Source organism: Heloderma suspectum, chromosome 6 (genome assembly GCF_057233095.1).
Source record: "Heloderma suspectum isolate Gila_16-S chromosome 6, 16-S_ref, whole genome shotgun sequence".
NCBI classification, from domain to species: domain Eukaryota; kingdom Metazoa; phylum Chordata; class Lepidosauria; order Squamata; family Helodermatidae; genus Heloderma; species Heloderma suspectum.
The window spans coordinates 94,127,754-94,199,267 of NC_139463.1; the positions used below are offsets into that span (position 1 = coordinate 94,127,754).

A 71,514-nucleotide genomic window follows, 5' to 3' on the forward strand; every position below is an offset into this window, starting at 1 on the left:
TAATGGGCTCAAGTTACAGGAAGCCAGATTGCAGCTGGACATCAGGAAAACTTCCTGAATGTTAAAGCAATATGACAATGGAACAAATTACCTAGGGAGGTGGTGGGCTCTCCCACACTGGAGACATTCAAGACAAGGCTGGACAGCCACCTGTCAGGGATGCTTTGACTTAGATTCCTGTACTGGGCAAGGGTTTGGACTCGATGGTCTTAGACCCCTTCCAACCCTACTATTCTTTGATTTGATGATTCAGTGATCTAGCACAAGTTGAGTCCCTGTTCACTTATCTGCATTTTAGCTAACCAAGTGCACCTCCATTTTGTCGGGATTAAGCTTTCATTTCACCCTCATCTAGTCCATCACTGACATCAGACACCAATTTAGAATGAGAACAGCTTCCTTGGCTTTAAGATGGAAAGGAGAGATAGAGTTGGACATCACCAACATACTGGTGGCACCAAACCCCAAAATCTAGACAATTTCTCTGATGCTATTAAATTTCATGTGGGATAAGATGGAACCCTGAGGGACATCACAGGCATATGGCCATGGTGTCAAACAGGACTCCCCCAACACAAATTGCTTAAATCGCCCCTCCAAGAATGACTAGAACCATTGTATAACACTGCCTCCCAGTCCAATCTCAGATAGCTGCCTCAGAAGGATACCATGGTTGATTGTATTGAAAAGGAGAGGTTTGGCAGAAGCAAAAGGGACACAGTCCCCCTGTCAAATGGCCAGAGAAGATGGTCCACCAAGGAGACCAAAGCAGTCCTTGTCTCATAGCCAGGTCTGAAGCCATTTGAAAAGGGTCTAGACATCCGTTTCATTCAGAAATCCCTGGAGCTGAGAAGCCAGCATCTTGCCCAAGAATGGAATATTGGAGACTGGCCAATAATTATCCAATATACTGGGGTTCAGGAGGGTGTTTTTTTTAAGTCTTTTAGGAAAGACAAAATCACACCTTGCCCTAAAGCGGTGTTCGCTATTAGCCTTAGCCACTCAGCCAGACCTCCACTGACTGCTTGTATAAGCTAGGAAAGGTAAGGGACCAGGATACAGGCGCTAGGCCTCCCCTGTCCAAGGATCCTGTTCACATTCTTGGGCTGTACAAATTGAACAGTATCCATTATAACTGGACAAGCAGGGCCCAAGTTACATCTACGGAACCTGTATCAACTATGGTATCCAAGTCAGTGCAGATATGATCCATTTGATCTGCAAAGAGTTATGCAAATTGGTCGCAATGGGCTATCAAGTGGTTCACCTCTTTTTCTCATGGGCCAGATCATAATAGGCCTTTGATCACCCAAAAAAGCTCCACTGGGCAACTCTGCATACACAGTGGTGACGGAGCTCAGTCCCCTCTTCCACTACCATAGATTGGCCCTTAACCATATTATCTTTTTTCTACAACACAACACACCCCAAGAAAACATAGTTTCAGTAACCAAAGCTCCAGTAACCAAAGAAGAAATGGGTATATACAATGTTGAAGTTATTAATTCCTTACTTAAGATCTTCAGACATGGCTGGCAGGGGTTCTTTGCTGAAGGCCAATGAACTGGAGAGGATGAAGACCTGGGAAAGAATGGCACCAACAATGAGGTCTCCTGACTGATGATACTCGTGAAGTGGAGGATGTGGATCACGGACCTGGCATCTAACAATGTGACCCTTGCATATGGTATGAGGAACTAACTGCAGGAGAAACCACACAAAAACCTTCATCCTGAGTACAAGTCTTCCCTCTGCACGGGGATTCCCCTGTTTCCATCTGCAGCACAGTCACACTCTGTGATTAAAACAACCTGACCTGCATCGTCACTTAGCTTATAAACCTGAAGCCCAGAGTCTAAAATGTCAGGTACCAGACAGAAACTGGAGGATCCTTATTTGTTTCTAACCCTAGCCCCAGCACTGAATTCTGCTAGGTATATGCCATCTTTCACAGATGTGTGATGCGTTTTGCTACTACATAAGCAACAAAATAAATTACAGTTGTTTTGATAATTCAAAGGGTAGCAATTATCTATTCAAAATCAGAGATTCCCTTTGGAATTGCAGTAGAAAATATGTCTTTCACATCTGGGCAAATGGGATTTGGACTTAAAATGAACAATAGCAGGAAAAGGAAACCAGAAAAGTAAGAATCTAGGGCCAAAACAGACACTACTCGAAATCCTTATTTATCAGCTATGTCTTTTTTAAAAACTCTAGAGTAGGTGTAGTGAGGGACAATTCATATTGAGGCCCTAGCACTGGAGGGGGGGGGGGCTTTTAAGATCCAGATTGGTGGCCCTACACCTGCTCTAGAGTAAACAACAAAAAAAGACATAGCTTCTAGATATGGATTTAAAGTAATGTCTGTTTGGGCCCTTAGTCAGGAGCTAGAGAGGAAATACGTTTTATTGTCAAAGTGCTGGCCTGCTGGAGAATATGAACTGGAGAGAATAAATCAAGGAGAATTTTGCTGTTCCATGTCTTGAAATAATACTGTTCTATGTCCATGAAAGATCATAGAGGAGAATTGCCTTAGTCACACCAGGAAAACAGAAGAAGCAAAGCACCTGGTTTTATACTGGTGAAGGAAAGTTTGAGAAGCAGCCAACTCCTCTTGAACTAGCCAAACTCATTTTCACATCGTTCTTTCACAGTACTGATCAGTGATTTTGCCTAGATTCATAGCTAACCAATTGAGTATACAAATTTCTCCAGCTTTTTAATTACACAATATCATCTCAGTGAGAAGTTATTATTTCTCTCCCCGTCTTCAGTGAGTTTGTTAGCATGCATATTGTAATCAGCAAAGTGTCCCAAATGCAGTTAGTAAAATACAAGCATACGGCTCGAAGTATACAACTTAGGACCAGGCGATTGAAAGACCGTATTCTCCCATCTGCCCTGCCTGGGTTTTCAAATCTCAGTTCCACCAACTTTGGAGGCATGTTTGGTGGTGACACAAGAGAGGGCCTTCTCAGTGGCTGCTCCCATGCTCTTGAACTCCCTATGAAGGAGGTTGGCTCCCTCTTTTTTGTCCTTCTGTCAACAGGCAAAGTCTTACCAAAAAAAAAAATCAAATCAGGCATGCCTTTGACATGTAAGCTGGTGCATTGCTGAAGGGGTTGGATGCTATTGATTTCTTTTTATTGCTGTGTATTTAATTGCATTTCAATAGATTTGTTTTTATTTTTTAATTGAGATTGTGTTTTTATCTGTATTTTACTGTTATTAACTGCCTGGAGCACCAATGTTGGTGGAAAGCAAGGTATCAATTTAATACAAGCATGCATACATACAAGTCACTCCTGTGCTTCAGTATTACTCCCTTCATCTTAATGAAACTCTCATGGATTAACGTGGGAAAAAATAGCCTCCTTTGGACAGCATTGTCCACATGTAGGGCTAAATGCATGGATAGTGAGCATGCCTGCACCTCCTGGCCACATCTGTGATGTTGCATCCTCCCTCCCTGTACACCCAAAGGCTACCCTTTTGCAGACACCTGTATCAAAGCACAGACATCCAGGGAATGTGGAAGAGATTGTATATTAGTGGTGGAGCCAGCAGGCATGTTCCCATTTTGTGTCCACATGTTTAGCCCTACACATGAGTACCAACATCCCAAAAGTGTTTATAACAACTACAGTATGTGCTTCTTGCTTTGTAAGCCTATTTGCAGGAGATCATTAATGCTAACTCTGGCTTATGGCTGTGAACTATGTGACCACAACATCCAAACAGCCTTTTGCTTGGTAACATGTTTATTTAGATCCATCATGCCTTCTTCTTAAAATACAAATACACATATTCCCTAATAATAAAATACATAAATAAATCTGGAAATCTAATAATAATATGACTTCAGTAATAAAATCAATCAACTCTTTACAAAGGGGGAAAGAGAAAAATTGTCTTCACAACAAGATAAAAAGGGACAGTACAAACAAAAGAGGAAGAAATAATCCTGTTCATCAGATGCAAAGTAATTTCAGATTTCAGAACAATGTGTCAAGCTGAATTATATAAACCTTTGATTTGCAAAAGGTGATAAATAGTGACCAAGTCCTAGTGTGATTATTCAGTATTTTTTCTGTTAGTTGTTAACTTAAATAAGAGTGCAAGAAAAACAGGCTGGCTGGCTGAGGGTCAGGATGGCATGAAAGTGCTGCTTCCCCAGCAGAGGAGAGCTCTACAGGGAGGGTGGCATGTCTGTCCTGGAGGACCCCAGTATACCAGCAGAAACATCCAGGAGCACAGAAGTACTGCCAGAGGTGATGAGGGCATCCCAGGAATCTGTTGAGGGCAGCCTTGGATCCCCTGAATCCAAAGACCCCTTGCTTCTTTGAACTCCCCCACACACAATTTGGCTCCTTACCTATACCTGTCTGAAGCTGAAATGGTTAATTCCTTTCCCATTGGGTTCCATGGCAAGGGCCATGGAAGGAGAAGGAGAAGAAAAGCCAGTTTTCAAAAAAAAAAAATCAGGCAAAAAGACACACACCCCAACCTCCTGTCCTGGCTACAGTGAGATGGAAGGGAAATGGTGGATCGCCCACCACATTAAGTCTCCCAGTCTCAGTTTTGCGATCTATTGTTTGAAGAACGTAGGGAAAACCACTAAACCATTCAGGTATGACCTAAATCATATCCCTGATGAATATACAGTGGAGGTGAGGAATAGATTTCAGGGATTAGACCTGATAGACAGAGTGCCTGAGGAACTATGGACGGAGGTTCATAACATTGTTCAGGAGGCAGCAACGAAATCCATCCCAAAGAAAAAGAAATGCAAGAAAGCAAAGTGGCTGTCTGATGAGGCTTTACAAGAAGCTGAGGAAAGAAGGGAAGCGAAAAGCAAGGGAGGAAGGGGAAGATATATCCAACTGAATGCAGAGTTCCAGAGAATAGCAAGGAGAGACAAGAAGGCCTTCTTAAATGAACAATGCAAAGAAATCGAGGAAAACAATAGAATGGGAAAGACTAGAGATCTTTTCAAGAAAATTGGAGATCTCAAGGGAACGTTTTGTGTAAAGACGGGCATGATAAAGGACAAAGAAGGCAGGGACCTAACAGAAGCAGATGAGATTCAGAAGAGGGGGAAAGAATACACAGAAGAACTATACAGGAAAGATCTGAATGTCCCTAATAGCCATGATAGTGCAGTCACTGAACTTGAGCCAGACATCCTCGAGAGTGAAGTCAAGTGGGCCTTAGGAAGCATTACTAACAACAAAGCTAGCAGAGATGACAGTATTCCAGCTGAGCTATTTAACATCCTAAAAGATGATGCTTTTAAAGTGCTGCACTCAATATGCCAACAAATTTGGAACACTCAGCAGTGGCCACAAGACTGGAAAAGGTCAGTTTACATTCCAATTCCAAAGAAGGGCAATGCCAAAGAGTGTTCAAACTACCGTACAATTGCACTCATTTCACATGCCAGCAAGGTGATGCTCAAAATCCTACAAGCTAGGCTTCAGCAGTATGCGAACCGAGAACTACCGGAAGTACAAGCTGGGTTTCGAAGAGGCAGAGGAACTAGAGATCAAACCGCCAACATTCGCTGGATCATGGAGAAAGCAAGAGAATTTCAGAAAAACATCTATTTCTGCTTCATTGACTACACTAAAGCCTTTGTTTGTGTGGATCACAACAAACTGTGGCTTAAAGAGATGGGAGTACCAGACCACTTTACCTGTCTCCTGAGAATAGGGATGGTGGAGAAATCAGCCACAGATTCCAGAGAGGCCAGATTCTTTCGAATCTGGCCCCCTGGAATCCGTGGTGGAATGGCATCCTGCCCCCCACCTCCCCACGGAATCCCCCCAGGACGAATCAAATTCTTAAAGAGATGGGAGTACCAGACCACCTTACCTGTCTCCTGAGAAACCTGTATGAAGGTCAAGAAGCAACAGTAAGAACCGGACATGGAACAACCGATTGGTTCCAAATTGGGAAAGGAGGAGTACGACAAGGCTGTATATTGTCACCCTGCTTATTTAATTTATATGCAGAGTACATCATGAGAAACGCCGGGTTGGATGAATCACAGGTCGGAATTAAGATTGCCGGGAGAAACATCAACAACCTCAGATACGCAGACGATACCACCCTAATGGCAGAAAGCGAAGAGGCTCTAAAGAGCCTCTTGTTGAGGGTGAAAGTGGAGAGTGCAAAAGCTGGTTTGAAACTCAACATTAAAAAAACGAAGATCATGGCATCTGGCCCCATCACTTCCTGGCATATAGAAGGGGAAGAAATGGAAGCAGTGACAGATTTTATTTTCTTGGGCTCCAAGATCACTGCAGTCGGTGACTGTAGCCATGAAATTAAAAGATGCTTGCTCCTTGGGAGGAAAGCTACGGCCAACCTAGACAGCCTAGTAAGAAGCAGAGACATCACCTTGGCGACAAAGATTCGTATAATCAAAGCTATGATTTTCCCAGTAGCAATGTATGGCTGTGAGAGCTGGACTATAAGGAAGGCTGAGCGCCGAAGAATTGATGCCTTCGAACTGTGGGGCTGGAGAAGACTCTTACGAGTCCCCTGGACTGCAAGGAGGTCAAATCAGTCCATCCTAAAGGAAATCAACCCTGACTGCTCATTGGAAGGGCAGATACTGAAGCTGAAGCTCAAATATTTTGGCCACCTAATGCAAAGAGAAAAATCCCTGGAAAAGACCCTGATGCTGGGAAAGATTGAAGGCAAAAGGAGAAGGGGACGGCAGAGGATGAGATGGCTAGATAGCATCACCGATGCAATGAATATGAACTTGAGCACACTCCAGGAGAGAGCGGAGGACAGGAAGGCCTTGCGTGCTATGGTCCATGGGGTCACGAAGAGTCGGACATGACTTAACGACTGAACAACAACAATTTTTGCATAAACCCATCTAGGAACCTTTGCCTTTGTATACATCCATAATTATATGTTTAAAACCAGAGTTAAGGCTGTTGCATGTTAGTCAAGCCCCACAAAGCTAGGAAAATGGAAGTTAAAACTGATGCCTTAACTGATGTGCTCTGTGATCAGTGATGTTGTTCTGTCCTGGCTACAGTGAGATGGAAGGGCTTTGGCAGTGGTAGATTTCTCACCACATTAAGTTTCCCAGTCTCTTTAGTATTGGTCTGTTAGCCATTATGGCATAATCTCACAGTTTTGCAATCTATTCTTTGAGTATTTTTTCATAAAGCCCTCTAGGAATCACAATCATATAACTTCATAAGGTTGCCTTTGTATACATCCATAATTATACACTGATCAAAAACACCTGCCAGTTTAAGTCCAGAGTTAAGGCTGTTGCATGTTAGCTCAAGCTCCACAAAGCTAGGAAAATGGAGGTTAAAACTGATGTCTTAACTGATGTCCTCTGTGATCAGTGATGTTGTGCAATGTCAACAATTGTGCTTGCTTACAATGTACCCCTATGCACCCCCACTTTTCCTTGATCACTAAAGAAGTCCCATGTTATCCTGGTGCTATTTTGCCCTATGAAGCATCTAGCCTTACCGCTAGAAGAGGTCTCTGACTGTTTAACCCAACCTGCCAACAAACTGGCCTGGGTCAAGTCACAGAAGGATTCTGTGGGGTGTCACACAGGGTTCTATTCTATCCTCCATGCTGTTCAACATCTATATGAAACAGTTGGGAGAGGTCATTAAGAGTTTTGGGGTGGGGTGTCACCAATATGCTGATGATACTCAGCTCAATTTCTCCTTGTCGTCGGAGTCGGATGAGGCAGTGAAGGTGCTGGACCAGTGCCTGGAAGATATAATGGGCTGGATGACGGCCAATAAACTGAAGCTAAATCCTGACAAGACAGAAGCTCTGTGGATTGGCAGTTCCCGAGTCCAGGAATTGGGTAAGCGACCTGTCCTCGACTGGGATGCACTCCCTGAAGGAGCAGGTGTGTAGCTTTAGAGTACTCCTGGATCCATCCCTGTCACTGGAGCCACAGGTGGACTCCGTGGCCAGAAGTACTTTGGGCCAGCTTCAGCTGATCCTCCAGCTATGGCCTTCCCTGGACAGGGATAACCTAGCCACAGTAGTACATGCGTTGGCAACTTCCCGATTAGACTGTTGCAATGCACTTTACGTGGGGCTGCCCTTGAAGACGACTTGGAAGTTGCAGCTAATGCAAAATGCAGCAGCTAGACTGCTGACCGGAACACCTCATAAAAACCATATAACACCAGTTTTAAAAGAATTGCATTGGCTGCTGATATGCTTCCAGATGGGATTCAAGGTTTTGGTGATGACATTTAAAGCCCTAAGTGGCTTGGGACCTCGATATCTGAGGGAGCACCTCTCCCTATAGATGCCTGCTCCAGAACTAAGATCTGTTGGAGGGGCCCTCCTCTGCGTCCCACCAGTACGAGACATACACTATGGTGGGATGTGGGAGAGGGCCTTCTCTGCTGTGGCACCCTGGTTGTGGAATGCCCTCCCCTTGGAGGCCTGATTGGTGCAGACATTGGTCTCCTTTCAGTGCCAAGTAAAAACATGGCTTTTGAGGGCTAGATGCATTCCCTAGCATTGTTTTAACTGTTTTATTGTTTTAGATTCTAACTGGTATTAGCTTGTTTAATAGTTTAATATGTTTTTAGGTGTTTAAATTATTTACTGTTTTATACTGCTTAAATTGATTTTATCTGTATGCCGCCCTAAGAGCTTAATGATATAGGGTGGGATAGAAATGTTTTAATACATACATACATAAATTCCTCTAGCAACAATACAGTAAGGCTCAGATGCTTCATAAGACAATACAGGGCCAGGAAAACATGGGGCATATTTGCTAGTCCCAGGCACTCCATCCTCCCCATAATTACATTGTTGGCAATTCTACCCTCTCCCCAATGTATTTGAATCTGTTTTCTTGCAAATTGACCTATATGATAAATGGGATTAGAAATATTTGACTAATGTTAATCATGATTTCATTTCAAGAATCAAGAGTCTAAAAATATTGGGGAGGACTTTGGATAGAGGAGGCCATCCTCTGCAGACAGTCGCCCTCCACATATAGAAAACGATGAGAGGGAGGGGGTAGAGCTAGTGAGTTCATCCCTGCTTCGCCCCCCCCCCCCCTTGTGTACATTGTATATACAATGAAAATTACTTCTTCGGACTCGAGGGCAAAAACTCTACCAAGCTGTTCAGGAGCCAGGTGTCTGGCTCAGAGAAACGGGCTTGGGGAAAGATAGCCTGAAACAGTCTCAAAGCCAAGGGAAAACATGTTCAAAAAGAGAAAAGAGGATCCTTCTTCTCCCAAAAGGGGGCCAAGAAGCAGGCTGAACCCCAAAAGGCTCTCAAAACAAACCAAAATCTGCTAACCAAGTTCACACTCAAGCAAAAGGTTTATAATCAAACAATCCTGGTTGGAACAAAAATGGGCCTTGTCTTTTCTACAGGGTGCTGCTGTTTTCTTTAATCCCCTGACACCCCTCCATTTTCTGCTTTTTGATTGGTTCTTTTCCCTAGTTGTTAACTGGAAAATATGGCTCTGGGCTGGTGAATGACATATTGGTGGGCAGAAATATACAGGGACTGTTTCTCGTTGTTGTAGGCAGCTGACGTTACTCTAGGCCTGATCAGGGTACATGGGAACACTCTGGACTCATGGAACTGCTAGCTGCAGGGGTTAACAAACATTGCAACCTTTTCTCATACTGGTCCATTGTTCCACACCTTGGCCACTGCTTTGTCAGCATGATTGCCTGCTTCTTAAACTCCAGGCAGCAAAACTTTCTGCCCTCAAGGAAAAAAAGGCCTATTTATGAACCAGTTTCACTCCCATTCCATTCCATAGCTTCCTTCCAAGTCCTCTGTTCCCAGAACTTGAACTCAAGCAGGGACCTTAGTAACAGAAACGATTAAGGGGAAAGGGGGGAGCAGAGGAAGAAGCAGAATGGCTGGGAGCTCAGACCAGTAAACAGAAGTGGTGGGGTCGTGCCACACTGAGGGGATTGCTTGTCTGCATACACGCACACACATAGAGGTCCCAGAAACTCACTGCTGCTTCTGCTTTTCCTCCACATGGCGGTTATTCTCCCCGCCCTCAATATTCCGAGCACTGAGACTCCCATAGACTTTCGTTATAAAATAAAAATCATTTCAAAAATAATTAAATTGAATTTAAAAAAGAAGAAATGTCATTCCACCAACTGTAATATTAAGGGAATAAGAAAACATCAAACTTTAAAATAAGGAGCCTAGAATTTTTTTCACAAATAATGGGTATAAAAGTTTGCCAGCACATGTTTTCAGGAACACTTTTGTGTGACCAAGTACTTATTTTCTTTTTTATGTTAACTACCCTTTCTCCCTCAATCCTCAACCAACCTTCCTGCAATTTTCAGAATATGTAACATAGACATTTCTTTCCAGCACTTGCAAATTTCAGGAAGATTGGTGAACCCCTTTTGATTTTATTAAAGTTAGAATGCCCCCCCCAATTTCCATTTAACATCACAAAACCCTAATTCTACTGATCGCCTTATCTATAGAAGCCACAACATAGTTTATGGCTCCAGTAATTGTAATTTAAAATATTATTGCTTAGCGTTACTATTATTATTATTAATTTTGTAATTGTAAATGTTTTTGTAATGTTATAGTTCTGTGGTTCATATTGTTGCATTTCCCCTTGAGAGGACTTTGTCTGGAAAGGCAGCCTGAACATTCCTAAAAAAAACGATATGTTAGTGTATATTTTCCATGTGTATTTTCCCAAATATACACTTCAATTGTGTGTATCTTTGAAATGTATGCATTATTCTCCCATTTATTAAAATGTGTATGTGAACATGTTTCAAAAGTACCCATTTTCATGAACAGAGGCTTTTCCCCCTCTTTTTTTTTTAAACCTCCCACCCACCCCACCCCACCCCACCCCAAAGGAGGCAAGATTTAATCCTCCCATTCTGGTGCATGGTGCACCTAATCCAAATTTTAGGCCTACACTGTGCAGCAGCCTCTCTTAGTCCAGGGCAGGACCTGAGAAGAAGCAGAGGGTGAGTGAGGTGGCTCCCCAAGGCCCAGGAAACCTAATGAGAACCGTACTAACTTAGACCACGCCATACTGAGCTGGAATATTGTGTGTAAGTGTCTGGGGGGCATTTCTTCCCTAGTTTGTTTTTTAAAAGTTGAAAAATATATCCTTCCAAGCAGGTTCCATTTCAAAATGGTTGTCAAGAGTATAATGTGGCTACACTCTTACTTACAACAGTTTTAGACCTCCATCCATTTGTGCAAATGATGATTATAAGTAGGGATGTTGGAGAATTCCACCATGGACTCCAGTGATGCCAGATTCTTTAGAATCCACCCCCTCCCCAGAGTCCATGGCGGAATGGGGCAATCCCCCCCCCGCCACCCCATAGAACCCACCCCGGGACAGAGCCCCACAGAATCCCCCCGGGACAGAGCCTACCTGGCGGCGGATGCGGTGGTGGCGGTGGATGCGGCGGCGGATGAGGTGGTGGCGTCTCCGTAAATCTTTATGTAGGCTAAAACGGGGAATCAAAAGGGGACGCAAATGGCGCCCGCTACGCTATTTGGGTTCCCCTTGATTTTCGCCATCATAGTCTATGTAAATATTTACATAGATTAAGATGGTAAAAAGAAGGAACGCAAATGGCGGCGGCCATAGCCACCGCCATTTGCGTACGCATTGTTTTGTTTTTTACCTAGAGCCCTCCACGGCTGGAAATCTGGCTGCGGACAGCTCTGGCCTGGCTGGGCTGGGCCTGGCCGGCTGCTCCGCAGAGCTGCCGTGGAGCACAGCCGGCCATTCGAGGATTCCGGGGGAAGGAACGGAGCGCCTCCCCCCCGGCCAGGATTCCAAGGGGAGGGACGGAACGCCTCCCCCCCACCATCAACATAATCCATGAAAGGTAAGTCACTTCCGTACATCCCTAGCCAGAATCTGGCTGCAGCCGGCCCTGGCCAGCGGCTCTGCGGAGTCACCACGGAGCAGAGCCAGCCGGGGAGGATTCCGGGGGGAGGGATGGAGTGCAGATGCCCCTGAACAGAGCCAGGTAAAGGATTCGTAGATCCCTAATTATAAGTCACCTTATTTAACTTTTCTCATGTACTACCATAATAGGGTGTGTGAGATTTGCTGGTTGAGCCATCAGAAGCAGCATGAGCTGTCTGGCCCAGGGCCTTTCTGCAGAACAGAGACTGTGCACTTGTACAGTCAGTTCTAGCACCTGTAATTCGGAGAGACGTATAGTTCCTATGTGACATGTTGTCAAGCATTTCCTTATGAAAAGTGATGTTTATAGGCATGAAATTAATCTTTAAAGTGAAACTTCTCAACTGCTTTCCTGGCATGGAAAAGGAGACATGGGTAGTTAGTTCTGAGAAGCAGCTGCCCCAGGAGAACCGAACTTGCAGTTGTGGGGCAGTTGAGGCCTAGTAGAAAAGAGCCCAAACGTGCATTGCTCACAAATTCTGTCTTACGGAGCCTTTCCACAGAGTCAGATCGCTGCATGTACTGCACTTGTGTTGCACAAATGGCTAGTTTCGCCCCCTGGAGGCTAGTTCAATTTGCCTCAAAGAGGAGAGTCACACCACAGGCTCGATCCAACTCAGTTTTATTGTTTTGCAAAACAGATCAGCAAAGGAGCTAATGCTCAAAGTGAGGCTGGCCCCGGGCAACGCCCGAGGCAACACATATATAGGTTTTGTAGACAAAGAACTCCTCGCTAATTGGTTAACATATCTCACACCGGATACCCTATATAAGGCAACACATGGTCGCTTAAAGCATTACATAGTTGTTTAAAATATTTTTCGCCCACTCCTCATAGCAATAGGGTCTGTGATCGTGCTAAAACAAGCGGAAGCAATGGCGCACTAGTTGGCTCAACTAGTGCAGCGTCAGCTAATAATACATCTCACAGCTGCTAGCATAGTGTTGGCTAATAATACATGGCACAACTGTTAAGCTAGCTCTTGCTAACCATACATTGTCTAGCTGCTAATACAGTATCCTCTAATGTATCACTTGCACTGGTAGCAACAGAATACAGGACTGTATGGAATGGTCCTGTGGGCTGTTCCCTTTCAAAGCTAAAAATTAAATTGAATTAAGATGGTTAAATGCTATTTTGCAGTCATTTTCAGTGGATATTCCCAAGTCCTTGATGTCATAGCAGCAGTTTTAGAAGAAATTGCATCACAGCAAAACGGTGGCAGTTTTCAATGCATCCTTGGAGAAGCAAGACTGAAGACTGTAGGTGAAGGAGACCAATCCGATCATGCATATGAAATGAGACCAGTGCCAAGGAGGGCTTGCCTACAAAATATGCTGAGGTACGAAGGCAACGTTGTCCAGGCTGTGAGCGAGAACCGTTCCACAGATGATGAAACTTTTAAGAGAATATATTTCAGTGCAATTGACGCAGCGAAAGGTGAAATGGCAACTCACTTTTGTGAAAGGAAACTCCAGAATGTGCTCCAGAAATCGAGGAACTTCAAACATATCTACTGAGGAACTACAAGGATATGGCAGATCCTGCTAACCCCCAACACTTCACTAGCTTACTAAATATTGTACCTACACAAGGAAGCCTTTTCACACATGTACATTTTGTATGCTGTGTGTGAAAATTCATTTTCACCTTTGACACACCATGCAGGCATTCAGTGCTTCATCAGAGAAAAGCAAATTTCATAATCTTCGCTGTTGTTAAATGAGACACCTCTGAGAAAGTGATGGAGCTAATGGAAAAGGAATGAATTTACAAAAGTTCGCAGTTGAACATAACTGTGTTGCCACTTTCAGACATAATTCACCAATATCTGCCCTGGATGGAAACGATTTCCGTTTCTTCTGGAACCACTTGTAGATACAGATTTAAGCCTAGATGTTTCTCACTGTTTGAAGTCCATTTTCAATTCCTTTTGAAGTCTCAGTGAAAGATTTTCAAATAGGCACCCTTTTTGAGTGGATTAATTCAATGCACTTAATGTGGGACTAAGCTGCACACAACTCAGTAGTTGGAGATGTGTAGGATTTCACTCAGATGCCCAAAGAGCAAACATATCAGGCACTTTACAGATAGTGGATATGCTGTGTATTTACTTGTCCCTAAAGTGTAGGTTTATAGATACATATTTAAAATGAGTAATTTTTCTTTCTTGTCTTTCTTTCTCACATACACACACCCACGCATACACGCACACACACACAACCTTAAAATTGTAGTTTCTGTGTGTGTTTTTCTTCACAAAGAACGTTTAAAAGTTCTTTTATATTTTAATTTCATTTTTATATTATTAATCAGCATAAAAATGGAAGTTGACACTGCATAGTAAACAGAGTAATATGGGTGAAACAGGTGTAATATGGAGATATGCATGTTTTGCATTCCTAAGGAAGTACTGTTCTTGTACAGAAATACCTCAAACAATCTGCAAACATAATACTATATGGTTTCAGGACTCAGGACTGTATTTAATGGCTTTTATTCAGTAACTTAATTCAAACTCATTTCTACTCTAAATCAGACTAACGTTCTCACAGAAATCTACACAAATTGATGTATAAAAGATATAGGACATTTTACTTAAGCATGCAAGGGAAGAAAGAGGATGTGACATAAGAACAGGATGCAGCACAATCTGAATGTCAATAAGCTTGCAATGACTCTGTAAACTTAACATTTTTATTTATTTACTACACTTTATTGTGCAATAACAGCTAAAATAAAAACCACAAGCGCAACATTTGTTCCATTTCAGTTTGCACAAATCTTTCTCCATTGCCATCACCCATAGTAACAACCCCAATCCATATACAGGTGAAAAAATACAGAACCAAAGAGAAGATCCCCATATGCTGAAGGGATTCCTTAGGGGTGATCTGGTAGAAGAAAAGGCCTGGAGTTTTAGTACTCAACACTGGAGAAGAGCCATATCTAAGCTAAAGATAGATGTAGAGGTGTTAGAAAAAGAGACTCCGTAACTGTTGGCGTCTCAAGTTACATAAAAGCCCGAGTGGCGAAAAATGTAGGCAGAGCAAAAAGAAAATCATACTGACGTGCTCATGACTAACAGTTTGGTAAGCTGATACTGACTGTTTATTGGCTATTGACTTGGTGAGCCGCTGTACTAACTGTTTCATTGGTTACTGGTAAGAACAATAGAAGCAATATGGTATAAAAGGCTTTTGCACACGTGTCTTGAGGTCCAGACTGCTCTGCACCCGTTTTGCAAAACGTTTCAATAAAATAGTGTTGGATCCACTGCTGCCTGCCTAGCATCCTTTCCTTCTAAACCGAAAGCAAGGACTATTTTTATCTAACAATTTGGTGCCGTGACTCGGATCCTGCTTCGGGGCGCGTCCCCTTCGCGCTGAGCTGAGGGGCCACGGAGGAGAAGTGGCCACAGGCGGTTGTTTACACTGCCTTCTCCTCACGATGGCGGCGGCAGAGGCGCTCGGGGACCAACGCCAGAGGAAGAGGGAGACGTGATCACTCCTTTTAGGCACCGGCAGTGGATCAATAAGCAGCTGGACGCAGCTGCGGGTGGGACAGAAGAGGCTTTTGGGGTAAGTGAAACAGCTTACATTAGGGGATAAATGCGGGACGGTGGTGTGTTTGTGCTTGTGTGAGACGCCTACGGGCGAAGCGAGTGGGGAGCCCCGATCTGCATTTCCTTACCCTGGAGACGGGCTAGGTCAGAGGAGGGCGAAGCGCAAGAATTGCTGACTGAAATTCCCACCGTCATGGGCGGGTCCCAATCTAAGTCTGCGAAGAAGTCCCATACGCCCTTGAAGTGTTGTTTGCGCAATTGGTCATGTTTTAAGCAAGATTATAGAACTAAGATGACAAAGGATCGTCTTGTCTTTTTTTGCACTCGGGAATGGCCAGTATTAGAACCCAAATGGCCACCTGAGGGGTCTTTTGACCCAACCTTGGTATCTGATGTGCGAACAACAGTAGCACAGAGGGGAAGTTGGGACCAGTTCCCTTATATTGATTCGTGGGCAACTTGTGTACCCCTCGGCGGCAGGCCCGCCCCATGGGTAATTAAATGTATGTCCTTGGCCCTCCCTGTGATAATTAAGAAAAAATTGACCTTCCCTATTAGAGAGGTCCCCGACTCTACCGCCCAATATCCTCAAGGGACGTTGTTTGTTTATGTCCCATTCACGACATCTGACTTGTATAATTGGAAACAATTTAACCCCTCCTTTGAGGAGGACCCCAGTCCATTGTTGTCCTTAATAGAAAATGTGAGGCTCACACACAATCCTACCTGGAACGACACAAAGATGTTATTAAACACTTGTTTCCTTAGTCAGAAACCGATTATTCTTGCCAGTGCGCGCCAAGCTTAGGGAGGAGCTCCCCCTTGTGACCGAAGATCAGATAGCAGCAGTGTTGCCTTTAAGACAGACTGATCGGAGACTAGCCACCGCTGCACAAAGGCAGAGGCATGCCGTATTTTTGGCTCATTTTAGCAGGCATGAGACAAGCCGTGCAGAGGGCCCCCAATTTGCAAAAAGTTCTGACTTTAAAACAAGACAAAAACGAGCCTCCTGCCATGTTCCTCCGAAGGCTAAGGGAAGCCTTCACCAAATATACTGACATTGACTTGAATGATCCAAATAATTTAAGGATCCTCACGACTCAGTTCGTGGGAAATAGCTGCCAGGACATCAGAAAGAAGTTGCAAAAAGTTGAAGGAGGCTTGGCAGCTGACCTAGGAGTTTTAGTTGAAGTAGCTCAAAAGGTTTATGAGAGGCAAGAAGAAGAAGAAAGAAAAGAAAAAGACAAGAGGCAGGCCAAGCTCCTTGCTGCGGTTCTTAAACCTGACAAAGAGGGAGCTAGAAAGGGGAGGAAAGGGGGAAGGAAAGGATCTCCCCTGGGGAAAGATCAATGTGCCTTTTGTAAGAAAATGGGGCACTGGAAGCGTGACTGTGAGGCTTTGAAGCAGAAAGAGAGAGGGGAAAATACGGGAGGAGCGCAGAGAGTTCTGTATGAACAGGAAAGAGATTAAGACAGACCGGGGCCCGGCCCCCTCTTAGCCGTCTCTGAGGCAAGACGGGACCCCATGGTCAAAATAAAGGTTGGGGGCCGCTCCTACAAAGCCCTTGTAGACACAGGGGCCGCCCTGTCCGTCGTCCCCCTCAGTGAGCCCCCAACGGGAGGTGGGGGGCTCACCACCATAATGGGGGTCGAGGGAAGGGCAACCCAAGTGCCCCTCTCTCGTCCCCTGTTCACCAAGGTTGGGAAAACACACCTAGAACATGCATTTGTCTGTACCCCCTCCTGTCCGGTGGCATTGCTAGGGAGGGACTCATTGACTAAACTCCAAATTGAGATTGCTTTTACTCCTGACGGAAGGATGGAGATACAGCTCACTAAACAGCAGAGTAGTAACTACCAAATGGCCCTTTTAAAGGTTGCAGAAAAATCCACCCCAGAGGCCACCAAGGACTGGAGCCTAATAGAAAACAGAGTCAACCATCTAGGGGGGGTTATAAAGTGTCAAAAGAAAAAGTACAGTTGGCCCAACCAACTGTAAAATTCCTAGGCCACCACTTAACTAAAGGGACTCGGAGCCTAGGGCAAGAAAGAGTCGAAGTCATCCGTGACACTCCTGTCCCTAAGTCCCCCCACGAATTGAGGGCCTACCTGGAGTTGACCAGATTCTGCCAACTATGGATAGCAAACTATGGGGAAACAGCGCGGCCGCTGCATGAGGCGCTGCAGAAAGAATGAATAAGTCTTTCCTCAGTCTTAAAGCTGCTCTTGTGTCACCACCCGCACTGGCCATACCAAATCCCAGCCGGCCATTTAGACTTTATGTGCATGAAAATAAGGGCATAGCTTGAGAAGTGCTTTGCCAGCGAAAAAGGCCCTCTTAGAGACCAGTGGGATATTATTCCAAAGTCCTAGATGTCGTAGCATAAAGATAGCCAAGTTGCATAAGAGCAGTAGCGGCAACAGCTCTGATCTGTACCGAAGCCGAGAAAATGACAATGGGAGGACCCATTGAAGTTTGGGTGCCGCATGGAGTGCCACAAATTTTGGGATCAGGAGGAGGAAGCAAATTTCTCAACCCAGCCCGGCATTCCCGATATGAAATAGGTTTACTAACAAACGAAAACCTCACTTTTAAGGCTTGCTCTAGCTTTAATATCGCCACACTACTGCCAACATTACTGGGCACAAACGGATCAGGACTCCCAGATCATGACTGCCTTGAAGTATTAGACCTAGACACCAAAGGCCGACCGGACCTTGAGGATGAACCAATAGAGGGAGCCAGAGATGTTTGTAAATGGGTCTAGCTATATGCTAGATGGAAGGCGCTACACAGGAGCGGCCCTCGTTACTCTAGATGAGAATGTGCACGAGGAAAGGATGCCTCCTCATTTCTCCGCCCAATCCGCTAAGTTGGTAGCCTTAACAAGAGCCCTGCAGGCAAGCAAAAGGAAGCGAGTATACCGATAGCAAAAATGCCTTCGCTGTTGTGCATGCTCATGGGCAACTGTAGAAAGAGAAGGGATTCCTTACAGCAAGCAGATCTCCAGTGGCTAATAGCGGCCTAATAGTGGATCTTCTGGATGCCCTCCAGCTACCCTCACAAGTAGCTGTTGTCCACGTCCGAGCCCATGGGAAAGAAAAAGAGGAAAAATGGAGACAGGGAAACCAGAAAGCAGATGAGGCCGCAAAAAGAGCAGCCAGAGAGGGAATCCAAAGAACATTCCTCATTCTACCCAAAAGAAAAGAGCGCCCCACATACTCCCCTGCTGAGTTACGGATGGCACAAGAACACGGAATAAGTCCCGGCGATGACAGATGGATCCAGATGACAGATGGAAGACTGCTTCTTCCACAGACCCTGCAGAGGGTTATTCTAAAACAAGTTCACCATTCTCTTGACACCCTGGAGCATCAGCCAAGATTGACTATTGTAAGAGGCTGTTTGTCTCCCCTAGCATAACTGTATGTGCCCACCGACTGGCTGTAACCTATAAAGTCTGCCAGAAAACCAACCCTCCCAGGGCACCCCCTCCTCCAAAAGGAGGGCGACCATAGGCCTACTATCCTTTCCAGAGGGCACAGATTGATTTTGCTGAGATGCCACCATGTAGGGGTTACAGGTATTTGCTTGTAATAGTATGTCAAATGACGGGGTGGGTAGAAGCATTTCCATGTAGGAACTGCCAAGCTAAAACTGTTGTTGCTAAATTGTTACAGGAGGTGGTGCCCCGGTTCTCCCTGCCCGAAGTTATAGACTCCGATCAGGGCTCACATTTCACCTCAGTTATTACACGGGGGATGGCACAAGCTCTGGGAGTAGAGTGGCATTTACATTGCCCCTGGAGGCCCCAGGCAAGTGGACAGGTTGAAAGAATCAATCGGAGCCTCAAGGAGACTTTAACCAAACTCCAACGAGGGGTGAAGCTCACTTGAGTTGAGGCTCTGCCAATAGCTTTAACGAAGCTTCGAAGGATGCCAAGATAGGACATAAAATTGTCCCCCTTCGAACTGATGTTTGGGTTCCCTCCTCGGGTACACTGCGGAAGGAGGGAGGAAGTCAAGTGGGAGGTGGGTAATCAGATGCTAAGGGATCAGTTGACTTCTCTACAGTCTGTTCTTTCACAGCTACGAGCTTATTCCGTTCCATTACAGAGACTGCCGTTAGATGCACCTATCCATCACTTCCAGACAGGAGACGAGGTGTTGCTGAAAAAGTGGAATAAAGAAGCTTTAAAGGAAGGGTGGGAGGGGCCTTATTTGGTGAGACCAACCAGCCACTCGTGTATAAAGCTTGTGGGTTCTAGCAAATGGACACATTGCAGCCAGATAAAGCCATTTAGGCGACCCTTGCTTCCTTCTGTCACCTGGAAAGAACAGAAGGACACGGGCAACAGTCCTTTGCTCCCTGGCACCCCTCCGGAAGCTGCCAAGGACACAGGCGAAGAAGCCATCCAGGAGCCACAATCACCTGTAATATACAAGTCACAACATCTAGGAGAAGCTCGGGATCGAATTACAAAAAACTTGTAATATAAAGCAAGTATTGTGGGTGGTGTTGGTAACGTTAGTCAAAAAATATTAACATAGATGGTGATACCTCAAGGACTTGGGCTTGACAGCTTTAAAATAAAACCCCGAAATGTCACACCTACAGCCCTCAGACCACTTCTAGTACAGATCCCTGAGAAAGAGAGGCGTCCCTGGAGAACCAGGTTAGAGATCCCAATAACAGAGGAAACTGATAATGTGTGATTAGAGTAGATAAAGTATACAGCCAAGTCTTTAAATAAGTCTGACTGTTTTGTTTGTGCCACAGGGAGATCTGTAGCAAAGGTGCTGCCCTTTCCACTGGGATGGGACACTCCTTCCCTCCTCACCTGTGTGATCCGTTTGTTCCAGCACCCTAACGCATGGGGGAAAAAAAAAAAAAAAAGTGCCAGACTCTCAATAAACTATACCCGTGATGCTATAAAGAGATTGGCTGAGCAACTAGATGCCACCAGCCAAATGGCTTGGAAAAATCGGCGTGTTCTTGATATGTTAGCAGAAAAAGGAGGGGTTTGTGTCATGCTAGGTAGACGGTGTTGCACCTTCATCCCTAACAACACTGCCCCAGATGGCACGGTAACAAGGGCTTTGCAGGGCCTCACCGCCTTGTCTGAAGAATTAGCCAAGAATTCAGGAATTAACAACCCCGTGACTGCCTAGTTAGAGAGATGGTTTGGAAAATGGAAACACCTAGCAGCCTCAATCCTTATTTCGCTTGTAGTGATGATAAGAGTTATAGTGTTATTTGGTTGTTGCATTATCCCCTGTGTTAAAGGCTTATCCCAGCGATTGATAAAAACCGCTCTGTCAAAACAGATGCTCTTGCTTTATTGTACCAATAAAGAGGCTCCGTTTTAAACGCTTTAAGACATGAATAAAGACTTAAAGGAGGGAATTGTTAGAAAAAGAGACTCCGTAACTGTTGGCGTCTCAAGTTACATAAAAGCCCGAGTGGCGAAAAATGTAGGCAGAGCAAAAAGAAAATCATACTGACGTGCTCATGACTAACAGTTTGGTAAGCTGATACTGACTGTTTATTGGCTATTGACTTGGTGAGCCGATGTACTAACTGTTTCATTGGTTACTGGTAAGAACAATAGAAGCAATATGGTATAAAAGGCTTTTGCACACGTGTCTCAAGGTCCAGACTGCTCTGCACCCGTTTTGCAAAACGTTTCAATAAAATAGTGTTGGATCCACTGCTGCCTGCCTAGCATCCTTTCCTTCTAAACCGAAAGCAAGGACTATTTTTATCTAACAGAGGGGAGAAGGAGGAGACAACACCAAAAACAACAGTTGTATAACAATTTCCATTGTTTAAAGCACATCACATTTACTATGTCAGCAATCCTTAGAACAACACGTGTAAAGTAAGTGGATTTTGTTTTTCTCTGAGACAGCAATGACAGGCCTCAGGCTACTGTTGAAGGTTTTAGGGACTTACATTCAATACAGATTATTAATCTTCCCCTTTAGACCCAAAGTGTGAGATGACAGGCTAGTTCTGTATTGAGTTACCAAATTTGAAGAAAGAGTTTTTCATTCACCCTCCATGAAAACAAATTTCCCGCATAAATCTGACAAGCAAAGCTGACATGAAATAAAACTGGGCAAAAAGAGAGAGACTGTAGTTTAATATAAGATACTCAGGCCAAGCCAAGGTCATTTACATAGAAAGCAGAAGAGATGATGGACAATGACAGCAAGAAGCCACATACATTTTGGGAAAATCAGAGATTGGGAAATAGCTGAAGTGAAAACTATAGATGTAGTGTAAAATGGGATTGTCAGAGTGAGAGTTAGCAGGAATCTAAGCATTCTATATAAATAGCAAATCTCAAAACACCCAGGCTAATAAGGGGTGCATCTAGTGTGAGACATAAGAGGTAAGGACATAGGATCAAAGCTAGAACTCTCTGTTCCTCCTACCCTAGTGTAAATTCAGACTAAACAGGTTGACTAGGCTCCAACATTGTACAAAAGACGACTGAGGCAGAGCCTGGCTGAAACCCCTGAAAAGGAACAGGAACACTTCACACTACCACAATTTGGTGTATAGGTTCAACTGGTCATACTTCAATTTATTTTCAAACATCTTTCATATGCTTAGTAGAATGGTAAACTAATTAGGAATATATCTAGCTTTAGAAATATTCAAATCTTAAGCTCATCTAACTTCTCGAAATTCTATCTCAAAGCTCATTCTGCTTTGTGCCCATATCACATTACACACTTTTTTTTCTTTTTCCCGTGAAAATTAGTGCATATTTTTCATGTGTATTTTCCCCAAATATACACTTCAATTGTGTGCATCTTTGAAATGTATGCATTATTTTCCCATTGATTAAAGTGTGTTTGTGAACATGTTTCAAAGGTACACATTTTCATGAACAGAGGCTTTCCCCCCTCTTTTTTAACCCCCCCCCCAGAATTTGGGGGAGGGGAATGGGCAGGGCAAGTTTTAATCCTCCTATTCTGGTGCATGGTGCACCTGATCCAAATTGGGGTCACACACAGTTACACTGAAGTAAATAAATCTATCACGTGTGGAAATGTACTATCCAATTAATGCAATGTGTAGTTTGGCCCTAGTCTAGGGCCCATTCTTAGATTCCAGCAGGGTGCAATACTGTTTTTTTCCTCTCCAAAGAGACCTTGCAGTTTAATAAGGTGCAAACAACTGGGAAAAAATGTATATAATATACATAGGACTGACATCTCTTCTCATGAGTCTTGATTCAGGGTTCAGACAAAATTCTACAACAGAAAAATACTTGTAGAACTTTGAGGAAGATTTGTTTTGGGGAGCTGCTAATGAGAAAATCTCAGAGAAATTGCATTTGTGCATGTGGGCACTCCTCTGGGTTGCACACCTATAGCATTACTTTTTTCGTACTATCTGCTCCCTGTTGTTCAACTCAGGCCTCAACACAATTATGTAACATTTGGGGGAAAAGATGCAACCCAGCAGCCCAGCACTGGAAGCCAACATAGAAAAGATCTCCACAGCAACCATGTATTTTCCCTTGGTGCTCAGGTAGGTTGGAACAAAGGATAACCAAACACTACAAAAGACCAACATACTGAAAGTGATGAACTTGGCTTCATTGAAACTGTCAGGCAGCTTCCTGGCAAGGAAAGCCACTGTGAAACTCACCATTGCCAGGAAACCCATGTAGCCCAGGACACAGTAAAACATAGCATCAGACCCCTCATTACATTCTAATAAAATTTGTTCAGCCATTGAGTTCAAGTCTACGTCTGGGAAAGGGGGAAAGCTAGCCAGCCACGCAGTGCAAACACCTGCTTGAATAAGGGCGCAGGAAAGAACAATGTAGTTGGCCAGTCTTTTCCCAACCCATTTCCTCATCCTGGATTGTGGCCTAGTGGCCATAAAAGCCAGAACAACTGTGATGGTTTTTGCCAGCACACAAGAAACAGCTACAGAGAAGATGGTGCCAAAGGTAGTTTGGCGGAGGAGACATGTTGCCTTCTCAGGTCGGCCAATGAATAGCAATGCACAAAGGAAGCAGAGCAGGAGGGAGATGAGGAGTGTGTAAGTGAGGCTCCGGTTGTTGGCTTTGACGATGGGAGTGTTGTGGTGTTTCATAAATGTTGCTAGCACCAGAGCTGTTTTCAAAAAAAAGGAAAAAGCAATAAAGGCTAAACTGAGCCCCAAAGGTTCTTCATAAGACAGGAAGCTTGTATACTTGGGAATACACAAGTCTTGCTCTTTGTTTGGATAGTGTCCATCCGCACAGTTAGCACAGTCATTCATGTCTGAAAAAGCAGAGATTTGAGCTTAATGTCAAAAACATGCCATACCTCTCATTGATATCCTATTATTCTTTGTCTCACACAGATATTTTTCTCCATTAAAACAATAATAGTCATGTTATGAATATAAAACAATTTAATTAAACAATTAAAGTTGTACAGAAAACATGTACCGGGTTCTTAACAAGACTGGGATTGAAAATGACAGAGCCACGCTCCTCTCAGATAACCAAGTCAGATGTGCAATATTGACTGAGGGAAAATGTCATGGGGGGGGATTGGAATAGTTTAGAGACCCTTGTTGATCTACTGCACATCAGCCAGAAATCAACCAGTAGAGAGTGCAATCAGTATTCATTCCAATCACAATTAAAAATACTTAAGGTACTTAAGGCGGGGCTGCCAGAGGCTGGAAGGAGCCTGGGGGAAGGAGGACCTGCCAGCAGCTGCACCAGATGGATCCTGAGCCTGCTTCTGCCCCCGCCAACAGGTGCTTTAGGCGGGGCTGCCAGAGGCTGCTCGGGAAAGAGCACTTAGCATCGCACTTGGAGTCGCGTAGGATCTGAACACCTACCCACCTGCCTCTCCAGAGACACCAGCAGCCACAATACCAGCAGCAAATAGCAGCAGCAGAGGGCAGCAGCTTTAAAGAGGGGAAAGGGGCAAACGTGGACTTTATCTGCTCCTTCTTAGCTGCTGTTCTCTTTTATCTCTTTTATCTTTTATATTCTTTTAAACTGTTGTGCATTTTATATCCTAACATTTTAATATGTGCCTGGGAGGACTATTGGGCAACTCAGGGGGTTGGGGAGGTGCCACCATAATGGTGGTCACGGGCAGGGGGAGGTATGGCGTTGGGGGATTAACAGGCCAGCTGAGGAGAAGAGGGGCTAGACACCTTACAGCTGTCCCCTCTTCTGGTTCTTCCCCCAACCTGATGGTTCCTGGCAGCCTTACCAGTCTGCCCTTGGGCCTGGTGCTGCTGCTGCTGAATGCCAGGTCAGCCCAAAATAAAATTTCCCTCATCCATGATTTGATTGTGGATGAGGGGGCTGACCTGGCATGTATTACTGAGACCTGGGTGGGGGAACTGGGAGGGGTCACTCTCTCCCAGCTGTGCCCTCCTGGGTACCCGGTGCAGCACCAACACCGACTTGAGGGTCGGGGAGGGGGGGTTGCCGTGGTCTATAGGAATTCCATCTCCCTCTCCAGGCTTCCTGCTCATTCGAGTGCAGATCTTGAGTGTTTGTACCTTATGTTGGGTACCCGGGACAGATTAGGGATTCTGTTGGTGTACCGCCAACCCCGCTGCCCATCAGACTCCCGGCCTGAGCTGACGGAGGTGGTCTCGGACTTGGTGTTGAGGACCCCTAGGATGATGGTCCTGGGGGATCTCAACTTCCATGCCGAGGCCGCTGTATTCGGGGTGGATAAGGACTTCATGGCTGCCATGACAACCAGGGGGCTGTCCCAACATGTCTTCGGCCCAACGCATATAAAAGGACACACGCTTGATCTGGTTTTCTCAACTGGGCAGGAGGATGGTGATCTGAAAGTGGAGGAATTAACATCTGTCCCTTTGTCATGGTCAGATCACTTCCTGCTGAGGTTTAGACTCCTGGCGGCCTTCCCCCTCTGCAAGGGTGGGGGACCTATTAAAATGGTCCACCCCCGGAGATTAATGGATTCCGATGGATTCCAGAGGGCTCTGGGGGATTTTCCTGCTGGTATGGCTGGTGCTCCTGTCGAAGCCCAGGTCACTCTGTGGAATGCAGAGATGACTCGGGCAGTTGACACAATCGCGCCCAAGCGCCCTCTCCCTCTGAGCAGAGCCCGGCCAGCTCCTTGGTATACACCTGAGCTGAGGGCAATGAAAAGAGGAGGTAATTAGACCACTCCTGAAAAAGCCTAACCTGGACCCAGAGGATGTTAACAATTATAGGCCAGTGGCCAACGTCCCTTTCCTGGGCAAGGTGCTTGAGCGGGTGGTTGTAGGACAGCTCCAGGCACTCTTGAATGAAATGGATTGTCTAGATCCATTTCAATCAGGCTTCAGGCCTGGTTTTGGAATGGAAACTGCCTTGGTCGCCCTGTGGGATGACCTCTGCCGGGAGAGGGACAGGGGGAGTGCGACCCTGTTGATTCTCCTGGACCTCTCAGTGGCTTTCGATACCATCGACCATGGTATCCTTCTGGATAGGTTGTCTGGGTTGGGAGTTGGAGGCACTGCACTACAGTGGTTCCGCTCCTACTTGGATGGCCGATTCCAGAAGGTGGTGCTGGGGGATTATTGCTCTGTGCCATGGCAATTGTGCCATGGGGTTCCACAGGGCTCTATTTTATCCCCCATGCTGTTTAACATCTACATGAAACTGCTGGGGGAGGTTATCCGGAGGTGTGGGCTGAGGTGCCATCAATATGCAGATGACACCCAGCTCTACCTCTCTTTCTCATCAAATCCAGGTGAGGCAGTGGCTGTTCTGAAGCAGGGCCTGGGCACGGTAATGGACTGGATGAGGGCTAATAAACTGAAACTCAATCCAGACCAGACGGAGGTACTGTTAGTGGGTGGTTCGTCTGCCCGGCTAGGTGATATTCAACCTGTTCTGGAGGGGGTTGCACTCCCCCTAAAGGATCACGTTCATAGTTTGGGGGTGCTCTTGGATCCAGAACTGTCACTTGAGGCACAGGTGAACTCAGTGGCACGGAGCACTTTTTATCAGTTTAGGCTGGTATACCAACTACGCCCTTATCTGGACAGAGATAGCCTAGCTACAGCTATCCATGCTCTGATAACTTCTCGTCTGGATTACTGCAATGTGTTATACGTGGGGCTGCCTTTGAAAACGGTCCGGAAACTTCAGCTGGTCCAAAATAGGGCAGCAAGATTGTTAACAGGGACTGGCCTGAGAGCTCATATTATGCCAGTACTTTTCCAGCTGCACTGGCTGCCAGTCCATTTCCAGGCCTGATTCAAAGTGCTGGTGTTAACATTTAAAGCCCTTAACAGCTTGGGGCCAGGTTACCTGAAGGATCGCCTCCTCCCATATGTGCCTGCCTGGACCTTAAGATCATCATCAGCAGCCCTTCTCCATGAGCCCCTACCAAAGGAAGTGAGGCGGGTGGCTACTAGGAGGAGGGCTTTTTCTGCTGTGGCACCCCGGCTCTGGAATGAGCTCCCTAGTGAGGATCGCCTGGCGCCTACATTGTATTCCTTTCGGCGCCGGGTGAAGACCTTTTTATTTTCCCAGGCATTTTAGCATTTTAGCTTTTTAAATTTTTATCTTTGCTGTTTTAAATCTGTATTTTAAACTCCTGCACTGCTGCTAGGTTTTATTGTGGTTGTATTGTTATATTGTGGTTTTAATGTTTTATATATTTTAAATTGTTTTATTGTGTGTTGTTTGGTTTTAATTTTTGTGAACCGCCCAGAGAGCTTTGGGTATTGGGAAGTATAGAAATAAATAAATAAATAAAATAAAAATATGAAACATTATTTGCGTGTGTGTGTATGTGTAACTATATGGTGTTTGTTCTTTTATAAAATATTGTAAACCAGACTGGGCTTCTTTGTAGTTGAGGTGCCATTTACAAATTAAAAATAAAATGAAATAAAATAAATCTCAGAACGGAAAATGTCAGTGGACATTTGTATGTCTCATATCCAACTCTTATTAATGAGTCAGCTTTTAGAGTTAGGGATTCTTGATAAATTCAGTATTAGTAAATTCCTATATGAGGTGACATTTACACCTCTCAGATTAATGTCTGAGACAGAATTTAGCTGTCCACAAGATTTCATACCTCTGCATGTTATGACACAATTCTTGGCAGTTCATCAAACCAGGCACTTCAATATGTATTATGAAAGAAAATAGATTTAAATGTGTATTTTGACTGAGAAGGAATACATATTTAGACACATTTTGAGAAAACAAAGCATATTTAAATGCATATTTTGAGAGGACTTTTTTGAAATTGTGGAATAATGCAAAAATGGGACACAATTATGAGTAAAAGCATATGAATGTTTTTGAGCAGTATTTTTAGTAGAAAGGTGGGAAATAAATGTAATAAATAAATAAAAATAAAAAGGACCAGAAATAGACAGATTCACCCATCCCTAGTTGAACTATCTAAACAAATTTCAAGGTCATGCAGATGTAAAGTAATAGTCAAATGTCAATGAAATAGTCAAATGCCAATCTGACAAAGGCATAAAAAATAATAGCAAAGGCGTAAAAGAAAAGATCACAGACTTCTTATTCAATGTACTGCTCACCACCTGTAGCAAATTAGGATACATGCAGAGATATATGGATTTTTTTATTTCCCATGAACTTCCTCTCCAGGCTACCTCTACCAATCCCTCCATCATGGTTCAAACACTGAAGAAAGTAGCCTTGATGCATGCATGATTGTATGTCAATATTGTACTTGATTACAGCCAACCTGTTTGATACATCTGAATAATATATGTCCTACCTTTTTGGTCTGAAATCTTCCCTTTTGGACAAGGGATGCAATAATAGCAGCAAAATGGCTCCCCTTCCTTCATGTTCTTGCTGTAACCAGGATAGCAACTCTCAGTACATACAGAAAGTGGCTGGGCCTAATCCATAAATAAGAGAGGTCATACTATTAAGAATAATGAGTTTGGAATACTTAGGATTCTGAGACCTTTTCATATATTTCTGAAGTAGCAAATAAATAAATAATGTTGTGGCTTCATCCTCTACTGCAGTACTATTGCTGCAAATTGTTGTGTTATTACTTGTCTTGTAAAGTGCAAAAATGTTGTTAATAAACTTTTGTTTGCACTGGGCCAATCTACACGGGTAATTTAGTGCAAAGCGAGAGCACATCAGGGTCATTCATTACACATGACGTTGTTGCCACTGCTGAGCAACTACACAGCTTTCCTCTCAAAAAGGTTCATTTTCGCAGTCATTACACATGACGTTGTTGCCACTCTGCAGCAACCATACAGGTTCCCTCTCAAAAAGGTGCATTTTCGCAGTGTTGTTTTAGTGCGACTTTTTTCCTCAAATGTAGCTCCTGTGTGGTTTCACTGCAGTGTACCCCATTCCGCCAAATTAAATCCTGCATACTGGGTGTGCCTAGTGATGTGTCTGTGACCTGGCTGTGACCTGGTCAAGGGGTGGGGCCATCCCTCCCCCCACCATTCATTTTGTTGCCCCCATTGGCAGTAGCCGCTTTGGACACAGGCTTCTTTTCCCATTTAGTAATATTATGCTGTATATTAGGGCCGTGATGGCTTAGTGGTTAAGATGCTGAACTGCAGACTGGAAGGACAGCAGTTCGAGACCCAAGTGCTGCGTGACGGAGTGAGCTCCCGTCTTCAGTCCCAGCTCCTGCCAACCTAGCAGTTCAAAAGCAAGAAATTGCAAGTAGATAAATAGGTACCGCCTCGGCGGGAAAGGTAACAGCGTTCCGTGCACCTCGGTGTTCAGTCATGCCGGCCACATGACCACGGAAGCGTCTTCAGACAGCGCTGGCTCTTCGGCTTAGAAACGGGGATGAGCACCGCACCCTAGAGTCGGACACGACTGGTTGGGGACACCTTTCACCTTTAATATTATGCAGTAGCGCTATTTTGCTGCTTGCCTTTCCTGTGTACTTTTAATTTGCACTATTTCTCAATTACATGGTTTCAGTGCTTTGGGGGTGGGTTAGAGCTTGACTGTCATTTCTGTGTAGAAAGGAGGCTTCAACACTGGTACTTCACAGTCCTGGTGGATGTGAGGGGAGAGGTATGGGGTAAACTGCGGGACATAATTCAACTCTTCCATTACACTTTCCTGAGCAGAGGAGCATTGAAAAGGGTGGGGAACAAGTATCTTTTATTTGCTGAGCAGCACCCACACAGTTGATGACATTCAGTTCTACTCACTGGACTCTCCAACCAGTCAACGATGAAGTGTGGCAGTTTCAAGTGCCAATTGACCCATGAATGCGGGGTCTTTTAGATAGTGTATATTCCATTTTTCTTGCTTCATGTGGCACTGATGGACCAAAGCAATTTCATGAAAATCTGGATATAACCAGAAAACACTTCTGAAACCATTTCCATGTAGATGGGGGCACTGTGTTTAGTTAAAGACTGCAATCTCAATCTGACTTTCAAGTTAACTTTGTTTAGGTGAAGCTGCCAGAAGAAACACCTATAGATATATCATTATTCCATGGGTGTACCTGAAAGAGGACTAGTGGTCCAGACCGTCCAGTACACAATGGAAGGTGGAAGAGGCTCTTTGAAAATTACTGAGTTGTACTGTGTGTAAAACTGGTGGATTCAAATGCTGTGTTCAGGCATTCCTGGAGGCATGTTTCTACAACACATAAGGTGGGGGAACTCCAGCCCCAACCCTCTCCACTGTCACATCTGTTGTCTTCTATGCATGAAGGCTGACTGTCTGAAGAGGACAGCCTCCATGGGGGCTCTCGATGTGAGCCAGAATGTGGATTTTCTAGCATTCTGGCTCATGTGCAGAGACACAATGAAGAGAGGAGGTTCTCATCTTCAGATAATCACCCTCATGTGTAGAGGGCAACAGATGTGATGATGCAGAGTATGAAAGCTAGATGTACATAGGTTGGTGCTATGTATTCCCTCCCTCCCTCTCACACATATGCAACCCTCTAGACAGAGTTTGTTTGAATGTTCAAGAACATTGATTGTGCTTTGATACATATTTAAAATAATATATTTTAAACAATTTTAAATAACCTCTTCAAGTATGTCACTTTGATGGGGCCTCATTTGTTACATTAGTTCATACTTTGTCCTATTTTGAAGGGCAATAATAATAACAACAACAACAACATGAAGAAGGAGGAGAAGGAGAAGAAAGAGGAGAGGTGGTTAAATATGGTCTGAGCATTTCTTCAGTGATAATACGTTTGCACACCAGGTTAGAGGCTCAATGGTCATTTAGAATTGGAAGACTTTCTAAACTTCCCACAACTGCAACCCACCTGGTCAAACCACCTGTGCCATGTGATGGTATCCTCATTGATGGTGAATGTTTGCTTTTGAGGACCGTCAGGATCCACCCTCCCAACTTTCACTCTATGAAAGGATTGGTTTGAGGAAATGATCCAGTTGATCACGTCAAATCCAGTTGCTAACTCCCCATCAAAGGAAATCTTGTTCCCAGCACTGTTGTTAAATGAGATTGCTCTCAGGAAGTGATGGAACTGGATTGGAAACAGAAAGGAAAGATATGAGGAAAGGCCACATGTGAAAAGGAATGTGATGAATCTACAGATAAAAATGCTCAGGAATAATAATAATAATAATAATAATAATAATAATAATAATATGGTGTGGGGGGTGTCATTTTTTTTCCCCCTAGGGCTCCTTTTGTCCTGATGGGGACAAAAACAAACAAACAAACAAATCCTTACTCCCATGGCCTTCATGTCATTAGCTGAATCATTTGGACCTATTTATATAAATATCTGCACCTAGCTAAGGCGTGACCTTTCTATAATTAAATGGTCATTTTCAATTCCATTCCATTTGAAGTATCCTTTTTTTTCCTCTCTTCATACAAACATACACATGCTCTCAGATTAAGGACAGAACAGGGATGCTCAAGGACACTGTCTAGGGAAAGCAGGATTGCTCCTATAATCATTAAACTTTTACATTAGATAAAGCGCAACAAAATACTGTTTGGCTTCTTGTGGCAATAAACTAAACAAGGGAGAATTGGAGCCTCGAGATCATGCCTTAGAGCATTTAGAGAATGTGCTTTAAACTGTGCCATTTCAGTTGAATTTCTGTAAATTCTGCTGTGGGCATTCAGGGGACAAGTCTCATTGAGCACAATGGGAGTTACTTCTGAGTAGACACTAACTGGTTTATGCAGGGACAGGAAACACCCCTTGACTGGGGTCATGGTGAAAGAAAGGCACACTCCTGGGCAGGGCTAGCATCCCTGAGGTAAATGTGGGGGTTAGGGCACACAGCAACAATACGAAGGAGAACCCAACTTAAGGAGAAAGAATCAGTCTTTAAGCAGTCTCAGGAAATCTGGTTTTTCCCTGATAAGCTCTAGGGTGGCTGCTGGATGGCCACAACATCATGTATCCCTAACAACCTCAACACACAGCTAGCTTAGAGTAAATCACTGGTGGAGACACCCCCTAGGAAGCTAAAATGCTAAAATACTGGGAGAAGAAACATGTCTTCACCTGGCACTGGAAGGACTACAACATAGGGGCCAGACGAATCTCTCTAGGTAGCTCATCCCACAATAGAAACCTTCACCTCAGCTTTGGATCTGCATCTGGTTGAACTACTGTATCAGTGAGTGCTCATAAGCTCTGCATCAACCTGAATGGAGGCCTCGAGTGGAGTGTCACAGGTCTTTCTAAGGCCCTGTGCTGTTAAATATTTTGTATCAATGACTTGAAAGAGGATGTAGAGAGAGCACTTATCAGATTGGCAGATAATGCAAATGTGGGAGGGTTAGCAAACAATACAGAAGATGCAATCAAGATTCAAAACAATTTTGACAGGCTGGAACACTGGGCAGAAATCAAGAAGGGGATGTAAATGTAAAACGAAAGTCCCATTTTAGGTTCCAAGATCCGAAGACACAAGTACAGCATGAAGAAGACCTGGCTTGACAGCAATAGATCTGGCAATGATCTTGCGCCCCATCTACATGGTCCTACTTTCACCCCCCACCCCATCGCAACTGCACAGCATTGCAGCTTCGAATTAGGTTCTGGGGTATACACTCGTGATTTACTGCACACTCCCCTAACAGACTCTTCTGTGCCCTCTTTTTTTGCCATTATACTTTGATGCACAGCTGTGCAGTCCCATGAGTGTGGGGGTGCGACATTGCAGTATCTGTTTTGTATTTTATGGGTTCTGTTGTGTCTTTCCATCCCTCCTAAGGTAAAAAGTGGGTGTTCTATGTCCCTTAATTTCCACCCCATCTGTTTGTCAGTTCCCCAGCCTGGTACTCTTGTGATGGTTTGCATGAGTGGTACATGCCTACCCATCGCTCCGAAATGGTGGCCGGAGTGAAGCTGGTCTTTCCCCAGGACCCTCCCAGCCCTTGGCCACTGAGCCCAAAACAACCATTGCAAAGATACAAAGCTGCAAAAATGTGTTAAAGTGTGATTAAATAGATGAAAACGCCTCTCAATGCCTCTGTAACTGCACAGCTGTGAAGGGATGGGGGAGTAAAGGGGTGTCACAGAGTGACGCAAGCACTATGCACGCCTACAACACACCCACCACAAAATGCAAAGTCCATTTGGGGAAGACACAGATGGGATGGCTCGCTACTGCAGGAAACCCGCAGCTAATGAAAAACATCACAGCAAAACACCTCCTTGGAAATCTGCCGTTTCCGGGAGAAAACGACGGATGGTTGTGAAGTGGCGACTGTGTCATCTATCCTGAGGGACTTCGACGCGCAGCCTCCCCAGAGTAAAAGGCTTGTGTAGATGAGGCCTAGGTGTCTTAGTTGATCATAAAGCAGCAATGTGATGTGGCTCCTAAAAATACTAATACAATCTTAAACAGTCTATTTAAACAGAAGGATAGCATCATGAGACTAATAGCTGTATTCTAGAATGTGCTGATCAGGCTGCATCTGGAATACGATGTCCATTTAAACAGCTGTATTTAGGTCTAGAAACCCAATGAAATATTTTAAAACATAGCTGAAACAATAAAAAGCATGAGCAAATAAAAGGGACTTCACGCAGCACCAAGAAGAACATAGTATAGGAACCAGGCAAGCTTCTCTGGGGAGAGTGCCATGACTGAACCCCCCCCCCCCTTAGTAGCTATCTGCTTCACTTCAGTTGGTGGGGGCACCCAGAGAAGGCCCTCTGAAAATAATCTTAGTGTCTGGGCAAATATATGATCATTCAGGTAATGTGGCCCCAAGAAATTTAGGGCTTTAAACGTTAATAACACCAGAACTTTGAACTGGTTCCAGAAATGGACTGGAAACCAGTGCAGATTACAGAGCCCTGGCATAATATGAGCATGAGCTTTTCTAATCAAGGTTAATCTGCTTTATCTACTTCTGGATTTGTTGTAGGATTAAGATTGGATCTCTACATAAAGCTATTTTCTTTTCCCACCTTTCTGCACTTTCTGCTACTTAACCTCTAGGTGATGCTATGGTATAGCAGAATAATGCAACCACACCAGTGGGAATTAGCACTTTGTTTCATGATGCAAAAACATTCCAGATTTTCCCCACTCCAGAAAAACCTGTCAAAGTGCTTTTAAAAGACAGGAGCAAAACTGGGGGGCTATGACTGGGGGGTTATGACATTGTCTAAAGCACTCGTAATGACAACATCAAGCAGCCCTTGTCAACAATCTTGTTGCCCTAATTTGGGCCAGTTGAAGCTTAGGGGTTGTAGCCAGGCTTAGTCACACTTAGAGTAGGTCCACTGAAATCAATGAGACTTCAGCTCCTCATGACTTACATGTCCCATTGATTTCATTGATTATGTGTGACTAAATCTAGATCCAACTCAATGACTGGAAAAATTATTCCACTGATTCATGACCAAGGATGGAAGCCTCAGCTGAAAAGTGGCAATTACCAAAGGAACAGCCAGAACAGGCTGACAGAATAAAATTCTCTCTCTCTCTCTCATTTGAGTTTATTACCTGCCACAACAGTTGATTGGAAGGCTTCAGTTTCCCTCTGTCTACCATTACTTTATGTTTGAGTCTCAATGAGGACATGGCATGTAATGCATGGGACACAGCATAGACAGCATTGTAGATACTATAGCTGTGGCCAGTTATGGTCATTTCAAACAAAGGCCCAGGAAGGCTGTTGAGCTTCTCATTTCCAGTGCAGATATTCCCAGTCATCATGCCCACAACTCGATGTGCAAATACACAGCCAAATGCCTGTTGCCAGAAGTCCCTGATAAAGCCATCTTCTTCCATGTTGTAAGGGTTTCTGCTCTCAACAAATGACTTGAATCCTGCTAGATCATTAGAGTGAATTGAGAAGGACAGAGCACCATGGATTATTTCTATATCCCAGGTCCTTTGATGGAACATTGAAGCAAGTTCCATCGGGAAGGTAATTATCCACACTTTACCTTTTGGTTTCTGTTTTACATCCATTAGTTCTGATATATAGGAGAACCACCTCCAAAATGCCATGGTGTAAGATTCTCCATTCACCACCAATATATTGGCTGTGCTGCCCATGACTTCATCATGTATTTTTGCAATCTGATGAAGCCAGTCTGTAAATCTGATTGTAAGAAATAATATGGGGATCCTCTCTACAATAGCGAAACAGACACCACCCTGGGAAAACAATGGAAGCACAGCATGCACAAATCTTTCTCCGTTGTCAGTATCCATAACAATGACTCCAATCCATGTCCACCTGAAATGCAGAAGCAAAGAGAGAATACCCACATATTGAAGGGCTTCCTTAGGGGTCATCTTGTAAAAGGAAAGACCTGGAGGTTTATCATTCAGCACTGGAGCAGAGCCGTATATGAGCTGAGAGAGATGTGAAGGAGTGGAAGACAGAAAATAATATGTATTTATCACTTCCAAATATTCAACATCCTTGACATTCATTATTTATGGAAACTTTAAAACAACCATGTAAAATAAGCAATCTATATTAATTCCTTGCTACATTTAGGAGTCTGAGCCTGAGACAAAAGTAGCATGCTGAAAGCTACCAAGTGGGTTCCAGGTTGATGGGAGAACTGCACTACAGAATAATGTGGTCACAACTCATTAACCACTATATCAATTGTCAGGGCCACTAAAAATAGCACTCAAGGTAGCTAACAATAAAATACAGATAATACAGAATGATAATACCTAAAACATGTCACTTAAAAATATAAATTAAAAACACATCTATTAAAACACATCAATAAAAAAGAAATGAACGGATCAAAACCTACTTCAGCAACAGGTGACCTGAGAAACCGAAGTCCTGCCTGAATAAAGACGATTTCATCTGCCAGCAGAAGAACAGCAAAAATGGAGATGCTATCTTCCCTGGAAGAGAGTATTTGAACCCGGCTGGAAGCAGCCACCAAGAAGGCCTTCTCTCATCTTCTTAAAAAACATGCCTCCAGTGATGGTGGGACAGAGAGAAGGGCCTTTCCGAAGGAACTTAAAGATCAGGCAGGCTTATATGAGAGAATATACTCTTTCTAACAGCCTGCTTCAAAATCATATAAGGCTTCATAGGCCGCAACCATCCTTTCGAATCCAGGAAACAAATTGGTAGCCCATGAAATGGTTGCCACAATATTTATTTATTTCTTTATTTATTTAGTGCACCTTTAAACCCACCCCAGTCAATAGCCTGGTTGCAGCCTTCTAGATGAACTGAAGTTTTCCAAAGACTTTTCAGTGGCAGCTCACATATTAGTCCAAACAGGAAGTAACTAACGTATGTGTCACAGTGGCAAGATCTGACACCTGCAGGAATGGGTTCTGATGGCACACTAGCCTTAACTGTGCACCACCAAAATCTGGACATCCAATTTCAGGATGGATTCTGTACATTCAAGTGCACCCAAGCTGTGAACCTGAGTTTTCAAGGTAAGTATAGTCCCATCCAGGGCCAAGGCCACGTTCCATCAGGCCCCTGGCACAGCATTGCTGATGGGATTGCTGCACATGCCACTGCTGTGACCCCTGTCCACCAAAGCCTCCTACCACTTGCTCACCAGCAAAAGCCCCCCATCCATAAGCCCCCCCACCTGCCATCTGATCAACCAAAGCCCCCCGCCTGCCTGCCTGCCTGCTCACCCCCACCTCCACCACCACTGCCCCCACCACCAAAGCTTGCCTCCCTCCCTCCCTTTTCTTAAAATCTGGTGCGGTGGTGGCTCTCGTAGCTTGTCTCCTCAGCCTTGGCATCCTCTGATGGCCAGTGCTGTTTGACCGTGGCACCCGGCTGGCCGAGCCTGTCCCCATGTGTAATTCTAAAAGCTGTGTGTGTGTGTGTGTGTGTGTGTGTGTGTGTGAGAGAGAGAGAGTTATGGTTTGAGTAGCAGCAGTCTGAACCAATCAGACACTGCCTTGGGGAAAATGCAGCCAATGAGGGCACAAGGCAGTCCTGAAGTTGTTCCTGTGCCTTCATTGGCTGAGCCCCCACCCCACCCCCAGCAGTGTATAATTTGTTCAGATTGCTTTTAAAATGGGGTACTGCAGGACTTGCAGGCTCAGCCACAGCACTTCCGTTTGCCTGTAGGGCTGACCAGGTGGGCAAGAGAGGAGGAGGATAGGATGGGGCAGTGGTGGTGGCAGCAGTGACAGCAGTAGCAGATATGGGTCCTTCAGAGCCTCTTGGGCCTTCAGAAACTGCCTACCCATGCTGACTGCTGATGGCAGGCCTGGCCTCATCAAACACAGGTTGAATCTTTATTCCCTGTGCCTTACAAATGACCAAGAGGACCTCTGTCTTGAAATAAATACTGAAGACAAGATTAAGCTTCAATTATTCTATGGAGGTGCTTTTGTTTTTCAGTGCCATGGATACTCATGTGAAAACAGACAGCCTAAATGTGTATGTTCTTCCTCTCTCTCATTCATAAGTATATTTCATCCAAATTCTGTTTCATAGCCTGGATCTGACATTAAAATGAAATATAAAGTCCATCTGATTACTTCAAATTCATCTGGAAGGACAAAGAACATATTATAAAGTCCCATATTCCACAGAAACAGAGGGACACACTTCCCACCTGTGGAATCTTGTAGATATCCAAGATAGTTGCCACATGAAGGGAGGTTTCAGAGTCCATTCCCCCAATAACAGCCACCAGATTTTTCTCCATGTCACATATGTAGTTGGGGACAAATCTCTCCAGTGCTGACATAAGTAGCATTGTAGCATGATAGGTCCTCTGTGCATTGAAATAGCTGTCATAGATGCAGAAGCCCAGTGTAACATTGGGTAAGATCTGAGGGTTTTCATTGATCTCCTTTACAGCAAATACCATGGCAAGGATATGCTGGTAATGATTAGGCACCATACTGGAATGAGAGTTGCATCCAGTATCAGAAGAACGCTCTACACTTTGTAAATGTGCTATACCACTTTATGAATTGTCTTCAGTATTATTTATTTCACTATTTCTATACCCCATTTCTTGAGGCAAGCTTTAGGGCTTCACCAGACGAGGCTTTTTATCTCACAATTTACCAGGGCTTCTGATTCCAGATTCTTTGCGGGATTACGATTGGCTCCTTACGCGTGCTGACACATGCTGTTTTTTCAGGGCTGTCTTTCTTGGCAAGTTCTATATGTTTCATTGTACAGACATTAGATGGCACTGTGGTTAAAGCAGAACTGCACAATTTCACATAGCAAGTAAAGTAGATTTTACATTTAAATAATGCATTATCTCTGATCTTTTAAAAGTGGAACGAAGCTCAGAAAGTGCGGGAGATGCCCCAGAGGTTGATGACATTGTGTAAAGGACCCACAAACTTCCGTGAGTGACTAATCATGAGCATGCAATAAAAGCCTCATGCAGAAATGCTCTTAGTCTAAGGTACTCTCTTCAACACCATTTGCAGTGTAATCCGAACCATGCCTTTTCAGCAGTCTCATTGACTTCAATGGGATTTCCTCCCTGGTAAATGGGAAGATAGTAAGTGTAACACCACTATGCTCTGCATCACCCTACTATTATTTATTACAGTATTTATATACCAACGTTTATTGAGGCAATCCTTCCCCTGAGGTTAAGCTACACAACTAAACAACATCAGTGTTCACTTTCAGATCTGATCGACTGATATGAAAACATTTCTGCTCCACCTTTTGAATGCATATGTATTGCTCAGCAGGGTTTATAACAAATTAAAATCACTGTATCGACATAAAATCACAATGTCAAGCAAAATACAATGGAGGCAGGCAGAACAGTTACTGTGTTCATCTGAATTTGTATTTACTAGCTGGTGGAAGATAGTTGAACAAGGGTCCATCTGACTTCCATAGGACAAGGTATTCCAGGGTTTGGGTGCCACACCACCACAGAGGAAGCCCTGCATGTTGTCATAGCCAACTGTGCTTTCACCCTAGGTGGAGAAGCACCTTTCCACCAGGCAGGCAGCCAAGTATGCAATCTTTTAGTTAACCTAGATCCAATCTATTTAGGGCTTTAAAGGTAATTAGCAACACGTTGACTTGCCCCCAGAAACAAAATGCAGTGCAGCTGTTGTGGGATAAGTGTTGTGTGATCCCATGAATTAACACACTTGCAGCCACATTCTGGACCAGTTGAAGATTCTGAACACTCTTCAAAGGTAGCCCCATGTAGAGTGCATTGCAATAACCCAACCCATATGCAACTATGCCACAAGTTATTTAACACTAGTGAACTGCTTACATTAAAAGACATTTCTACGGAGAGTATGATCATAATAAAATCCTGCAGATTAATTCTTTTATAATATAGATAGCCAGAATATAAAAGAGACTATACCTTTCAGACCACAGTGTACTAAACAAAACTATATTATCAAAACAATTCCAAAATGTTATGTAACACATTTGACTGCAAGAGATTACGTAACACATTTGATTTTTTTTTAAAAAAAAATCTGCCATCTTAAGACCAGAGTTAAGGCTATCTTATGTTGGCTCAAGGACCACAAAGTCAGGAAACTGGAAGCTAAGGCTGATGATACTTTAACAGATGTGCCCTGCGATCAATAATGATGTTGTATGATATCGCAAATTGTGCTTGCTTATAACTTACCCTTCATGCACCCACACTTTTCCTTGGGTTTTCTGCCAAATTCCAGATGGGGAGGTTGGAGTTCCTGGGACCAGCAATGTCCTGTATTGCCTTATGAAACATCTGAGCCTTACTTGAGGGAAGAAGGTTTTAATTCTTTTCCTGGCACTATTTCCCATACTCATTTTATTTGAGTGTTTGAATGTTTTATTCTGCAGGGGAAATAGCAGCTCCAGGAGGAGTATAGGAAAGCAGTGCAGGGTAAAGCATTAACCCTTTCTCCCCCTGCTGTGGCCCCATGGCTGCTATTAACCTTTTTAAAAGCCTGCTGGAGATCCTGACCACAGATTTCGCACATCCCATCTCTTTCATCTCTAACTATATTAACGTTTTCTACAACCTAATCCAATAAGCGATCCTTCTGACCTTAAAGCTGCTAGGATCAATCTCTCTGGTGATGGAACAAGAAGAAATTGCCAGGTTTGAAAGATTAACTTCTTACATAAGCTCTTCAGACAATGCAGGTGGTGGTTCTTCAGTGAAGTTTACTGAACTGGAGATGATGAAGCTGTGAGAAGCAATGCCACCAAGGATGAATTCCCCTCTCTGATTATACTTGTGAAGTGGAGAGTGTGGATAACGGGCACTGCATTTAACAATATGAGCCCTGCATACTACTATATGAGGAAGTAGAAAGACTGATAATACCATCATCCTATATACAAATCTTCCTTCCATAATAAATTCCCCTATTTCCATCTACAACAATATCTTTAGAATCTCTTCGACTAAAATGGCATGACTTAAATAGCCCTGTAGTCTGTTGATATGCTTCAACCCTGGAGTCTAAACTTCAAATAGATCAGTGATCATACTGGTGGATCCTTACCTGTCCCTAGCTTCAGCTCTCATTATTAGAGGGTATAGTTATGCCATCCATCAGAGACTGTCTAGTTTTGCTAGTGACCACTGCAAGTCCACAGGGATTCTGACAAGGAACAAAGCTAATTATACCCCTTCTGATAATTAAAGGGGTGGTAATCACCAGTTCAAATCTGGAGTTTCCCTGTGGGATTGCAGAACAAAACATGTTTGCCACGTCTGAACTGAATTTTTCATTACAACTTGGTTGGAGAAGATGGAACATTTGGACTTGTAATGACAATATGACAAAATGAATGAAAAAGAAAAGGCACCAGAGATACCTTGGTTTGGAACTAAAGTGAAAATCTCTGTGTGTGTATCATAAGACCAGCCCTCTTGAGAGTATGTTCTGGAGAGATGGTATCATGAAGAGATAGATATAGACAGATAGATAAGTCTTGAAGATGACATCTCTCCAGATTGTGTGTGTGTGTGTGTGTACACACACACATATATCCTTCCCACTGCTTCCATACCTTGAAAGAACACAGAAGATAATTAGTTGTTGCAGGGACTGCATTTGCTGAGAAAGGGAGGAGAATTCTGCTGGGATACTTGTATATGAGGAAGATTCTCCTCACACTCTGATTTCCCAGCAAATTCTACCTCCCCATCAGCATGCGAAACAGTCCACCAAACAGAACTCAGTAAAAGCTGGGAGGACTCCTTGGGTTCTACTGAAGGAAATAAGGTACAGTGGTTAGATTATAGCCACCACCATCATTGCGGTTATAGCTAAGGTGGTCAGTAAAATGAGTATGCTGCCTTTATAAGAGGTGATGGGGGTGAGTCATTCTAACCTTCATAGAATCAAAACAATTTGACCAATCTTCCTGAAATTTTAGGAAGTGTTGTTTTTACATACCCTGAACATTTCAGAACTATTGGTGGAAGTCTGAGGGAGAAAGATCAGTTTAAAGCAAAGAGCAAAAACCCTCCCCCTGTCTAAAGTGATTCATAGACTCTCAGCCTAATCTACCCCACAAGGTTGTTGTGATTATAAAACGTTGAGGATAAATGTGGCATTTGGCATACAACCTTCCATTTGGCTTACATTGCATTGAAGGGAAGGAGGAGGAGGAGATCACTGGATTCCTTTGGGCCAGTGGTAGACTTTCAGTGTAACCTACCTCACAGGGTTTTGTGAGAATAAAGGTGGCACATGCCATAGAACCTAGCAGATCAACCAGGGTTTCTAAATTCTGGTTCAACTCTTATTCAAGCAGTCTCCAAACACAGACACCAAAGGCAAAATGGTTCCTTCTCATGGGGTACACTTTAAAAGCTTTTACCTTATGATACTGGCTACTGAAAAGGTCCAATGAGTATCATCAAGTTGTAAGTCAGAGAGAATGTAACTTCTGGGCTCATTTATTAATTCAAAAATGGGTCATATGTCATAACCCACTTTGATTTCATATTAAATGTTGACATGGTACAATGTCCTGTCTGCCACCGGCTTGGTTGTCAACTGTATAATATCAGTCTGTTATGTTTTAATGCCGAAGCTTGCCTTGCATCTGGGAAAAAACACCTGGATTTGACCAGCCCCGTGCGATATGGACAACCTTGAACCGAATTTGCACAGGTCGTGGTAGATGTGCAGATGCCCTTTACAAATGGGGCAAAACAACATCACCAAATTGTGACTGCAGGGCTGAAAAACAAACTATCCAACACATAGTGACAGAGTGTCAAAACTGAGCCTACAGTGGAGACTTTGCTGATTTCCTGGCTGTGACAACTGAAGCAAAAAACTATATCTGTAACCGAGACATACGTTTGTAATCTTCCTGTCTGTATTTTATATTTCATATTTATTATGCTCTATATTTTTATTGTAACGTGATGTGAATGTGCCATATGATAAATAAATAAATAAATAAATAAATGTTACACAAAGTCAAGAAATTCAATAAACAAAAAACCTATGGTTGATGATGATGATATACAGTTTTCAACCAAGCACCCAAAAGCAGGAAAACCATGAGCTAAGGTTCAGAAACCTCAACACCACATCCTCCCTAACGAGGCAGAAAGTGCCAGTGAACTTCCTATTCTCCCAAAGCAGATAAACTATGTGGACAGGATGGAGAATATGATATGCAGAGGTGACTCTAGGGTTGTGTAAAACTGATGATGAGCAACTGAGGGCCACATACTTCTCTCTCTTTTTACAGCAGCCTTCCCCAACCTGCTGCAGTCCAGATGTGTTAGACTGCAACTCCCATCATTGCCAGCCAGCACAGCCACTGTCATCCACTTTTCCCGAATTAGGATCAGTCCCGCTCAGTTCAAGGCACCCAGAGGCACCAAAATCAACGAAGCAGGGAATGTGCAAGAAAGCGGAGTCAAGGCAAGTCTCACCCATCCCATCCCGATCCCATCCACTGAATATATCAAGGCAAGATTAGACCAGGCAGGGTCTTTCAGGATCTTGGGCAGCTCAAAGTTAGCTGACACTCAGTCAAGTAGAGCTGTTGACTCATCAACAGTCAAAGGTTTTCCGAAGCCTTAGAAAGGCCAGCAGCTCTAGACATGCAGTTAGCCCTGCTCCTTCAGAGAAGCAGTTTATTTCTTAAAAGGGTACGGCCTGATTTTGTAGCCACTGACTCCTTCAGGGTGGGGGCGGTGAAGGCTGCAATGGGTAGCGTCCTCTGCATCTGAGGAATCAGATAGAGCCATGTTTTCTGGCCTGGAAGGCCCTGACATAGCAGGGGTTGGGTTAATGGAGGGAGTTTCCTCTGCCTCTGAGTCCTCTTTGGAGCCAGAGGGGATGGTCAAGGCTGGGGAACATGACAGGATGGAGCTTATGTGATCCACCAAGGAACCCCAGACCAGGTGCAGCACTTAAATAGACTGTTAAACTCAATGAGGAGACAACTAATGAAACTTAGGGTGCAATCCTATGCATGTTTAGACAGAAGAAAGTCCTACAACTCCCAGCATTCCCCAGCCAGCCATGCTGAGAATTGTAGGACTTTCTTCTGTCTAAACATGCATAGGATTGCACCCTTAATCATCTAATCAAGGCAGTTCTACAGACTCCAAAATTAGTTCTTAATACATGGCATACATTTTCTTTTTTAAAGCAATTTTCTCAAATATTTAGGGGGAAACTAAAACCTGATGACCATAGTTATATCCAAAGTGATATTTCAGTATTGTCTCCAAAACCTTGAGTCCAATAATTATAATATTTATTTATTGATTGATTGATTGATTGATTTCATTTCTATACCACCCAATAGCCGAAGCTCTCTGGGCAGTTCACAAAATTAAAACCAAACAGCACACAATAAAACAATTTAAAATATATAGAACATTAAAACCACAATATAACAATGCAACCACAATAAAACCTAGCAGCAGTGCAGGAGTTTAAAATACAGATTTAAAACAGCAAGCTAAAAGTTCAGAAAGCTAAAATGCTAAAATGCCTGGGAGAATAAAAAGGTCTTCACCTGGCACCAAAAGGAATATAATGTAGGTGCCAGGCGACCCTTGCTAGGAAGCTCATTCCAGAGCCGGGGTGCCACAGCAGAAAAAGCCCTCCTCCTAGTAGCCACCCGCCTCACTTCCTTTGGCTGGGGCTCATGGAGAAGGGCCGCTGAGGATGATCTTAAGGTCCTGGCAGGCACATATGGGAGGAGGCGATCCTTCAGGTAACCTGGCCCCAAGCCGTTAAGGGCTTTAAATGTTAACACCAGCACTTTGAATCGGGCCCGGAAATGGACTAGCAGCCAGTGCAGCTGGAAAAGTACTGGCGTAATATGAGCTCGCAGGCCAGTCCCTGTTAACAATCTTGCTGCCCTATTTTGGACCAGCTGAAGTTTCCGGACCGTTTTCAAAGGCAGCCCCACATATAATGCATTGCAGTAATCCAGACGAGAAGTTATCAGAGCATGGATCACTGTAGCTAGGCTATCTCTGTCCAGATAAGGGTGTAGTTGGTATACCAGCCTAAGCTGATAAAAAGTGTTCCGTGCTACTGAGTTCACCTCAGGTGACAGTTCTGGATCCAAAGGCACCCCCAAACTATGAACATGATCCTTTAGGGGGAGTGCAACCCCCTCCAGAACAGGTTGAATATCACCTAGCCGGGCAGACGAACCACCCACTAACAGTACGTCCGTCTTGTCTGGATTGAGTTTCAGTTTATTGGCCCTCATCCAGTCCATTACCGTGCCCAGGCCCTGCTTCAGAACAGCCACTGCCTCACCTGGATTTGATGAGAAAGAGAGGTAGAGCTGGGTGTCATCCACATATTGATGGCACCTCAGCCCACACCTCCCCCAGCGGTTTCATGTAGATGTTAAACAGCATAGGGGATAAAATAGAGCCCTGTGGAACCCCATGGCACAGAGCAATAATCCCCCAGCACCACCTTCTGGAATCAGCCATCCAAGTAGGAGCAGAACCACTGTAATGCAGTGCCTCCAACTCCCAACCCAGACAACCTATCCAGAAGGATACTATGGTCGATGGTATCGAAAGCCGCTGAGAGGTCCAGGAGAATCAACAGGGTCGCACTCCCCCTGTCCCTCTCCCAGCAGAGGTCATCCCACAGGGTGACCAAGGCAGTTTCTGTTCCAAAAGGGAAAAATTTCCCTTTTCTTTTTCACATTGCTATTATAAAAGCAGCACATGTTATTTTGGATAACAGGTGTTAATTATTCATTATTATTCCCTTTCAAATTCTGTGGTTTTTCTTAACTCAAGATTATTTACATATAAAAAGGAACTAATGTAAATATTATAACCATGGAGGATTAATTCCATTCCATTTGTCTTTTAATTAAATATTTGGGTCAGTATCCAATGGTGCCCCTGTACTAGCAGAACACTCTGCTGTTAAGTATGATTAAGTCTGGATTCAACCCTATCTACTTGGATCCAAAGTATAAGTCATTCTAGACAATTGGCATAATAACACATTCTCACATCAGGGACTAGTACACCCTGTTGTTGTTTTTCATCACCTTGCAAAATAAGTGACTTAATTTGTATTTCCTTCTTATTCCAAATAAGATTAAATGGTTGCCATTTCATTAACTAATCATTTGTGATCTGGCAGAGTATGAAAGTTTAATTTAGGCAATAAATCCATTTTGACTGCTGCAATGCACCCCATAAATGCCAGTTTCAGTTTCGACCATTGCTCAACTAGTACTGCAATTTTTTTGAAAAGTGATTCATAATTCTCTTTATATGTGCAGAAAGACTGCAATTTAAGAGAAAATGTGAAGAAAACAAGACTTTCTTACTTGTTATGAGCAACTAGTGAGATAGGTCAAAAATACTGAGCTTATTACATATCAGCTTGAGGGGACTTTGCCCATCACTAGGATTGAACTTGGAAGGATTGTGGAAGAGCCTCACATTGGCTGATGATAGGCATCACTTCTTTCAGTGTCTGAAATTTGGGAACTAAGTGTGCTGTAAAGGAAGCAATAGGTAGTGGAAGTGAGGCAGGAAATGCCTGGTGAAAGACCTTTAAATGTTCCTTTTAAAGGGGCAATTGGCAAGAGTAAACAAAAAAACATAATTTTAGGGGCTGGAGATTATGGGCCAAGGAGCTAATGACAAATATGCTGTTAACTACAGGAGTAGCAATACTGCATAACAGATGGTGATATTGGGCGGGCACCACTGGTCAGAATCTGCATATGGAATGATTCAGGTTTCAGAGGATTAATTGTACACCAGCAGTGGCTGAGAAAGGAGAGTCAAGATCTGTCCTGTTGTACCAATACAGAGGATCATTGGAGTCTCTGGAGACTTCTTTGCATTCAACTCCTGGCTGAATCTACACTATGAATCTATATATAGAATCTACACTGCATTACATTAACTATAATGTCGTTAATGCCTCCTTTATTCATATGTTTTGGAGATGCCCAATAGTTGCCTGCTTTGGGAGGAAGTTATCACATGGATAAACTTTGTATTGGGAAGCTCTTTAAAATTTACTGATGTACATGTTCTCTTAAACTATTTACCTATTTTTTGGAACCTAACATACAGTCAGCATAAACTGATTTTTTGTGCCCTCTTGGCTGCTAAAAGAGTGATACTACGCTACTGGAAGGATAAAAGCTCACCACCTGTAAAGTAATGGATTGAACACTTAACAACACTAGCAACATTTGAAAGAGTGGTATATAGGCATCACTTGCAAATCGACTTAAATTTGGATATATGGTCTGCTTTTACTGAAGTTTATGTGTAATCTATCCTATCCTTTTTTCCTTCTTTTTCTCCCTAGAACTTTGTATTATTTGAAACTGAGGACTTTAGAGTATGTTGTTATATTTTCAATTTTTTTGTTTTGTTATGTTTTTGTTTGTTTTCTTTTGTTACACTGTACAGATCAGGCATTCTTACGTCTTCAAGGTGGAACAGCCCATTTTCATTTCAGTATATACTCATCATCACCATCAACCACAGCTACTACATAATTCACCGATAACTGCAGCCCCAGAACTTGAGAGTACTATTGATCTTTTATTTTATTTTTCCCCTTAAAGGGGACCTTTCTGCAAAGTGATTGACAGCACAGACCTGCATAGTTCTACTCATAAGTAAGAACCATTGCATTCAAGTTTGTATAGCAGGGATGGAGAACCTTGCTGGATTAGGAGCCTGCTGGTGTCCCAATCCAGCCCTCTGGAGTTCCCCAGAAGGCTATGCTGTTTTTGTTTCCCCACATAGAATCATAGAACAGTAGGGTTGGAAGGTGCCTATAAAACCATCAAGTCCACTCTCCTGCTCAATATAGGAATCCAAGTCAAAGCATCCCTGACAGATGGCTGTCCAGCTTCATCTTGAATGCCTCCAGTGTGGGAGAGCCTACCACCTCCCTAGGTAATTGGTTCCATTGTCGTATTGCTCTAATAGTCAGGAAGTTTTTCCTGATGTTCAGACAGAATCTGGTTTCCTGTCACTTGACCCCATTATTCCATGTCCTGCACTCTGGGATGATCAAGAAGAGTTCCTGGCCTTTCTCTCTGGGACCTCCTTTCAAGTACGTGAAGAAGAAGAGTGAGTGTTATCATATCTCCCCTCAGTCTTCTCTTCTCAAGGCTAAACATGCCCAGTTCTTTCAGTCTCTCCTCATAGGGCTTTGTTTCCAGTCCCCCATTCATCTTCGTTGCCCTCCTCTGAACCGTCTTCAGCTTGTCTGCCTCCTTCAAGTGTACTCAAGATGAGGCCTAACCAGTGCTGAGTAGAGGGAAACTAGTACTTCACATGATTTGGAAACTATACTTCTATTAAAGCAGCCCCAAATAGCATTTGCCTTTTTTGCAGCCACATCACATTGTTGGCTCATACTCAGCTTGTGATCTACAACAATTCCAAGATCCTTCATGCTTGTAGTGTTGTTGAGCCACATATTCCCCATCTTGTAACTGTGCCTTTGGTTTCTTTTTTCTAGGTGCAGAACTTGGCATTTATCCTTATTAAATTTCGTTCTGTTGTTTTCTGCCCAGAGCTCCAGCCTATCAAGATCACTTAGAATTCTGTTTCTGTCTTCCAGGGCATTAGCTATCCCACCCAGTTTTGTGTCATCTGCAAATTTGATAAGCATTCCCTGCACCTCTTTATCCAAGTCATTAATAAAAATGTTGAAGAGCAATGGGCTCAGGACTGAGCCCTGTGGTACCCTGCTCATTACCTCTCCCCATTTTGAGAAGATGTAAAGGAAGGCCAGATCTCTGGGCTCAGTCACCCCAGCTTGATCCACAGCCCCCACCCCTCATCTCTCCAAGCCAACTCAGCTTGGCCTGTGAATACACCCCCACCCCCTCCCTTCCCAGTGGAGGAGATGGTAGCTACTGAATTTAGCACTGACCCAGAAAAGAAATAGCAATGATTTTGAGTGAGATGTTTATTTACAAATAAGGGGTAAGGGAGTTAGAAGAGAGGCAAGACAAAGTACAATTTAGAATTTCCCCAAATATCAACTCCCTGTTTGGAAACCCAACATAGACTAAAGCAATAAAAGACTACATAAATAATAAAATACAATAAAGTACAATAAAAGTCTAGTCACACCTCTGAGTAAGATCCTTAGTTAATGCCAGCACTCCAACACCTTCCACCTGGACCAGATGGAAACCAAAGGACCAAGAAGAATGGCTGCAGGTCTCTTTTTATTCCATTCCAAACCCAGTCCCTCACTCTTTCCTCCCCCCTCCCTTCCACAGGGATTATGAGCTGGGTTTTTTTTTCACACCTCTCCAACTGTGCTGGTCTCTTGGCAGGCCTAGTTGTTTTATGACCTTGGGCCCCTGGTAAGGCTTCCATCCTGGTGCCTTTGATCCTGGTATGCATCTCTTCCTCCCTCCAGGTGGCCTGGCTTGTAAATCTTCTTGCAGGATCCCACTCTGTCCTACCCTAAAACACTAAAACACCATCTAAAACTATGCAAGGTAAAATTAATTATTTCCCACCAAGCTTTGACCCCATAAGGTCTTCTCCTTGACAGAAGATCCAATTGATAAACACTCTTTGAGTCTGATTTTGTAGTCAACTGTGGATTCACATGATAGTTGTTTCATCTAGCCCACTTTTAGCTAGTTTGCTAATCATGATATCATGGGAACTTGGAATTGTTGTAGATCAGAAGCTGAATATGGACCAACAATGTGATATGGCTGCAAAAAAGGCAAATGCTATTTTGGGCTGCATTAATGGAAGTGTAGCTTCCAAATCACGTGAAGTACTAGTTCCCCTCTACTCAGCACTGGTTAGGCTTCATCTTGAGTATTGTGTCTAGTTCTGGGCACCGCACTTTAAGAGGGATGCAGACGAGCTGGAGAGAATTCAGAGGAGGGCAACAAAGATGATCAGGGAACTGGAAACAAAGCCCTATGAGGAGAGACTGAAAGAACTGGGCATGTTTAGCCTTGAGAAGAGAAGACTGAGGGAGATATGATAGTGCTCTTCAAGTACATGAAAAGTTGTCACAGAGAGGAAGGCCAGGATCTCTTCTTGATCATCCCAGAGTACAGGACATGGAATAATGGGGTCAAGTTACAGGAAGCCAGATTCTGGCTGAACTTCAGGGAAAATGTCCTGACCGTTAAAGCAATATGACAATGGAACAAATTACTTAGGAAGGTAGTGGGCTCTCCCACACTGGAGGCATTCAAGATAAGGCTGGACAGCCACCTGTCAGGGATGCTTTGACTTAGTTTCCTGCATTGAGCAGGGGGTTGGACTCAATGGTCTTATAGGTCTCTTCCAACCCTATTATTCTATGATTCTATGATTCTATGCAGTTCATCTAGCCCTGGAGCTTTGAACTCATTCAAAGTAATTAGGTGTTCCTTGACCATATGCCTATCGATCTCAAGCTGCAATCCTGCCCCTTCAGCCTGTACTTTGTCTTTGCCAGGGGGGTCATAGACCCTCTTTCGTGAGAAGACTGAGCCGAAGTAGGAATTGAACACTTTTGCCTTTTCCGTGTCATCTGTTATTATTTTGCCATCATTATTGAATAGCTGAACCACCATTTCTTTCCTCTGTCTTTTACTATGCACATATCTGAAGAAAGCCTTTTTATTGCTTTTAGCCTCCCTCGCTAACCTTAGCTCATTCTTAGCTTTAGCCTTCCTGATGCCATCCCTGCAATTCTGTGCTACCTGCCCGTACTCTTCCTTTGTGGCTTGGCCTTCCTTCCACTTCCTATATGTGTCCCCTTTTTTTTCAGGTAATCTCTAAGCTTTTTGTGAAGCCACATTGGCTTCTTTTGTTGTCTTCCACTTTTTTTTCTTGTTGGAATGGTTTGTAATTGTGCCTTGAGAATTTCCTTTTTTAAAAACTCCCACCCATTTGGACTCCTTTTCTCATTAGAGTCGGTTGCCATGGGACCTTACTTATTACTGTTATGAGTTCATTAAAATTGGCTTTCCTAAAATTTAGGGTATGTGTTTGCTACACTCAGCTTTTGCTTCCTTTAGAACCAAGAACTCAACTATAACCTGGTCACTTTCCCCCAAAGTTCCCCTAACTGCTCCTTTATCCACTAAGTCATCTCTGTTGGTTAGGATCAATTCAAGGATACCTGATCCTCTAGTCCCCCCCTCTCCACTTTCTGTAGGAGGAAGTTATCAGCAACACAAGTCAATAATTTCTTGGAGGGGCCATGTTTTGCAAAATTTGTCTCCCAACAAGTACCAGGGAAATTGAAGTCTCCCGTTACTACTACATCATGCTTCCTTGAAACATTGGCTATTTGCTTTTCAAAAGATTCATCCTCGTCTTCTCCTTGATTGGGTAGCTGATAGTACACTCTGACCACCATATTCCTTTTATTCTTTGCTCCATTTATTTTAACCTAGATGCTCCCGATGGGGCTACCAAGCTCATCCTCCTGTATTTCTAGGTAGAATTATTTTTAACATATAGTGCAATTCCACCTCCCTTTCTGTTCCTTCTCTTCTTTTTGAAAAAGTTATAACCTTCGATTGCTGTATTCCACTCATGGGAGTCATCCCACCAAGTTTCAGTTACACATATCAGGTTATAATTTCCCTCCCGTATTAAGAGTCCAAGTTTGTTCTGTTTGTTTCCTATACTCTAGGCATTCGTATATAGATATCAAGAGACCATGTGTTTTATAGTCTGGCTTTCTTCCTACATGCTTTTGAAGAATATTATTGGGTGCTATTAGAGCTGTTCTCTCCGTTGTGGTGCATGACCCTTCATCCATCGCTACCCCCAACTTTGCATCTCCCTCCCCCATAGGATTCAGATTAAAGTCCTCCTAATGAAGTTCTTCATGCTGTGGCCAAACACATTCTTCCCAGGCCTTGTGAAGTGCAACCCCCTCCCTTGCCAACAGTCCATCTTCCAAGAAGTATAGCCCGTGGTTCCAGAATCCAAATCTCTTGTGTCGGCACCACCTTCATAGCCAGTCATTCACCCTGAGTAATTTTCTTTCCATTTCTATCCCTCTTCTAACTACTGGAAAGATGGATGAGAAAACTATCTGGGCCCCAAAGTTCTTGAGTTTCCTGCCCAAAGCTTCAAAGTCTGACGTGATTTCTTCGTAGCTCTGCTTGGTGGTATCATTTGTTCCAACATGGATGAGAAGAATGGGATACCTGTCAGTGGGCTTTATGAGTATAGGGAACCCTTCAGTCACATCTCTAATCCATCCTCCTGGGAGACAGCATACCTGGCGAGTCCATGGATCTTCGCAGCATACTTGGCTTTCAATCCCATGCAGCAAGGAGTCTCCCACAACTACTACTCTACTCTTCTTGTTATTGTAGGCCTTGGTTGAATTGCCCCTGCATGACTGACCTTCAGCCTTTTGCTTGCTCTCATGCAGGTTCCCCTGTAATTCTTCCTCTGCAGGCTGTCCCCCAGTCTCATCCTCAGGTACCTGGAAATGGTTCCATATTTCCACTGCTTCCACTGGTGCAGAGTGGCTTCTAGTTCTTCTGCTCCTGTCAGCCTTTTCCAAGGAGTATCCTGCTCTGCTTCATTTTTCCTCACCTCAGCATTTTCCTTTTCTGCCTCAGCTTGCTGTTGCTCTTCTAGCTTCTGCACATCACTTTGCTATTGTAGTATTTATTTATTTATTTATTACATTTATTTATTACATTTATATCCCACCTTTTTTCCACCTTAAGGAACCCAAGGCGGTGGACATAGTCCTCCTCCAGTTTATCCTCACAACAACAGCCCTGCGAGGTGGGTTGGGCTGAGAATCTGTGACTGGCCTGGAGTCACCCAGTGAGCTTCCATGGCTGAGTGGGGACTACAACCTGGATCTCCTGACTTGCAGTCCAACACTCTAGCCACTATTAGTGCCACCTTTCTGTCTAAGAACTGTTCATCTTCCCTTATTCCCTGGAGGTCGACACTTGCAGCTCCAGTCCTCTTACTTTTTCTTCCAACAGTGTACCCAACTTGCACTTGTTGCACATGTTGGCCATGTTGATCTCAGGCAGGAAAACAAACATTGCACAGATCTTGCAGGTCACAACCACTGGAGAGTCTGTTCCTTCCAGAGTCACTATTCACTTTATGTTTCTAGCTTTTTGATTGTACTAGGATAGCCTGTGCGTTGTCCTCTACTCACTGGAGGTTAACAACAAAGTTCCACTAGTATAGAAGTGTGTGTTACAAGAAAAATAATTTTTAAAAAAAATTGTTAGGGGCCTCCTCTTTGACCTTCCCTGCTGAACTTAGGGATGTACGAAACTCACTTACCTTTCCGCGGAATTTTTCACGGTGGGGGGTGGAGGCGCTCCATCCCTTCCCCCAGAATCCTTGATGGGGGGGGGAGGCGATCTGGTCCTCCCCCCCAGAATCCTGCCTGGCCGGCTCTGCTCCATGGCAGCTCCGCGGAGCAGCTGGCCAGGCCCGTCCGCAGCCAGAGTTCTGGCTGCGAACAGGCTGCTGTGGACGCAAATGGCAGCTGCCGTAGCGGCTGCCATTTGCATCCAGAGAGGCTGCCGTGATAGGCTATGTAAGTATTTACATAGCCTACCATGGCTAACCCAAAAAATAAAATTAAAAAAACAGCATACGCAAATGGCAGCAGCTATGGCAGCCGCCATTTGCGTTCCCTATTTTTCGCCGTTCTAGCCTACGTACATATTTACGTAGCTATTATGGTGAAAAAAAGAGGAACGCAAATATAGGGATGTACAAAAGTCACTTACCTGTTCGCGGATTATGTTGATGGTGGGGGGGAGGCGTTCCGTCCCTCCCCCCGGAATCCTCGCCGGGGGGGGAGGCGCTCGCGGATTATGTTGATGGTGGGGGGGGAGGCACACCGTTCCTCCCCTGGAATCCTCGAACGGCCGGCTGTGCTCCGCGGCAGCTCCGTGGAGCAGCCGGCCAGGCCCGGCCCGGCCAAGCCAGAGCTGTCCGCAGCCGGATTTCCGGCCGCGGAGGGCTCTGGGGAAAAAAAAACAAAACAAAAAACACACAACCAACCGCGTACACAAATGGCAGCGGCTACGGCTGCCGCCATTTGCGTTCCTTCTTTTTGGCCGTCTTAATCTATATAAATATTTATGTAGACTATGACGGCGAAAATAAAGGGGAACGCAAATAGCGTAGCAGGTGCTATTTGCGTCCCTTTTCCATTCACCGTTTTAGCCTACGTAAATCTTTACGTAGGCTAAAACGGCGAATCAAAAGGGGACGCAAATAGCGCCCACTACGCTATTTGTGTTACCCTTTATTTTTGCCGTCATAGTCTACGTAAATATTTACATTGATTAAGACGGTAAAAAGAAGGAATGCAAATGGCGGCAGCCATAGCCGCCGCCATTTGCGTACATGGGTTTTTGTTTTTTTTAAACCCACCCAACCATGATAGGCTACGTAAAGATTTACGTAGCCTATCACGTCTTTTTTTGTCTTTTTTTTTAAACCTAGCCATGATAGGCTATGTAAATCTTTACGTAGCCTATCACGTCTTTTTTTTTTTACACAAGCCTGCCTAGAAATGGTGGCGGTGGCAGCCGGTCAGAAGACCAGCCGCCGCCGCCACAGCCGCTGCTGCAGCCGCCGCCGGAACCACTGCCGGAGCCGCCGCCGCCCGGAAGATCCGCCCCAGGTGAGTCTCGTCCCAGGGGGCATCCGCGGGGGGGTGGCAGGCCGTTCCGGCACAGAGTTCGGGGGGCCGAATGCACTGGCATTCAGCCTCACCGAGATCCGTGGCGGAATTCTCTGACATCTAGGGATGTACGAAAGTTCCGCCATGGATTTTGGGAAAGCCGAATGCCAGCGCATTCGGCCCCCTGAAATCGGTGGCGGAACGGCCTGCCCCCCCGGGACAAGACTTACCTTGGGCAGATCTTCCTGGTGGCGGTGGCTCTGGCAGCGGTTCAGCGGCAGCAGCTGCAGCGGCCGGTCTTCCAACCGGCTGCCGCCGCCGCCATTGCCAGTTAAAAAAAAAAAAAACATGATAGGCTATGTAAAGATTTATGTAGCCTATCACAGCTAGGTTTTCAAAAAACACCGTGATAGGCTACGTAAATCTTTACGTAGCCTATCACGGCTGACTTGAAAAAAACAACAACAACGTGCATATGCAAATGGCAGCGGCCATGGCCACCGCCATTTGCGTTCCTTATTTTGGCACGTCTTAGTCTATGTAAACATTTATGTAGACTAAGATGGCGAAAATAACAGGAACACAAATAGCGTAGACGCTACGCTATTTGCGTTCCCCTTATTTTCGCTGTCTTAAGTCTATGTAAATGTTTACATAGACTAAGACGTGCTAAAATAAGGAACGCAAATGGCGGCGGCCATGGCCGCCGCCATTTGCGTACGCGCGTTTGTTTGTTTTTTAAGTCAGCCGTGATAGGCTACGTAAACATTTACGTAACCTATCACGGCTGACTGCGGGGACGCAAAGAGCGGCGGCTATGGCCGCTGCCATTTGCGTCCCTGCTAGCCAGCGGCCGGATGTCCAGCTGCTGGCAGAGCCAGCTGGCGGCTCCGCAGATTCGCTGCGGAGCACAGCTGGCCAGCCAGGATTCCGGGGGGAGGGACGGAGCGCCTCCCCCCCCACCATCAGCATAATCCCCGAAAGGTAAGTGATTTTTGTACATCCCTAATCCCTACAGAGAACGTCTTCTTCTAAGCATTTCAGAGCTTAGATCTTGCATAAACATTACTGCATTTTCCTTATAATTTAGGGATGGAAGTTTCCAGACTTGTTTAACGAAATTGTCTTTCACTGCATATCTTGCAAAACACACTATGATGTCTCTTGGCTTTACAGTGCCACTTGTTCTTGAAATTGTAACTCTATGTGCTCTTTCAAAATCTGTTCTTTTCAGGGGGGTGTCTGGGACTAGGGAGTTAAACCAGTCTATGAGGAATCCTATCATATCACCCCCCTCCACAGATTCTACCACCCCTTGGACATGAATGTTTGTACGTTGACTTCTGTCTTCTAGGTCTGCTATTTTAAGTTTCATGGCTCTATTTTGGCTCTCCAATCTCTTCATTTGCAGACCGTGTGTCTTGCCCATGTTCTGTGCTTCATTTGCTATCTCTTTTATGCTTTTTACATTATCATCCATTCCCTTTAATTGGTCATTTATCGGTTTCATTAATTCTTGCCATCCTTCCATTAATTCCTGCTTCAAATCTTGTTTTAACTGTGCTAATTGATTTGCCACACCTTGTAGAAGGTCTGCAGTTTTGCTCTCACTGTTTTCTTTCTGGGCAGATTTGGTAGCCTTATTTTCAGCCCCGTTCTTCTGTAGCAGTTGTTTGCTCCGTTATCAGTTTGTTTAGAAAAAACCCCACAAACTTTGTTATCTGAAGTCCTTGGAGATTTCCCTTCTTTGCACTTAATTTTTTTGCTGGCTGTTGTTATCCAGTTTGCATTTTCAGAAGTTTTTCAGGCTTTTAGGTGTGGAGCCCTCAGATTAGACTTCCGCCATTATCTGGCTCAGCTCCTCCCCCCCAGTCTTGTCTGAATTGAGCTTCAGTTTGTTAGCCCTCATCCAGTCCGCTGTCTCAGCCAGGCACTGATTTAGCACATTCAGAACCTCACCAGTTGAGAATGAAAAGGAGAAATAGAGCTGTGTGGCTCTTATTTCCCAAACTCTGGATGTCCCCACTCAGCGGTTTCATGTAGATGTTAAATAGCATGGGGACAAAACCACCGCCTGAGGAAACCAGTGCTGGAGAATCCACAGAGTTGAGCAATATTCCCCAAGCATCACCTTCTGGATCCAGACATCCAAGTAGGAGCAGAACCACTACACTGCAGTACTCCCAGCTCCCAAGTCAAACATCACCCCAGAACAATACCATGGTCAATGGCGTGAGCAGACCTTTATTTGTCTTCCAAGGAATGGGTCCCTCCAAGGCATCACTTCCCTCTTCCCCAGAATAATATCCTCTTTCTCTGAGACCCCCATTCTCCATGACAGCAGAGGAGCTGTCACCCAGGGATTGGAACACGGCTATTAGGTCCCCGAGGTCTCCGGGCACCACACATCCATTGACCATGCTGATGTTAAATTGAAACTGTCGGTGTAACTGGCTACTGTACGTGGCGGGGTGGACTTTGCATCTTGGACTTTGCCTTAGGCAGGAAAAGTGTGCCGGTCTGGCTCTGCAGTCAAGCGTGAGTTCCCCAGCTTCTGCTGAGCCTCCGTACAGTATACATATACACAGGCCAGTGCTCTTCATTGTAGTCTACATCTAATTTGCAAATATTCAAACCACAAAAGAGAATGACTTTCCCACTTCATAGTGATTTGATTGTGGACAAGAAATATACATTTCACAAAGAAGGTCCATATCAGGGTTGAATGAAAATCTAACACCATCCCCCAAAGACCCAGTTCACTGTCCTATTTGCAAGTGGTAAAAAGGAGGGGTCAATATTGGAAATGTGCAGGTTGTAGGGGCGGAAAAAAAGATAAATCTGTAAGGTTTACCACTGGAATTTAGCAGCCAGTGGCTGCGGGCAGTCACCATTTGTATATGTGGTGGCTTCCATTTCCCCCCTAGAATAATAACCTAGAACTGCACTACATCTGAGGCATTGTAGGATGAGAAAATTGAGGTCCCCAGCTAGCGATCACTGAGAAGAGCTTCAGCCTGTCTGGAGTTTTAAAAGAAAATGTTTTTTTTAATCACTCACTGTCAAGGTTCCACTTATGACCTGGACCCCGTGAGCAACTGCTTAAGGATCTCTTGCCTCCTTAAAAGTCCCACTTTCCTTTTTTTAAGCTTTCCCTTCCCAGTAACGTGGGGCTTAGGCTGTAGAGCTGGGGTGACTGACACTCTAGACACAGGGTTTAACCACAACAGTTTACTGGTAAATTAAAGCAAACCGTCACACCTAAAGGTATTTACACTATAGAACTGAGTGATACAAAAAGGCATTAAAAGAAAATAAAATTTGCAAAATGCAAGTTCCTTTACCCTAGCTGCCCTTAGACTTTTCTAGGCTGCTTCTTCCTGCTCTCTCTTCAGACTCTGCTCTTACTTCAGGCTCTGGCTGCCTCTGCTCTTACTGGCTCTTTTATATATACCCTCCTCCCTTGAAACTAAAAGTACTGTTACAGTGCTGAAGAAATGAAACTTAAGTGAGGAATTGAAACAGAAACTGGAGAAATGAAACTAACAGGGTTACCCCCTCCCAACAACAAACTCCAGGCTTCTACGCCTCATTGTTTTTCCTTTTGCCTCTGCAGGCCTCAAACCTTCACACACATACACAGCAGACTTGTATGACTGGAAAGCCCCCACCAGCACGAATCGTTCCCCTGAAACAGCACCCAGCCCCATTTTGAGTTGAAATTTTCCCTTGAGAACTTCTACATCAACTATCATCTATACAAGCACTATAACAAAATTTCCCTGTTCATCTCCTTTCCCTTCATCTCCTAAGCCTTCCCTTTTCTCATAACTGGATGCATTTCTCTCTCTTCACTTCAGTCCAAACTGAAATTTCTCTTGCTGTTCCATTAATAGGTTAAAACATACTAGCAGAGGTGAGAAATGCATATTTTCACAATGCCACAGAAAATTACTACTATTTCCTCCTATAATTATCAAAATACTATGATTACTTCTGCTTCTTGTTAAAGTCCACTTAGAGACTCACTTCCCACTAGCAAAGCTAAAGACTTGAAGATGATGGATAGTACAAATATGCCCTGTACTGTTCAAATCTGGAGCTAGAAACTAGGAAAAGATCTATCAGAGCGATTTCTCATACCTTAGGTTTTCTATTCCAGGCTTCAGAGCATAATGTGAGTATAGTGAGGAGTGAATGGCCATTCAATTCAAGCTAGTGTATCTTTGGAGGCTCTTAAGAATCACACAGAAACCAGGCAAATCATCATAACTGTGAATTTACATTTAAAATGGTGATATTAGCGCTTGTCCTGCTGATGCTGCCTCTCATGGCATGCAAGACTCAAATTAAAAAGTGCACGGTCGGTGATCCTCTCCCTATTCCTCACAGATACTTTCAACCAGGTGACTTCATCATTGGTGGCATAACTTCTCTTGTCTTCATGCCTAGAGAGCCAGATAGATTCCATGAAGAACCATATAATTCACAGATTGTTGAACCCCTGTAAGAAATCCTTTTTTCCCCATAATGTATGTGGATCCAGAACGTAATTTTAAATAGACCAGTTCTACATATCAAAATTAGCTACCGTGATTCCCAGCTAGAATATAAATGAGATTATGTTTATCTAATCATATTCCATTTACCTGTACTTTTGAAGGGAGCCAGAACTACTGTTCTACACATACCTGTTATTGAGGAAAGAATCAAAATAATCATTCATTAGAGTAATGTTAAGGGATTCTGCCAGTCCAGAATTCATATACTTGGCTTGGGATCACAGCATTAATTCATAAGGTCAGCTATCTCTAGAAAATGACTTGCATAGGAATGGCAATGTTCAATGATATATCAGGCACAGTTTCCCACAATAAGAGAGAAAGGGGTATTATACACATAACATTTATTTCAGGAATACATCTACGATGTATTAAAATGATTTGCACACTATTCCATCTGATCTTCCTATTAAAATCCCCATTTCGTCTTTGTCATACCATTCTGTTTTCTCCTCAAACACCTGCTGTGCCATAATACATTGCTGCCAGGTGTGCAAACTAATTAACAAGCATGTTATTGAAATCAAAATGCAACTACTATTTTAAGATAGAAAAGAAATGTGGACATCTTACAATGTAGTCATGAAAACCTTTACATTATGGTTTGAAGGAAATGTATTGTTTATTTTTAAAAAATATCTCCTGTTAGAATAGCATAGCTAAACCATCATGGCATAGGTAAAAGCTTATATGTGTCAGTCTTTATTGTGCCACAGACACTTTGTAGTTGTTGTTGCCACAGACTAACATGGCTGTTCTGGGAAAAGCTGAACTGAAATAATGTCAACAGATAGAGATTATGCCCTTGACCAACTAAATTGTATCCTTAAATTGTATCCTGTACTTTGCTCACTATTTCCTTGTATGCAACTATTTATAAAAAGGGGTTGTTGTTGCTTTTTCATAACACAAACATACCTAAGAAAAGTGAGTACCACTCCTACTGAAAATGTGTCTGTACATTCAAAGCCAACACGCATCAATTAATAGGTTGCGTAAAACTTTGTCGATGGATTGACTCAAGTGACAGCCCTAAAATATGTTTAAATGACATAATGCAGTGAATTGTATTATAATCCAGATGCTTTCAATGGAGCCCAGCTTAGCTGCAATGATGTTGTATATATGCAGAATTTCCTTTGATACAGCATATAATTCTCATTGCAGTGTCCTGACTAAGAACTACCAACACATCTTGGCCTTGATATTTGCTGTGAAGGAGATGAATGAAAACCACCAGATATTACCAAACGTCACCTTAGGATCCATCATCTATGACAGCTATGGTGGAAGATGGACCTATCATGCCACAATGGAACTTTTCACCACTCTGAAGAGATTTATCCCCAACTACAAGTGTGGCATTCAGAACAACTTGATGTCAGTCATTGGGGCACTTTATTTTCAAACCTCCCTTGACATGGCGGATATCTTGGGCATCTATAAAATTCCACAGGTAGGATGTGTGGGTGAGGCATGGGACTTTAAGAAACTATTCACACTTCCCTTGTCTTTTCATATATTTATGTTATAAAGACACAGAAGTGTGTGTGTGAGAGCGATTTACATTTAATTTACCTTTGTCCATGAAGTATATAAAACAAAGTGAACTTATTAAAGACTTTGCAGAGCTTTCTTATAAGAAGTTCTACACATGCAAACCTGGAAGCAGTGTCAGTGACATTTTAGAATATAGATTAGTGATAGGAAGGGAGTTGCAAAGGGTTAATTGCATTCCGAGTTTGCCCTAAAGGTACCAGAATAGGAAAATTCCCTGATAGTGTGGAAGTTTGTATTTGTGTAAACACTCTGCTCAGTCAGTTCATTATTTCTAGGCTACAGCTTAACTCAAACCCCTGGGATTTTGTTACCAGAATAAAGGCCAAGTTAATAACGTTGGGGCTTTAATATTGCAGGAAAGGTATTTATGTCAGTTTTATCATTTTTACACTTGATATCATAGAAACATGTTCAGGCATGCAAATGGTGTAAGACTAAATTTCTCAATGAATTGAAAAGTTCTGTTTTAAAGTTCTGTTTTAAATTGAATCAGGATGCAAAGGAAATTAGAAATTTCAAACCGCACTAAAAGAGAAAATAATAACGTATGTACATGTACAGGGGCATAATTTGCAATTAGGGGCTGGGAGAACTGCCTTTAGAATGGCCTCAAATTCAGAGCAGTATGGTCCCAGTTTAAAATGGGACAAGATTCCTAAAATGGGAGAACTTCCTATTTAGCACTCCTGAGACTGCTAATTTGTCAACATTTATGCAACATAATAAAATGTACAAAACCAAACTCTTACTTTAATTGAAAAAAGAATATATCCTTTAAACTTTAACTCTTCAGTGTATTCTTATAAAGTGCTCCTTGTACACACACACACACTCACACACACACACACACACACACGAACAACCATTAAATTTACAAAGAGTATCAGAACACATGCATTTCATTTTGCAAACCATTCTTTATTTGTTTCTCTTCCCCACCATCCCATGCCATTTCTATTGCTATAGTTAACATATGGTTCTCCTCTAGAGATGAGTGATCAAAGTGAAACCCTTTCCTTCTACCAGATGGTCCCAAGTGAAGTCTACCAATACAGGGGAATTATTCAGCTACTTTTGCACTTCAGGTGGACTTGGGTTGGTATCCTTGTTAAAGAAGATGATGGAGGAAGATTTGTGCAGATGTTGTTTCCAATGTTTCCTCTCCATGGAATCTGTGTTGCCTTCTTAGAAAAAATCAAGACATTTTATCTCAATAGCATTTTCGATGATCTGAATGGGCTGATAGGAACATATCATGTTGCCATGAAGAGCAATGCCAATGCAGTGGTAGTCTCTGAAAGGAATATTTTGCATTTGAGATGGCTGCTGTATCTGCCCAAAATGGAAATGGCATCTATGGAGGCTAAAGCTAAAGTGTGGATCATGACAGCTGAGATGGAGCTCGCATCATACTTTTATCAAAGGAGTTGGGATATACAGGTCATCCATGGTGCTCTATCTTTCACAGTTCACTCAAATGAAGTACCAGAATTCAAAAGATTTCTTCAAACTAGAAACCATTTTTTAACAAATGAAGATGGTTTCATCAGGGACTTCTGGGAACAGGCATTTGACTGTGTATTTCCTAATCCTTTTGTTAGCGAAACAACTTATGACACCTGCATTGGAGATGAGAAGCTGGAGAGTGTTCCTGGTGCTTTTTTTGAAATGAGCATGACTGGCCACAGCTACAATGTATATAATGCAGTCTATACTGTAGCATATGCTTTACATGCCATTCGTTCACGCCAACCCAAATACAGAACAACAGTGAATGGAAGGAGACTGAATCTTCAGGATCAACAACCATGGCAGGTAGTGTCCTCAGTAGGCTTCTCTGGTGCAACACTCATATAACAATTAAAGATGAGGAGCCTATTAGAAAAATGAGGTGGTGAGTCTAACTCAGCACTAACATTGTTGAATAGATGGGTATTTAATCCTAGTCTTTTCAGAGCAAGCACTCCAAATGTTGAGCCTGGATGGATGAATCTGCCAGTTTCAGTTTCTCCCACATATGATCATTTTTAAATCTCAAGTTCTCTTTGTAATGTTTTGTAAATTCTTATCCAAATGGAACAGAAACAAAATTCTCACCCATATCTACTTTTTACAGCTCACAGCTAATTGGTCTGGGGGAACCACAGGTGGTTGCACTGATGTGTTAGTGTGTTTTCACCTCATAGTTCAAGACTCCTTTTGGGGAATAAGCTTGCCATGGGGTCTGTCTCAAGACACCTCAAGACACATTGTGGTAGAAGTCTGAGATATCCACTCCTCGGGTTATTTTTGCTGGTCCCAAGCACCCCACCCTCCCCATCTGCATTTGGGTCTAAAAAAACAATGAAAAGCATGGGTGCATGGCAGGTAAGTTGGAAGGCAGCACAATTGCTGACATTGCACAACTTCATCAGATCAGATAAGGCATCAGCCTTGACTTCCAGTTTCCTGGCTTTGTGGAGCTTGAGACAGCATGAGATAGCCTTAACTTTGGTATTAAACCAGCAGGTTGTTTTTATCACTCAATATAGACTTTGGCTACCTGAAGGCCAAGAAGTAACTTGGGAACCCTTTAAGCTATTAGTTGTACCCCAGAAGTCCCCAAAAGTGTGACATGATTTACCCTTTGCAGGTTATCTGAGGTGAAATAGGACAAGACAAAAGTTTATGACACTTTTTTTCTGGCCAGGTATTGCACAACCGGTGGGTGAATACTGCAAGCCCTGTGTAAGCTATCAGAGAGTGGGCAAAGCAGACCAGAAGGGCAAAGCACCTGAAAGCCTCTTCTCATCATAGGAGAGTCATTTTACAAAGTGGGATTAGACCTTGTGGGTCCCTTTTCCCAGCTTACTCAGAAGGGAAAGCAATATAACCGGACAATGGTAGAAGATGCCTAGAGGCAGTGGCTTTAGCCGTCATTAAAGCCCAAGAGATTCTAAATGACAAGACAGCACATTCAGAAGTGTTTGAAGAAAGGGATGAGGCAGTCTTCCTTCCTTTCTGCAAGGGAAAATGAAAGGCAGCATGGGAGGCCCTTATATAATTAGAGATAGGGTTGACAAGGATACTTACAGTTTAGGGATAATGAAATCCTCCCAAAATAGCTGGAGTACGGAGAAATGTCTGGCAGATCTCAGAACAGTGTAAACTACCATTCATAAAGCAGGACTCACTGTAAAACATAGGAAATTGACAGTTTGGGCTACTGGAAGTCACATACTTAGGCCAGAAGGTGGGGAATGGGAAACTAATTCCCTTGTGGGACAAGGTGGAAAGTATTAGAAACAGAGAAGCAAGTAAAACTAAAAAGCTTGTTAGATCTTTTCTAGGCCTTGGGAAGTACTACAGGAGGTTTATTCTGCATCTTGTTACGAGGGCTGGACACTTGACATACCTAACAAAGAAATGTGACCCTGACAAAGTTGTTTGGACTTCAGAATGTCAGACAACTTCTGGAAACTGAAAAACTCATTGCTGTTGTTGTTGTTGTTGTTAACCCACTGTGTCAGTGGCCCCTGATTTCAGGAGTTGCAAATGAACATTTTGGTGGAGGCAGCTAGGGTAAATAATGAATTACACCTGGTGGCAGTGAAAAGGAAGAAGGGCAATGAGAAGTTGGAAATTCTATTTGCTGTTATATTTGTATATCTTGATAGCTAAGACAATGGGATGGTCTATAGGTCAGTGGTAGACAATGTGCCTACCTTGCAGAAACTCAGCATCAAACACCTATGTATTTTATCTTGCCAACTTTAATAGACCTGCTTTGTCTGCCTACTTGTTTCTGGGTCTAATACAAAGTGCTGGCACTTGCCATCATAACGATACACCGCTTGGGACCATGATATCTGAAGGAGTGCCTTCTTCCACATGAACCAGTCTGCCCTGAAAATCATCTGCTGATGCCCTTCTCTGAGTGCCCCCTCCTCTTTCAGAGATGAGGTGGATGTCAACTGAGTAGAGGTCTTTTTTAGCTGTGGCTCCCCAGTTATGCAGTGCCCCTCCCAAGACGGTTTGATTGGTGCCAGAAGTAGGGGTGTGGGACAAATTCATTCTGTTCTCCTTTTCATGCAAATTTCCCTAATTTCATACCTTTGAACCAATACACAAACTGAAACACAGTTATCCTACAAAATCCACACTTCTCGCACGTCTCAGAATTTTGCAGTGGAGCCCTCCAATCAAAACATGCACACAAAAATGTGTATATTTGTGGGAAGAGCATTCAAATGCATTACATTAGGGCAATTACTTATAAAAATGTGCATAGTAGGCAAAATTGCATACAAAAATGCATTTCTTATGTAAAATGCACACAAAATTGCAGTTTCATGCCAACTTAAAAATAAAAATTCTCAAAGCTTGAGATGAACCAAATGTAAGATTGGGAAAATCTCTTGAAATTTGAGACAAACTGAACTCAAGACTGAAAAAATGAGAAACTGAGAGAAGCCGAAGTTGACAGTTTTCTCCATACGTAGCCAGCAGTATTCTCTTTTAGGTGCAGAACACAACATTTTTATTTAGTCAGGCATTTAAGTATAGTGTATTTGTGTGTATTTATCTGCTGTTATTTATCCTTATGCTTTATGGTTTTATTGAACCACCATGGACCAATTTCGGATGAAGGATAGCATATAAATAAATTAATGGAATTAAATTAAAATAAATTAAATGGTAGCAGAGCTGGGAAAGACCACCACATGACACATTTGGGAGCTTCTTACATGTGTGTAAAAAGTAATTAGCTAAATGGCCCCACTCATTGTTAAGTAGTTTAATATATTATACATGGCATCTTTTTGCAAACCCTTGTGTTTTCCGTCGTTATCCAGCTCCACCAATTTCTGAAAGGAGTCTTATTTAACAATAGTGCTGGCGATGAGGTCTCTTTTGACCAGAATAGAATATTAGTAACTGGATTTGATATTATAAACTGGGTCACATTCCCAAACCAATCCTTTCATCGAGTGAAAGTTGGAAAGCTGGATCCTCAGGTTCTTGCAGACAGGATGTTCACCATTGATGATGAAGCCATTACTTGGCACAGCAGTTTTAACCAGGTAACTTCTGACTGCAGGTAATATGTTCCGTTTTGAATGAATTTCTGTGAAGATGTCAAAAGTGAATTTCCATTGATAGTACTATGCCCTTTAGCATACTGATTTTTTTAAAAAAAAAATTCTTGGTGTTTGTGTGTATATGTTTATACACACACACACACACACACACACTTTGGAAAGCAGGATAATAATTCAGATGTTCTCAAAACCATAGACAAGTTTCACAGATCTGTGACTGTTAGAAACTGTGCAGTCCTATATGTGGCTACTCAAAATATGTCCCACGGTGTTCACCGATATATGTTCCCTGGTAAGTGTATAAAGGACTGCAGCCTAGGATATAGGTTTATAATTGAAAGTGTAAAAGTGTTTTTGCTAGAGAGCTGTGTTAGTTCATAATACGCCATGACACGCAAAAATATATCAGAGAAGCTGAAATGAATCCCAGGGAAACAAATAAACGTGGAAGAAAATCAGGGAAATATGTTGTTTATTCATTCAGTCGCTTCCGGCTCTTCGTGACTTCATGGACCAGCCCACGCCAGAGCTTCCTGTCGGCCGTCACCACCCCCAGGCCCCAGCTCCCCCAAGGTCGAGTCCACTTTCCCTAGCATCAGCATCTTCTCCAGGGTATCCTGTCTTCTCATTATGTGGCCAAAGTACTTCAGTTTTGCCTTTAATATTCCCTCACAAATATAGAAATACTGAAGGATCTGTATTTGTATACTTTGGTAAGAAATGTAGAAATTAACTGGAATGGGAGTAATGATAGTGCCTTTAGCAAACAGCCCCTCTTCAGAAAACCAGTGTAAAACTCAATTTAGTGAATTATGTTTTTTTTTTCACTCCATCACATAGCAAACAAATATAGTCAGTATAACCTGCTGGAGAGCACCAGCAGCCCATTGGATGTCAAAAACCCTTTAGAAACTTGAGGATATCATTATTTTGTTCAAGCTGTTCATATGTTTAACCATTGATCCAGTAATCATATGATTTTCCAAATATCTGTTCTGCATTGTAATATTCTACTCCCCTCTCTCATTTTTGGATCAGGCACTGCCCCTTTCTGTGTGTACGGAAAGCTGTCACCCTGGTTATTTCAGGCAAAAGCAGGAAGGGAAGCAGAGTTGCTGTTATGATTGTCTCCCATGTCACGAAGGGAAAGTGTCAAGCCAGAATGGTAAGAGTTGTAATGTGCAGGGTTATCTTATGATCCTGGGGAACATACATGACAGATCCCTGTACATATCCAAGTGAAAGATAGACTGTTGTTGTTGTTTATTCGTTCAGTTGCTTCTGACTCTGTGACATCATGGACCAGCCCACACCACAGCTTCCTGTCGGCCGTCGCCACCCCCAGGTCCCCCAAGGTCGAGTCTGTCACCTCCAGAATATCATCCATCCATCTTGCCCTTGGTCGGCCCCTCTTCCTTTTGCCTTCCACTTTCCCTAGCATCAGCATCTTCTCCAGGGTATCCTGTCTTCTCATGATGTGGCCAGAGTACTTCAGTTTTGCCTTTAATATCATTCCCTCAAGTGAGCAGTCTGGCTTTCTTTCCTGGAGTATATGGACTGGTCTGATCTAGGGGTGTACGAAACCCCGCTTCGCCTCTCCACCAGGTTCTGCAGGTTGGAGGAGGCGATCCGTTCCTCCCCCCTGGAATCCTGCCTGGTTGGCTCTGCTCCGCAGACAGGCTGCGGAGCTGCTGGCTGGGCCAACCCGCAGCGGGGCCTCCAGCCACTGCCAGGCTGCTGCGGACGCACAAATGGTGTCCTGTATAGGGGACGCCATTTGCATCCCTACACCAGCCTGTGATAGGCTACATAAATATTTACGTAGCCTATCACGGCTAAAGCGGGAACGCAAATGGCGTAGGGGATGCCATTTGTGTCCCTGCTTTAGCCATGATAGACTATGTAAATATTTACGTAGCCTATCACGGGCCGGAGCCGCAGCCAGGTCGGCTCCATTTTGTGGGGCTTTCAAGGGGTGGTGGGCCAGGGGGCTCCATTCCGCCACAGATTCCGGAGGCTGAATTCACTGGAATTCGGCCCCCTTGGGATCCGTGGCAGAATTCTCTAACATCCCTAGTTTGATCGTCTTGCAGTCCAAGGCACTCTCAGAATTTTCCTCAAACACCACAGTTCAAAAGCATCTATCTTCTTTTGCTCAGCCTTCCTTATGGTCCAGCTCTCGCAGCCATAGGTAGGGATGGACAAAAGTCCCTTACCTGGTCCCACAGCTTGCTTCGCGGTGGGGGGGAGGCACTTCAGTTCTCCCCCCAAAGTTCATGGCGGGGGGGAGGCGCCCCGTCTCCGCTTTTTTTTTTTTTTCAAAGTCACCCGTGATAGGCTACATAACGATTTACGTAGCCTATCACAGCTGACTTTGGAAATCTAGCCGTGATAGGCTACGTAAATCGTTACATAGCCTATCACGTATGTGTGTTGTTTTTTTTTACATTTACTTTGTAATGGCGGTGGTGGCAGCTGGTCGGAAGACCGGCCGCCGCCCCCACCCCCGCCAAAACGCCACCGAAACGCCGCCGGGACCTGCCGCCGGGAGGGACATTCGAAGGAGGTAAGTCCCATTCCGGGGGGGGCGGGGGGCGGAGAATTTCACCGCCAATTTCAGGGGGCCGAATGCATTGGCATTCGGCCTCCCCGAGATTCATGGAGAAATTCTCCGCCATCCCTAGCCATAGGTTGCTACGGGGAATACCACTGCTTTCACTATGCAGACCTTTGTTGTCAGTGTGATGTCTCTGCTCTTAACTATTTTATCAAGATTTGTCATTGCTGTCCTACCAAGAAGTAAACGTCTTCTGATTTCCTGGCTGCACTCAGCATCTGCAGTAATCTTTGCACCTAAAAATACAAAGTCTGTGACTGCCTCCACGTTTTCTCCCTCTATTTGCAGTTATCAATCAAGCTGGTTGCCATAATCTTGGGTTTTTTTAGGTTTAACTGCAACCCAGCTTTTTCCCTTTCTTCTTTCACCTTCGTCATAAGGTTCCTCAGCTCCTCCTCGCTTTTAACCATCTGCATATCTGAGATTGTTAATGTTTCTTCCAGCAATTTTAACTCCAGCCTTGGATTCATCAAGCCCAGCACATCTCATGATGTGTTCTGCATACAGGTTGAATAGGTAGGGTTGTATACTCCCACCCTACCAGGAAGTATACAACTAGGGATGGGGGAGAATTTCTCCCCGAAACTTCAGGGGGCCGAGTGCCAACGCATTCGGTCCTCCGAAGGTTGTTCGGGGAGAAATTCTCTGCCCCCCCGCCCCCCGCCCCCCCTGGGATGGGACTTACCTTTCACGAATGTCCCTCCCGGCGGCGGGTCCCGGCGGCGGTTTGGCAGGTCTTCGGCAGGGGCGGGGTCAGCAGCCGGTCTTTCGACCGGCTGCCACCGCCGCCATTACAAGAAAAGTAAAAAAAAAAAAACAACGCCCCTGTGATAGGCTAGGTAATGATTAACGTAGCCTATCACGGCTAGATTTGCAAAGTCAGCCATGATAGGCTACGTTAATCGTCACGTAGCCTATCACGGGTGACTTTAAAAAAAAAAAAAAGCACGTACAGCTAATGGCGGCCCCCATAGGGAGCCGCCATTCGCATTCCTTATTTGGTCCCTGTAAAGATTTACGTAGACTACGGCGAAAATAAGGACAACGCAAATAGCTTTGCGATTCTTCATTAGTGACTGGTTTAGGGATGTACGAAAGTCACTCACCTGATCCTGAATGTTGATTCGTGGGGGGGGGGAGGCGCTTCATCCCTCCCCCTGAAATTCTGGCCGGGGGTGAGGCGGCCCATCCCTCCCATCACGAATCCCGGATGGCCAGGAATGCAAATGGCGGTGGCCGTAGCCGCCGCCGTTTGCATCCCTGCAGTCAGCCGTGATAGGCTACGTAAAAGTTTACGTAGCCTATCACGGCTGAGTGAAAAAAAAAAACGCGCATACGCAAATGGCGGCGCCCATGGGCGCCGCCATTTGCGTTCCTTATATTGGCATGTGTAGTCTATGTAAACATTTACGTAGACTACGGCAAAAATAAGGGGAACACTATTTGCGTTCCCCTTATTTTCGCCGTAGTCTACATAAATGTTTACATAGACTACACATGCCAAAATAAGGAACGCAAATGGCGGCGCCCATGGGCGCCACCATTTGCATACACGCGGTTTTGTTTTTTGTTTTTCACTCAGCCGTGATAGGCTACGTAAACATTTACGTACCCTATCACGGTGTTTTTAAAAAATCTAGCCGTCACTTTTTTTGTTTGTTTGTTTGTTTATTTTACTTGGAAATGGTGGCGGTGGCAACCGGTTGGAAGACTGGCCGCCGCAGCCACCGCCGCTGAACTGCCGCTGAACCGCCGCCGGAGCCGCCGCCACCAGGGACATTCGCACAATGTAAGTGCCGTCCTGGGGGGGGCGGGGGGCAGACCGTTTCTCCACCAATTTCGGGGGGCCGAATGCGCTGGCATTTGGCCTCCCTGAGATTCGTGGCGAAATTCTCTGACATCCCTATCAGATACCATATATTCCTGAAGATTTTTTCTCTCCAAAGAGCATCTTTTGGTTTTGTTTCTCTACATGTTCTAGGGGAGTGTAATTGAGCAACTGTCAAGTCCACCTAGGGCACAATTGGTACAGGCTCCAATTGTTGTGCTTTGGGGAATGCCAAGGGTGGTTCCATGTGGTGGGCCATTTTTCCAGTGTCACCACATTACACAATGAAAAAGCTTTAAATTCGTTTTCAAGCAACATACCTTCCAAGCCCCTTCACCTATCCTTCTGAAACTTTTCAGGTTTCTTTCATGGGGACACCTCTGTGATGTGTGTCACTCTCAAAATGCCCCCCCCCAAATGTAGAGGAATTAGGGATGGTAAAGTGAAGCACCCCACTCAAAAAACTGCACTTCCCACATGAATTCCTGCAACTATACATCTGAAATGTTCCAGGCTTCTTATTTAGGGTTACCTCTAGGGTTCCTATAATATTCAGAACAATGGGCCACAAGGAACATAGGGGGGATTAATGTGTCCTCTTTAGGAGAATATCAAAAGGTCAAGTCTGCTCTTGCACCAAACACACAGACAAAATCACTGTGGCTATGATTCTGACATTTGGCAGGCTTGATCTCCTCAGAAGGGACAACAATCCCTCAAATTTTCACCCAATTCTGTGAAGAAATAATAATTATGATGATGATGATGATAATATAATAATGTAATTGCTAGTTCCCTTTCAAAAACATATATCAAAGTATAAGGATGCAGAGCACAAAAAGACCCTTGCACCTATTTTTCGGACACTCTCCTAAAAGATTTATATGCCTACAATTACCATCAAATTCTGACCAAGTGAAATAAGTTACAGCCAATTCTGATTTCCCATGATAGTCACTGGAAAACACAAAACATTCAATTTCCAAACCTCATCTCAGGTTTTGGACAGATTCAAAACAGACTGATTCCAAACTGAACTGAGTCAGGCTGTTTTCTGAAGTGCCAAATCAGGGTTTGAGGCAAAGCTGGGGGTTGGTGCACACCTCTAGTTCACAGGTTCTTGTGTTTTCTGTGGGACCTAAGATGTTGCAACATTGGTGCTTGCTTGGAAAATGCTGGATGTTCAAGTCTGTCTCCTTCTGCCACTGTATGTGCCACATCGATCAATCACCCCAGTCCAATTCACTCTATGACCATGGTTCCAACCGAGCAGAAAGCAACCAGTCTTAGATGGTTTTCATTCATCATAACTAGGAATGTACGAAAGTCACTTACCTTTTCACAGGGGTGATTCACGGTGGGGGGGAGGCACTTCGCTTCTCCCCCCAAAGTTCAGGCGAGGGGGGGGAGGCGTCCCACCTCGCCCGGCCGAAATTCAGGCCGGGGAGAAGTGCCCTGTCTCCCCGGACGCGAAACAAAAAGTAAAACAAAAACAAAAAAAAACCCCTGTGATAGGCTACGTAACGATTAATGTAGCCTATCACGGCTAAATTTCCAAAGTCAGCCGTGATAGGCTACGTTAATCGTCATGTAGCCTATCACGGATGACTTTGGGAAAAAAAAAAGCGCGTACACAAATGGCAGCAGCCCATGGGCGCCGCCATTTGTGTTCATTATTTTGGCACGTCTAGTCTACGTAAAGATTTACATAGACTACGGCGAAAATAAGGGCAACGCAAATAGCGT

The 71,514-nt window shown here is 43.9% G+C and overlaps 1 protein-coding gene across 1 annotated transcript; it reads right to left on the reverse strand.

The window, feature by feature from the left end:
* Nucleotides 1-22,941: 22,941 nt before the first annotated feature.
* On the reverse strand, nt 22,942-56,540 carry LOC146341881 (vomeronasal type-2 receptor 26-like). The gene is made up of 8 exons (XM_084807725.1): nt 56,340-56,540; nt 41,395-41,424; nt 40,108-40,220; nt 37,599-37,890; nt 30,837-31,058; nt 29,582-29,659; nt 28,323-28,449; nt 22,942-23,840 (listed from the first exon to the last, which is right to left on the reverse strand). Exons 1-8 carry the CDS (start codon nt 56,538-56,540, stop codon nt 22,942-22,944), a joined length of 1,962 nt encoding a protein of 653 aa, XP_084663851.1.
* Between the last annotated feature and the right edge of the window lie 14,974 nt (nt 56,541-71,514).

Bases quoted from the DNA above. Each gene is read 5' to 3' on its own strand.
- LOC146341881 (XM_084807725.1), bottom strand. From the start codon at position 56,540: ATGGTCAATGGATGTGTGGTGCCCGGAGACCTCGGGGACCTAATAGCC. The intron at 37,891-40,107 runs GTAAGAAGTTAA...CTCTCATTCCAG, and splicing joins GCATTGTCTGAAGAGCTTAT to TATGGTGCCTAATCATTACC. The intron at 31,059-37,598 runs GTGGGAAGTGTG...TTTCCAATCCAG, and splicing joins ATATCTACAAGATTCCACAG to TTCCATCACTTCCTGAGAGC.